We start from the raw sequence: 72,089 nt of genomic DNA, 5'->3' as shown, positions 1-72,089 counted from the left end.
TGGCTTCAAGTTGGAAAGCCTCAGATGCACCATGCTGTTGCTATCATCTCTACTGATTTCTACACGTCCCTCCACACTGCTGGCATATGTGTTTCTGCTAGCCGAAGAGAAGCCGCTCCCTATCAACTCCAGTGCTTTTCCAGCAGGTTGTCTGACCCAGATCATAACACAGCAACTAAATGTGAAGCCAGATCCCCTGCAGGAGAGACTGAGAGTCTCCCCAGGCCTCTTCACTACTGAAGAGGAAGGAACAGACTGCATACTCTGACCTGTAAAACCTGATGAGAGAAAAGAAGAGAAACAGAACCAAAGAAGATAGTGAGATATTTTGAAAATGTTCTGGTATCACTGACTGACCATCAGTGGATGTTGTCTGATAAAAGATAAAACATCAAGAAGCAGGAGAGCTCACAGGGCAGAGAGAGAGCAACCAGCAGAAGAGAGAGAGTGTTGATCATCCTGAGACTGGAGATGTGACCTCTGATGCTCCACACAAAGTACAGAGCAGTCAGACAGAAGTACTCTGCACACACTGGAGATTTGCATCAGGATAGGAAAGGGAGGGAGGGGCTCATGCAGGGACTTGTAGTTTGATCTAATTTACTCAATTATTTGTCTTTTTTTTAATTATATTCACTTATCCTTCTATTTGACATCTGACCATAAACTCAGAGTCATGTTCCCTTTTTGTCTTGAAGTATTTTATCCATGCCAAAAAATGAGCCATGGTCCCATAAAAAGAGTGGTTGAGTAAATTGGTTATTGAGTATTTGTTGGCTTTGTTGGTGGTTCGTATCCTTGTACTTCTTACAGTTACACGGTAAAACCCAACAGTGTCCTCAGGCTGCAGAAAAAGTCTCTAAGGATGTAGACGAGTCACCATAGTTGATTTAGCAAAGATTGTGTTGCCATTATTTAATTTATTGTAAAAAAAAAATCCTAAAACTCTCAAAATGAGTAGAGGTTATTTCAGTAAAAAATAATTCTGTAATTAAACCACAGTATTCACTGGATTCTAATGTATGTTGTACAGGGTTATCCTTTCAAAAATGCAGGTATTGCTGTGAGTCATCACTCTCAACGCAATAACACACATGTTTTTCAAAATGAAATACATTTCATTATCAGCTGGCGATCATCCAATGGGAATTGTGTTTTCACAGCCCTGACATGCTTCAGTGGTTTTCATACAGGGATCAGTGTTGTTTCACACATCTGGTGAAATAAACTGTTGACACAATTAGAAGCTGTGTTAGATAAAGATCAGTAAAGATGTTGACCTGCCCAGCAGACAGTGAGCAGCAGCAGTCCTGTCCTATAGTCCATCATGTTAAACTGTGTGTCCTCTGTCCTCTGTCCTCCTCTCTGCAGTCACATAAGTAGAGGGGGAGATATCTGAGTTTTGCATTGACTCCTCCTCACAGGGTTTGTAAAAAATATCAACCCTCCATCTCAGCTGTTTAGACTTTTCTCTAACTAGTTTTAAATTGTGTAGAATTATTGTATTGCAGTTACATAATCACATTTATTCCAATAATACACAAATGATTATCTTAGCTTCGACCTGTGACACATTTATCTAAACGAATTGTATATATATATATATATTACATTATTCATGTTGTAATAAATGTTATGTTTTTCATATGTCAGTTTGAGCGTAATGGAAGCAAATTTACTATAATATAAATATTCTGCAGTTTAGTTCTGATAGTAAATGGTAACTGTACTTATATAGCCCTTTATCCAGTCTTTACAACCCCTCAAAGCACTTTACATACTACATGTCATTCACCCATTCACACAGAGCAGTGTACCTTACTCTAGGAACTAACATTCATACACACTCACACACCGTTGGCCATGCCATCGGGAGCAACTCAGGGTTGAGTACCTTGCCCAAGGACACATCGACATGTTGACTGGGATCAAACCCACAACCTTCTGATTGAAAGACGAGAGCCCAATATAAAGTAGTGTTTAGGAAATGTGCTTTATTCTCCTCTCACATTTCACCTTTCTAATAATCTAGTCACCCAGCCAAGCTCTGTGTCTGATCAAATATTGTTGTTCAGCTTGTTTCTCTTTTCATATTCAATGTAATTTGGGGCTTGTATTTATAAATATGAAATATGTTATTTAAAATAAAATAATAAGAAATAATGAGGGACTATTTGGTGATTAATGGGAAACACATAGAAATCTGATGTGGATACATCCAAGTGCTTTTTTAATTTGTGAGAAAACCCAGAAGTGTATAGGATCGCATTTCTTTGTGGCACACACACACACACACACACACACACACACACACACACACACACACACACACACACACACACACACACACACACACACACACACACACACACACACACACACACACACACACACACGCGCGCGCACACACACACACACACACACACACACACACACACACACACACACACACACACACACACACACGCGCGTGCGCACACACACACACACACACACACACACACACTTTGCTGGTTTATGAAGCAACACACACAGATCATTTACATAGGCTACTGATGATTGGAAATCAGCTGACTTGAGTTAATGTAAATTATCCAAAACATGAGGAAATGTTCAGGTGTGATTTTAATCACATCGAAAAGGTTAAGCAACACAATTTAGATTCTAAAAACAAACTTTTCTATAGTTTTATCAAAATAACATCCCCATGAAGTCTGATTAAAATATTAATTATTCTCCTAATCCAGTTATGACACTGATAAAGTTGTCTTTTTCATATGTTATTGAATCATTATTTAATAGGAACTGTCTTTTAGAGGATCCCATTCTGCTATAGAAAGGAATCTACTATATTATCAGACACTTTTAAAACTAACTTATGGTCTTACTATCCCTTTTAGATGTTATACCTACAATGATATACAGTATCAGTGATTGTAATGTCAGATTGTTTGAATTGGTGAAAACCCTTTCTGTTGAATTAAGAATATTTATATGACATCTTAGTACTCTTTCCCTCTTGACTGTAACAGTGAGCTGGTGTTGAGATCATTTCTGGTCTGAGGGCTCCTCCTCTGATGGCTTCATGTTTCAAGTGTTCAGGCTCTGAGGGGTTTTTGTACAGCTCTACTGATGGTGTGTGTCACAGTGTGTCTCTGGCACAGTAATACACAGCAGAGTCTCCAGGCTGCACGCTCTGTCCCTTCAGAGTCACTGTGTTGCTGGAAGAGTCTAAGTCGATACTGAACTTGCTCTTCAGTGAATCTTTATAGAATGAAGCTCCAGTGTATTTGCTCCCTATCCACTCCAGTCCTTTCCCTGCAGGCTGTCTGATCCAGGCTGTGTAGTAGCTGCTAACAGAATAAGAGACCTGACAGGTGATGGTCAGATGTTGACCTGGCTGCACAGTCACAGAGGCTGGCTGTATCAACTGCTCACACTTCACACCTGTGGAGGGAAACATGTTGAATAGTGAGCGAGGTTAATAACAGTGAGCAGTCAGTGTGAGCGTTCTGTCAGTGTCTCTGCCTCAGTGAGACTCACAGGATCCAGCAGCCAGCAGCAGCAGCAGAGCTACAGAGAACATGGTTGGTGTTGAAGGTGACCTGATGGAGCTTCTCTTCTTCTGCTGCAGCTGACAGCATGATATCAAGTCTTTATAGCAGACTGTGAGGAAGTTCACTTTGCATAGAGAGGGACACTGACAGACTATAAAAGAGGGACGGACTGTCCTGTCAAGAGTTGCCTTTTGGATTTGTGGTTGGACAATTATGAGGATACATTTTAAGTTACTTATCACTAACTTTTATTTAAACGTAAATAAGATTTAATCATTTATTCTGCTCAGCAAAACCCTAACAAAAATACTGGATACATCAAGCATAAGTCTATCCTCGATGCTTTATGTTAAAAATAAAATAATGAGACAATATTGTTGCAAGAATGCCTGAAGTAAAATGTATATCTAAAAAAGGGGAAGTGAAATTCCACATCAGCTGTTGCTTTCATAGTGTGTTTAGAAAAGCTGTATTTTTCTCCTTACTGTCATCTGACTTTTTATCATTTACTGCCACCTGTTGGTACTAGTGATAATACATGGTTAGAGGTTTTTGTAAAGCCTCTGGGCTTCCTTTAACCAGTGTGTGTCTCTGGCGCAGTAATACACAGCAGAGTCCTCTGGCTTTAAGTTGGACAGCCTCAGATGCACCATGCTGTTGGTATTATCTCTGGTGACTTCTATCCGTTCTTGTAATCTACTGGCATAATCTGTTCCACTTGCATCGCTGTAAACACGACCCATCCATTCAAGTGCTTTTCCAGCAGGTTGTCTGACCCAGTGCATGCTGCAGCAGCTAAATGTGAAGCCAGATCCCCTGCAGGAGAGACTGAGAGTCTCCCCAGGCCTCTTCACTACTGAAGAGGAAGGAATAGACTCCATACTCTGACCTGTACAACCTGATGAGAGAAAAGAAGATAAATGATCACTAACACACCAAACACAGGGCTGAATCACTGACTGACCATCAGTGGATGTTGTCTGATAAAAGATAAAACATCAAGAAGCAGGAGAGCTCACAGGGCAGAGAGAGAGCAACCAGCAGAAGAGAGAGAGTGTTGATCATCCTGAGACTGGAGATGTGACCTCTGATGCTCCACACAAAGTACAGAGCAGTCAGACAGAAGTACTCTGCACACACTGGAGATTTGCATCAGGATAGCATGGGGAGGGAGGGGCTTTTGCAGGGACTTGTAGTTTGATCTCATTGACTCAATTATTTGTCTGTATGCACTTATCCATATTTGTCTTTTAAAACAAATTATATTCACTTATCCTTCGATTTGACAACCAACAATAAACTCAGCGTCATGTTCCCTTATTGTTTTGAAGTATTTTATCCATGCCAAAAAATGAGCCATGGTCCCATAAAACGAGTGGTTGAGTAACTTGGTTATTGAGTCTTTGTTGGCTTTTGTTGGTGGTTCGTATCCTTGCACTTCTTACAGTTACACAGTAAAACCCAACAGTGTCGTTCGGCTGCAGAAAAAGTCTCTAAGGATGTATAAAAGTCACCATAGTTGATTTAGCTATGATTGTGTTGCCATTATTTAATTTATTGTAAAAACATTTCCTAAAACTCTCAAAATGAGTAGCTGTTATTTCAGTAAAAAATAATTCTGTAATTAAACCACAGTATTCACTGGATTCTAATGTACGTTGTACAGGGTTATCCTTTCAAAAATGCAGGCATTGCTGTGAGTCATGACTCTCTACGCAATAACACACATGTTTTTCTAAATGAAATACATTTCATTATCAGCTGGTGATCATCCAATGGGAATTGTGTTTTCACAGCCCTGACATGCTTCAGTGGTTTTCATACAGGGATCAGTGTTGTTCAGTTTTTGTACAGCGTGGTAGTCGAGTGTGTCACTGTGTCTCTCGTGCACAGTAATAAACTGCAGAGTCTTCTTGTGTCAGACTCTTCACCTCAAAGTACACAACATTTTTGGAAGTGTCTTTGGTGATGGAAAACTGGCCTTGCAGTCTTTGGGCAAATATGGTGCCTGTTCCACTATCAATGCGTCCGATCCACTCCAGTCCTTTCCCTGGTTTCTGCCTGATCCAGTGCAGCCAAGCCAGAGGAAGTCCTTCCACCTTACAGGACAGAGAGACTGGTTCTCCTGCTCTGCTGACCACCGGCTCTGAGGAGGTGAGGGACTGGCCCTGAGCCGCTGAAAGAGACACAGAGTTTAGATGACGGGGAACCAGCGGCTCTTCTCCTCCTCTGCTGGACCGACTTCACTCACCTGAAACCAGAGCCAGGAGGACCACGCTTTGTACCAATGTCATGGTGGGAACTTGTCAGAGTCTGCAACAACAGAGGCTGTATGAAGGATATATATTGTGCTCGCAGAATGGGTGGGGATTATCCATCAGTGTGTTGGGATTTGCATTTTTTGGGGGGGTCGCAGTGTTGATACATAAATACTTAATTTGTGAGAGAAGGAGGAGTGCTGAAATATGAGAGAAGCTCCATAACAGACCCAAAAATAAAATGTTGTTTAGTCTTTTTTACTTGTTGGTATTTGCATTTCTGAGAGACTAACAGTGTGGTGGGTGATTTAATGTATACAAAACAAGCTGCACTGTCAGTCTCATACTTTCATTTGAAAATGATAGGTCACCTCAGTGAGGGGGATTACTGCAGCAACATGTCACTCAGGAAGACATAGATTTTCTCCCAGAAAGTGAAAGTTTGTCTTATTGCAGAATGATTTATTTATCCAGCTTACACCACACTGCACAATCACAAGAACAAACAGCCATTCTTCCTTCTGTTTATCATGAATTTATTTTAGCAGTGAGATTAACACTTGAGGCTGCTGCACTTCCAACTGAATGTGAGTAATGTGACAGAAATGTCTTCATTTAGTGTTTCTTTTTGCCCATACATGAAACATACATTTAGGGTAGAAGATGTTATTTCTGTCCTTGGCTGTTTTATGAGGAAATTATTATTTAAAGACATTTCTTTAATAATAATTTGTTTTATAACTTGGCTCAGAAGCATCTGTTTTTTTCATTCATAAAAGCTACAACAAGGAAAGATTTAGTCAACACTCTATGTGCTCTTCCAACACATCAAGGATGAGGTCTGTAGGTTTTTGTACAGCTGCTCAACCAGCTTCAGTCACTGTGTGTCTCGAGCACAGTAATAAACAGCAGAGTCTACAGCCGTCAGACTGCTCATCTGCAGATACACCTGCTGTCTGTTGTTGTCTCTGGAGATGGTGAACCGGCCTTTCACTGACTCAGAGTAGAAGATGTAGCTACTGCCATCCCTGTAGATATAAGCGATCCACTCCAGTCCTTTCCCAGGAGCCTGTCTGACCCAGGCCATGTCGTAGCTACTGAATGTGAATCCAGAGGCTGTACAGGTCAATCTGTGAGATTCTCCAGGCCTTTTAGTCACTGAATCAGATTCTGTCAGAGTCTGACCATCAACACCTGTAGAGAGGATAAAAACACATCTGGTGAAATAAACTGTTGACACAATTAGAAGCTGTGTTAGATACAGATCAGTAAAGATGTTGACCTGCCCAGCAGACAGTGAGCAGCAGCAGTCCTGTCCTATAGTCCATCATGTTAAACTGTGTGTCCTCTGTCCTCTGTCCTCCTCTCTGCAGTCACATAAGTAGAGGAGGAGATATCTGAGTTTTGCATCGACTCCTCCTTTCAGGGTTTGTAAAAAATATCAACCCTCCATCTCAGCTGTTTAGACTTTTCTCTAAACTAGTTTCACGTTTTGTAGAATGTCTATCAGTATTGCGGGAACATCAAAAACAAAAGTATTCTAATAATACACAGATGATTATGTTTGATCTGACTTTTGACAAGTTTATACACAAATTATTCAAAACTGTGAAATCATAATTTATATTTATCACATTTACCTAAACAAATTATATATATATATATATATATATTAGATCATTCATGTTGGTATCAATGCTCTGTTTCACACAAGTCACTTTGATCATAATGGAAGCACATTTACTATAATATAAATAATCTACAATTTTGTTCTGATCACCAATATAAAGTAGTGTTTAGGAAATGTGCTTCATTATAGTCTCACATTTCACCTTTCTAATAATCTCGTCACCCAGCCAAGCTCTCTGTCTGATCAAATATTGTTTTTTTGCTTTTTTCTCTTTTCATATTCTATGTAATTTGTGGCTTGATATGATAAATATGACAAATGTTATTTAACATAAAATAATAAGATATCATGAGGGACTATCTGGTGATTTATGGGAAATACATAGAAATCTAATATGGATACATCTAAGTGTTTTTGCAATGTGTGAGAAAACCCAGAAGTGTAGGATCACATTGCTTTGTGGTTAGTGGAGGTTTTTGTGCAGCTGCTCCACTGTCTTTAGTCACTGTGTGTCGAGCACAGAAGTAAACAGCAGAGTCTCCTGCTGCCAGGCTGCTGACCTCGAGGTACTGAGTGCTGCTGGGAACATCTTCAGTCATGGTGAAGCGGCTTTGAAAGGAGCTGCCATAATCAGCAGAGTTTGAACCTGCATTCATCCTCCCAACCCACTCCAGAGCTTGTCCTGGTCTCTGTCTTATCCAGTGAATACTATTGCTTGTCATTGTATAACCAGATGTGACACATCACTGTCCCTCCAGGTCTTTGCACCTGAGAGGAGGACTGCTCCAGTTTGATCTCACTCCAGACTCCTGAAAGTAAATCATGTTTGCTCATTATCCAACATTTTACCAAAGAAATAAAAAAAAGAAGTAAATCAGAATAGATTTTCTCACCATGAATAGTAACTAAAAATAATAAACTCCAGATAATTGTCCTTTCCATTATTTGAGAGACACTGTCAGTGCTTTCTGATCTGAGTGTTTCAGAAACATATAACACTTCTCTGGTGTTCTGCAACAAGTCGCTGATGGTGTGTTTTAAAGAGAGGAAGAGTTTGCATCGACCTCCCTCTACAGATTCAAAAAGGAACATGTGACATCAACATTTCCATAAGCAGAGTATCTCTACGACGGCTGCATTTACATTTCACGTTCACTTACATTTCCTGTCAACTTATTTCTGGATTCATGAAAACAAGAAAAGAGGAAATTAGTTTGTTTATGTTCTGCAATGACATCCTGTCTCTTCAGTGGTAGAGCTACTGTTATTTTCTATTCCAGTAGATCTAAACATAAACACAGAAAATGTGTTCTATATTTAACAGGCACCACAAGGAACACAACTAATTTAGTATCAATTCAATTAGCAATATGTGTTTTGCATTTATGCAAAATGAAGCTTCTCTCAGTCTCTTCTATACTGATCTTAGCTGCAGTGGAAGTGAAATAATATTACACAGACATTTAAATACATTTTGTAATGAACTTATCAGAGAGTGAGGTGTGTATCATTGTTCACATTTATACTCTGAGTGGTTGAGTCACATGGTTGCTGAGTATTTGTGCAGGTCTGCTGGTGGTTTGTGTCACTGTGGGCAGACGTACACAGTAATACACAGCTGAGTCTGCAGGCTGCACACTCTGTCCTGTTAGAGTCACTGTTCCAGCAGAAGAGTCTCTGCTGTAGCTGAACTTGTTCTTCAGAGCATTGTTTTGATAAAAGGTACCTCCATCCCACATGTATGAAATCCAGTCCATTGGTTTTCCTTCACACTGTCTGATCCAACCTGTTGCATAGCTGCTATCAGTCAGAGAATAACCAGAGACCTGACAGGTGATGGTCAAAGGCTGTCCAGGCTGCACAACCATTGAGTCTGGCTGGATGAGATCAATACTGTTCACACCTGTGGAAACACAAAGCAACATTATCTCCATCATTCATCTGACCACTCAGTGTTTCTGATGTGTTTATTAGTGAGAATCCATTGAAAGCTCCTCACAGGATCCAGCTGCCAGCAGCAGTATCAGAGCTGCAGAGAACATGTTGATGTTGAAGCTGAACTGATGTGAGCTCTTCTGTCCTCTCTCTGACACACACACACACTTCGCTGGTTTATGAGGCAACACACACAGATCATTTACATACTGATGATTGGAAATCAGCTGACTAAAGTTAATGGAAATGATCCAAAAGATGAGGAAATGTTCAGGTGTGGTTTTTAATCACATAGCCCAGGAATTGATAATTGATAATAGACGTCACAAGGATGTTCCTAAGGAGTGCATCATACACAATGACAAAGTAGAAATTGTCACATCATACAAATACTTGGGCACCATTTTCGATGACCACCTCAAATTTGATTTGAATACTGAGTGTATTGTGAAGCGGGGTCAATAGAGAATGCACCTTCTTCGCAAACTGAACACTTTCTCTGTCAGGTCTTTCATTCTTTGTTGTTTTTACCAAGCATTCATTGAGAGCCTTATTTGTTTTTCTTTTATCTGATGGTTCCATAGCCTTACACTGAAAGACAGTAACAGCCTGAACAGCATTGTTAAAACCTGCTCTAAGGTCATCGGCATTAAACAGAGAGACCATTAAACAGAGAGACTTAAACTCCTTCTGTAACCAACAGATTCTGCGGAAAGCAGAGAGCATTCTGGCCTCTCCAGGTCCTGTTCTTTCACATGAATTTCATCTGTTGCCATCAGGGCGAAGATATGCTCTACCTGCTCTAAAGACTAATCGCTTTTCAAAATCAATCATCCCTCTGCACTCAAACTTTTTAATTCTTGAAAGACTTTTAACTTGATTATTTATTCATGTATTATTGTGATGCTATGAACTATTTTTTGTGTAAATTGGAATGATCCACATCTGTGCTCCCGGGTGTATCTGTGTGTTTTCTTCCTGTATGTTCCTGCCTGTGTACTTGACACAAGCTGCTGCTCATAACCAATTGCCCCTTGCGGGATTAATAAAGTTGTTGAGCATAAAAAAGGTTGAGAAACACGATTTAGATGATAAAAACAAACTTTTCTATAGTTTTATAAAAATATGAAGTCGGATCAAAACTATTCATTCTTCTCCTAATCCAGTTATGACACTGATAAAGTTGTCTTTTTCATATGTTATTGAATAATTATTTAATAGGAACTGTCTTTTAGAGGATCCCATTCTGCCATAGAAAGGAATCAACTATATTATCAGACACTTTTAAAACTAACTTATGGTCTTACTATACCTTTTAGATGTTATACCTACAATGATATACAGTATCAGTGATTGTAATGTCAGATTGTTTAAATTGGTGAAAACCCTTTCTGTTGAATTAAGTTCAGAATATTTCTATGACATCTTAGTACTCTTTCCCTCTTGACTGTAACAGTGAGCTGGTGTTGAGATCATTTCTGGTCTGAGGGCTCCTCCTCTGGTGGCTTCATGTTACAAGTGTTCAGGCTCTGAGGGGTTTTTGTTCAGCTCTACTGATAGTGTGTGTCACAGTGTGTATCTGGCACAGTAATACACAGCAGAGTCTCCAGGCTGCACGCTCTGTCCGTTCAGAGTCACTGTGTTGCTGGAAGAGTCTTCCTCAATACTGAACTTGCTCTTCAGTGAATCTTTGTAGTATGTAGTTGAACCAGCTCTCATTCCTATCCACTCCAGTCCTTTCCCTGCAGGCTGTCTGATCCAGGCTGTGTAGGAGCTGCTAACAGAATAAGAGACCTGACAGGTGATGGTCAGACGTTGACCTGGCTGCACAGTCACAGAGGCTGGCTGTATCAACTGCTCACACTTCACACCTGTGGAGGGAAACATGTTGAATAGTGAGCGAGGTTAATAACAGTGAGCAGTCAGTGTGAGCGTTCTGTCAGTGTCTCTGCCTCAGTGAGACTCACAGGATCCAGCAGCCAGCAGCAGCAGCAGAGCTACAGAGAACATGGTTGGTGTTGAAGGTGACCTGATGGAGCTTCTCTTCTTCTGCTGCAGCTGACAGCATGATATCAAGTCTTTATAGCAGACTGTGAGGAAGTTCACTTTGCATAGAGAGGGACACTGACAGGCTATAAAAGAGGGACAGAGTCCGTCTCGAGCAGTCCAAATGTGGATTTGTTGTTGGACATGTGAAATAAATTATATTCTTTTAAAACAATAACTGAAAGTTCATTGTTGTATTCTTCACAAAGCTTCTAACAGACATATCAGGCAAACAGACTCACATTTACACTCAGATTATCAAAATATTTAAATTCTGCTTTGAATATATTTTGTGAAGCTACAATCTGAATGAAGCAGTTTTATTAAGGCAATGTTTCTTTCAGTGTCTTGATGATGTTGAACTTAAGCTTGTTCTGTTGTTGTGAGAAGCAGAGCACAAAGTTTTGACTTGTTGAGATTTTGATCAGTTGCTGGTTGCACTCAACTGAGATTTTCCTCCTCAGTCAATTCAGAACTGCGCACTGTTAGAGCAGCATCTGCATCGCTCTCCTCTGTCATCATCCTTCTGGATCTTTCTGCTGTGTTTTTCATGGTAACCCGCAAGATCCTTCTTCACACCCTCCAAGAACTATTGGAGTCTCAGACTGTGTACTGTCCCTGCTCACATGATATATTTAGATATTTTGTTATATTCAATATAATATGTAGTTATCACATGCAGAGGCCTGAGAAAAGACATTTCGGGATCTCTACGTCATTTTGATCCCTCAAATGTTTAAGGAGCCTACGGTATTATAAAAAAATACCCACTAGATATACAGTCTCAAAATAATGGTATTGATATTAATATTTCAAACAAATTCATCATATTTATGTTTTCTTATAACACAGAGGAATAAAAACACATTCGGACATTAACATTATCACTAAAGTCCGATTCAAACTCAAGTAGGAAGTAAAAAACACAATAATCTACATTTGGAGTTTTTCTTTTCTTAGTGGAATTAGTGACATAATTCCTCCTGGCTCTTTCTGCCATGATATTTTAAACTTTCTGCTGTACCCCGTTAGACATTGTTAAAAACTAAATCTTCAAGGTTTTTGCATAGCTTCACTGGGGACTTCCACCAGTGTCGCCTTTTTGCGGTAACCTTTGTCCCTGAATTATTATTTTTTTGAACACTAAAAACTTCTTGTGACAGAAGCATTGTGTGGGGAAGTATTTGCATCTTGTGTATATAAGATATCCTGATTTAAGGTGGAAAATGACTTTCATTCTCTATTGGTTAATGCCACTGAAAACCACACTGGTTTTTGTACAGCTCTGTGGCTTCCTGTATCACTGTGTCTCTCGAGCACAGTAATAGACAGCAGAGTCTACAGCCGTCAGACTGCTCATCTGCAGATACAGCTGCTGTCTGTTGTTTTCTCTGGAGATGGTGAACCGGCCTTTCCCTGACTCAGAGTAGTAGATTTCTGCACTGTCATATCTGATTATAGCGATCCACTCCAGTCCTTTCCCAGGAGCCTGTCTGACCCAGTGCATGTAGTAGCTACTGAATGTGAATCCAGAGGCTGTACAGGTCAATCTGTGAGATTCTCCAGGCCTTTTAGTCACTGAATCAGATTCTGTCAGAGTCTGACCATCAACACCTGTCAAGAGGATAAAAACACATCTGGTGAAATAAACTGTTGACACAATTAGAAGCTGTGTTAGATACAGATCAGTAAAGATGTTGACCTGCCCAGCAGACAGTGAGCAGCAGCAGTCCTGTCCTATAGTCCATCATGTTATACTGTGTGTCCTCTGTCCTCTGTCCTCCTCTCTGCAGTCACATAAGTAGAGGGGGAGATATCTGAGTTTTGCATTGACTCCTCCTCACAGGGTTTGTAAAACATATCAACTCTCCATCTCAGCTGTTTAGACTTTTCTCTGAACTAGTTTCACGTTTTGTAGAATGTCTATCTGTATTGCGGGAACATCAAAAACAAAAGTATTCTAATAATAGACAGATGATTATGTTTGCTCCGACTTTTGACAAGTTTATACACAAATTATTCAAACCTGTGAAATCATAATTTATCTTTATCACATTTACCTAAACAAATGATATATATATATATTAGATCATTCATGTTGGTATCAATGCTCTGTTTCACACAAGTCACTTTGATCATAATGGAAGCACATTTACTATAATAAAAATAATCTACAATTGTGTTGTGATCACCAATATAAAGTAGTGTTTAGGAAATGTGCTTCATTATAGTCTCACATTTCACCTTTCTAATAATCTCGTCACCCAGCCAAGCTCTCTGTCTGATCAAATATTGTTTTTCAGCTTCTTTCTCTTTACATATTCAATGTAATTTGTGGCTTGATTTTGATAAATATGACAAATGTTATTTAATACAAAATAATAAGATATCATGAGGGACTATCTGGTGATTAATGGGAAATACATAGAAATCTAATGGGGATACATCTAAGTGTTATTGCAATGTGTGAGAAAACCCAGACGTGTAGGATCACATTGCTTTGTGGTTAGTGGAGGTTTTTGTGCAGCTGCTCCACTGTCTTTAGTCACTGTGTGTCGAGCACAGAAGTAAACAGCAGAGTCTCCTGCTGCCAGGCTGCTGACCTCCAGGTACTGAGTGCTGCTGGGAACATCTTCAGTCATGGTGAAGCGGCTTTGAAAGGAGCTGCCATAAGTAGGAGAGTTTCTGCCTGTGTTCATCCACCCAACCCACTCCAGAGCTTGTCCTGGCCTCTGTCTGATCCAGTGAATATAATAGCTTGTCATTGTAAAACCAGATATGATACATGACATCTTCACTGTCCCTCCAGGTCTTTGCACCTGAGAGGAGGACTGCTCCAGTTTGATCTCACTCCAGACTCCTGTAAGTAAATCATTTTTGCTCATTATCCAACATTTTACCAAAAAAATCATAAAAAGTAGTAAATCAGAATAGATTTTCTCACCATGAATAGTAACTAAAAATAATAAACTCCAGATAATTGTCCTTTCCATTATTTGAGAGACACTGTCAGTGCTTTCTGATCTGAGTGTTTCAGAAACATATAACACTTCTCTGGTGTTCTGCAACAAGTCGCTGATGGTGTGTTTTAAAGAGAGGAAGAGTTTGCATCGACCTCCCTCTACAGATTCAAAAAGGAACATGTGACATCAACATTTCCATAAGCAGAGTATCTCTACTGGAAGGGAAACTTCTGAAGCAATGGAGAGTCAGGACTCAGAGAGACACGAGGAGAGTTGACAAGACAGGTGGTGTGTCACGAGTTGACACAGCGGTTGCCAAAACAATTCTGAAGAACTCCTTCTGTAGCTCGAGGTTTTAACTAGTTCGGAGTGTAATAATCAACATTCTTTATCAGTGAGACTAAACATTATGGACCCTGAATCTAACTAGAGCTCTCGTCCATAGAAAAGAACGTGCACCAGGGAACCTACGTCCCTGAACAGTAAACTATCTCATGTCAGCTTGTGCTCTGTCATAGACTGGCAACAACAATGCGCTCAAGCTGCTCTTCCTTAAGAGAGATAGCAGCAATACCCAAGGCCGTAGACCTATGCCATGAAAACAAAGAAACACAACAAATAAGTTCTATATTTAACAGGAACCACAAGGCACACAACTCATTTAGTATGAATTCAATTGGTCATATGTGTTTTGCATTTGTGCAAAATGAAGCTTCTCTCAGTCTCTTCTATACTGATCTTGGCTGCAGTGGAAGGGAAATAATATTACACAGACATTTAAATACATTTTGTAATGAACTTATCAGAGAGTGAGGTGTGTATCATTGTTCACATTTATACTCTGTGTGGTTGAGTCACATGATTGCTGAGTATTTGTGCAGGTCTGCTGGTGGTTTGTGTCACTGTGGGCTGACGTGCACAGTAATACACAGCCGTGTCTGCAGGCTGCACACTCTGTCCTGTTAGAGTCACTGTTCCAGCAGAAGAGTCTCTGCTGTAGCTGAACGTGTTCTTCAGAGCACTATTTTGATGAAGGGTATCATCACCCCACATGTGTGAAATCCAGTCCATTGGTTTTCCTTCACACTGTCTGATCCAACCTGTTGCATAGCTGCTATCAGTCAGAGAATAACCAGAGACCTGACAGGTGATGGTCAAAGGCTGTCCAGGCTGCACAACCATTGAGTCTGGCTGGATGAGATCAATACTGTTCACACCTGTAGAAACACAAAGCAACATTATCTCCATCATTCATCTGACCACTCAGTGTTTCTGATGTGTTTATTAGTGAGAATCCACTGAAAGCTCCTCACAGGATCCAGCTGCCAGCAGCAGTATCAGAGCTGCAGAGAACATGTTGATGTTGAAGCTGAACTGATGTGAGCTCTTCTGTCCTCTCTCTGACACACACACACACACTTCGCTGGTTTATGAGGCAACACACACAGATCATTTACATACTGATGATTGGAAATCAGCTGACTTAAGTTCATGGAAATTATCCAAAACATGAGGAAATGTTCAGGTGTGGTTTTTAATCATCACATAGAAAAGGTTGAGCAAACACTATTTAGATCATAAAAAAAAAATTATCTATAGTTTTATTAAAATATGAAGTCAGATAAAAACTATTAATTATTCTCCTAATCCAGTTATGACACTGATGAAGTTGTCTTTTACATATGTTACTGAATCATTATTTATTAGGGATTTTTTTTTAGAGAATCCCATTCTGCTATAGAAAGGAATCTACTGTATTATCAGACACTTTGAAAACTAACTTATGGTCTGACTATCCCTTTTAGATGTTATACCTACAATGATATACAGTATCAGTGATTGTAATGTCAGATTGTTTAAATTGGTGAAAACCCTTTCTGTTGAATTAAGAATATTTCTATGACATCTTAGTACTCTTTCCCTCTTGACTGTAACAGTGAGCTGGTGTTGAGATCATTTCTGGTCTGAGGGCTCCTCCTCTGGTGGCTTCATGTTACAAGTGTTCAGGCTCTGAGGGGTTTTTGTTCAGCTCTACTGATGGTGTGTGTCACAGTGTGTCTCTGGCACAGTAATACACAGCAGAGTCTCCAGGCTGCATGCTCTGTCCGTTCAGAGTCACTGTGTTGCTGGAAGAGTCTACCTCAATACTGAACTTGCTCTTCAGTGAATCTTTGTAGTATGTAGTTGAACCAGCTCTCATTCCTATCCACTCCAGTCCTTTCCCTGCAGGCTGTCTGATCCAGGCTGTGTAGGCGCTGCTAACAGAATAAGACACCTGACAGGTGATGGTCAGACGTTGACCTGGCTGCACAGTCACAGAGGCTGGCTGTATCAACTGCTCACACTTCACACCTGTGGAGGGAAACATGTTGAATAGTGAGCGAGGTTAATAACAGTGAGCAGTCAGTGTGAGCGTTCTGTCAGTGTCTCTGCCTCAGTGAGACTTACAGGATCCAGCAGCCAGCAGCAGCAGCAGAGCTACAGAGAACATGGTTGGTGTTGAAGGTGACCTGATGGAGCTTCTCTTCTTCTACTGCAGCTGACAGCATGATATCAAGTCTTTATAGCAGACTGTGAGGAAGTTCACTTTGCATAGAGAGGGACACTGACAGGCTATAAAAGAGGGACGGACTGTCCTGTCAAGAGTTGTCTTTTGGATTTGTGGTTGGACAATTATAAGGATACATTTGAAGTTACTTATCACTAACTTTTATTTAAACTTAAATAAGATGTAATCATTTATTCTGCTTAGCAAAACCCTAACCCACATACTGGATACATCATGCATAAATCCATTCTCGACACTTTCTGTTAAAAATAAAAAGAATTGGAAAATATTGTTGTAAGAATGCCTGAAGTAAAATGTATATCTAAAAAAGGTGAAGTGAAATTCCACATCAGCTGTTGCTTTCATAGTGTGTTTAGAAAAGCTGTGTTTTTCTCCTTACTGTCATTGACTTTTTATCATTTACTGCCACCTGTTGGTACTAGTGATAATAAATAGTTAGAGGTTTTTGTAAAGCCTCTGGGCTTCCTTTAACCAGTGTGTGTCTCTGGCGCAGTAATACACAGCAGAGTCCTCTGGCTTTAAGTTGGACAGCCTCAGATGCACCATGCTGTTGGTATTATCTCTGGTGACTTCTATCCGTTCTTGTAATCTGCTGGCATATTCTGTTCCACTTGCATCGCTGTAAACACGACCCATCCATTCCAGTGCTTTTCCAGCAGGTTGTCTGATCCAGTGTTGAGACAGGGTTCTACCTGTTAAGTTCTGGTTGTTTTGGTGATTTTCGAGATAAGCTCGTCTAACAATACGGGAGTTTCTTTATCCCATAGTGAGACATCGAACGGAGTGTTATGAATGACAACTATAGGTTACTTACGTAACCCCAGTTCTCAGAGTAACATGAAGTGAGATGTCTCACCAGACGGCCCTTCTTGCTAAGGTGAAGCGAGAAGAGGTGCTTATTTTGAATGACGCTGCGACGTAGCGCAAGCTACTTAAAGGGTGGGTGGATTCCCTGACGCTGACGTCAGGATCACCAGCCAATCAGGATTGGCGTAATGAGATTGATGCTTCTGTTTGCTCCGCGATGAGGCGAATCCCATAGTGAGACATCTCACTTCATGTTACTCTGAGAACTGGGGTTACGTAAGTAACCTATAGTTATGGTCTGACCTTCAGCGACAGACCAAACAAACAGAGCAACCACCAAGAGTGTTAGCTTTCCCTGAGCCATGTTCACACAGTTTCTTGTGTTTTCAAAAGCTTGAATCCCTCTTTAAATATGAAGTAAACTTGATCCCTTTGAGAATTCATTTGACGATTAGCTCCTCCTACTTCACATTCTGCTTTAAAAGTCAAATTCAAGGCTATACAAACAGCATTACACATCATTTAAACTAACAGCAAATAGGTATTTAATAAGGACCCACCGTGACACGGGTGTCACAAGAACTTTAAATGTTCTGGAAAGTTCCTTGTACAACTTTGGACTTTATTTTATCTCATGAAGTCCCTAAGTGACACACACTGAACAGTCTGGTGGGTCATAGTCCAGGTCATTTGATTTTGTGTTCCCATAGCAACATGTCCAAGATGTCCATGTGCCAGACTAACACATGTGACAGAACTAGCTACATTTCAAAAGCTTTTTTTGTGTTGCTAAAGGTACAATTCTAGCCGTTTAAGAATTAAAATGCTTACATAACATGTCCTTTATTACATTTAACCTATTGTGGAAACATTCCTTGATCAAATTGATATGAATCAAATGAGACAAACATCGCTGTGACACTGATGTCACATCGGGACTTTAACCCTAAACTTTCAAAGTAAACCCGGAGTGACATATATGCATAATTAGAAATATGATTATGATCTGCTCAGTTAATTTAGCTGATTCAAATATATTTAGTTAATATATTTTTTATTCTTCAATTTAAAGAATGTTCAAACTAATTTAAACCAAAAAATCATCCTCATTAATTGTATTCCCCTTAATTTTCCCAAAAGTAGAACTTGGTCCTGGTTCTTATGGATTAAGGCAATTGTTAACAAAAATGAGCTGTTGATTAAAATACTAGAATTATTATTTTTTCTTCAATTTGACTATAACTCATATGAGTAACATAAAAGCTCTACTTCTAATCATTGTTTTAGTTGGAACAATTCAAAAATAATTCAGACATTTGTTGAACGATATGTTTTTATTTAATTGTATTTTGTAACTGCAATGAAGGAAAGCATGATGGTCTAAATGTTTACTTGTGTTTGCTGCAGCTGGATGAAGACCTGGGTTTTGTTTATTTTTTTATTTTTAAAGGTTTCAGTATTCAAATAGCGGCAATTTGAGGACAGATACAGAGAAACTTGGAGCCTTAAGAGGACATGAACTACTAAGGAAATGAAACCTATTTGACAATGTGCAAAAACACATTGCTGCAGTGCATGAAAAATGCAAACTAAATAAGTAAAAGACGGAGGATCTCAGATTAGACCATTTTCTAAATGTTAGCACATAAATGCTTTTTATGGTTCAGCTGCTGTCTTCTCTAAAGAGACATTTTGATAAGGCTCTGTTCTGCAATAAACATGATAAGTTGATTTAGTGATATGATTTCTACATTCAGCTATATGCTAAGAAATATTTTTCTAATCTTAAATTGTTTGGTGTAACTACCGTTGTCGTAATATTGAAAGACTCCAAATCTCACATTAACAGTGTGAGAAAACTGTGGTAATAATGAGGGGTTTTTGTACAGCTGCTCAACCAGCTTCAGTCACTGTGTCTCTCGAGCACAGTAATAAACAGCAGAGTCTACAGCCGTCAGACTGTTCATCTGCAGATACACCTGCTGTCTGTTGTTGTCTCTGGAGATGGTGAACCGGCCTTTCACTGACTCAGAGTAGTACTTGGTGCTACCGCCAGTGTCGATAAAAGCGATCCACTCCAGTCCTTTCCCAGGAGCCTGTCTGACCCAGTGCATGTAGTAGCAAGTGAATGTGAATCCAGAGGCTGTACAGGTCAATCTGTGAGATTCTCCAGGCCTTTTAGTCACTGAATCAGATTCTGTCAGAGTCTGACCATCAACACCTGTCAAGAGGATAAAAACACATCTGGTGAAATAAACTGTTGACACAATTATAAGCTGTGTGAGATACAGATCAGTAAAGATGTTGACCTGTCCAGCAGACAGTGAGCAGCAGCAGTCCTGTCCTATAGTCCATCATGTTAAACTGTGTTTCCTCTGTCCTCTGTCCTCCTCTCTGCAGTCACATAAGTAGAGGATGAGATATCTGAATTTTGCATTGACTCCTCCTATAACTAAGTTTGTGTGTCTTTTTAAGAATAATTTTGCAAAGCCATTTATCAAGGGGCAACAAATAGACTTCATGTAAAGTATAATAATTTTGATTGCCAGAGGGACTCACCTAGGCCTACATCCAATATGACAATAAACTAAATTAATTAACTAACCATTAATCTCAGGTGTATTTGATTGAATTTGGGTTAGAGATTAGATGATCAGAGCTGCTTCTTTAAGGGAAACATTGTTAATATATATTTGATATTGAATCAACTTCTCAAATGTGTTTACGGTGGATTAAAGTTTTTGCCAGTTAGCTGACTGGAATCAGTTGTTTGTCTCCAGTGTTAAATATAGAATATGCTTCATTTGTTTGTGGTTATGTTGCAGTAATGTTTCAAATTCAAACAGATGAAGCTTTCCTGATGATAATGTTTATGATATAATGATGATTTGTGTTCAATCGGCAAATCTAATAGATGTTTTTTAATGTTTAATGTAATCAAAGTGTGCATTTAATAATGTTCTTCTAAAGATAAAAGGGCACAGTTTAACCATACTGAATCAGATAAACAGCTGCGTTGTTTCAAATGGGACATTTTATATATTATCTGTGATACATTTTGTTGGAGGCACAAAATAAACAAAAAATAAATAGTTTCTGTTTGAATTCACTATATTTCTTGAGGTTGCAACTGAATTAAACATTGCGTAAAATGAGATGAAATAGGATGTCAATATTCAGTTACTCAGTATTTCAATATAAAGTGAATGCTCTCATGGGTGGTGGTAAATAGAGGAAGTAGTTTTAGTTACGACTCTCCTGTTACTGTCTCTCACTGTGTGTCTCTGGCACAGTAATACACTGCTGTGTCCTTGGCCTTCAGACTGTTCATCTGCAGATACACTTTACTGCTGGAGTCAACTCTGGAGATAGTGAATCTACCCTGGACCGACTGGGAGTAAGAGATCGGAGAACTAGCTGTGTGTATTAAAGCAATCCACTCCAGTCCTTTCCCAGGAGCCTGTCTGATCCAGTTCCATACTGATCCTCCAAAGTTGAATCCAGATGTTGTGTTTTCCCATGGGTCAGAGTTTGCATTGACTCCTCCTCCTCAAAAAGAAACATAGCACATCCCCTGAATACATTCGATGTAGATTTCCTTTTTGCATACTATGACTGAATGTATATATCCTTAAATGATAAGGTTGAATTTTAAGGTATTTGTCAGTTCCTTTTATTTAAACCTAAATAAGATGTAATCATTTATTCTGCTTTGCACAACATTGGTTGCCCATCCACATACTGGAAACATCATGCATACATATATTATTGATACCTGCTGTTAGGGAATTAATAATGGGATATGATTGTTGCAGGAAAGCCTCAAGCCTTTTATAGTAAGTCTGGTAATCCCAGAGAAGCATGGCAGGGAATTAAAAACATGACGACTGCTCCACATAAGGGCAGGGGAAAACCGTCTCCTGTCTTGATCAGTGGTGAGGGAAGGGAGACGGCAAATCATTTGAACACCTTCTTCTGCCGGTTTGAGAGTAGCAACAGTATAGAGGCTGACACTGTCATTCCCCTCCATCCTCCCCCCCCTCCCCTCTAGTATGACTATTGAGGAGTCAGAAGTCATCCATCTCTTCAGGAAGTGTAATGCACGAAAAAGCCCTGGCCCCGATAATATTGAAGGAGCTGTTTTAAAACACTGTGCAGAACAACTTGCACCTGTATTTACAGAAATGTTTAGGTCCTCCCTTAATCTGCAAAAAGTCCCTTCTCTTTGGAAAACATCCACAATTATTCCAGTACCTAAAACCCCCAGGACCAGTGAGCCCAATGACTTTCGGCCTATAGCACTCACTTCACTGGTAAGGAAATGTTTTGAGCGTTTAGTTAAGAGGCATTTCATCTCACAAACGCAGCACCTCTTAGATCTCATGCAATTTGCATATCAGGCATCTGGAGGGGTGGAAGATGCTATCGCAACCCTCCTGCATCTTCTGCACACTCACCTCGAGAAGCCAAAAGCCCATGTAAACATTCTATTTGCCGACTTCTCATCGGCTTTTAACACAATCAAGCCAAGTATTTTAGCAAATATTTTAACTGAAGAATTCTCACTTGAACCTGGTCTGATCTCCTGGATCGTTGACTTCCTCAGCTGTAGAACTCAGCAGGTCAAAATAGGCATGGCACTTTCTGACACAATAAGTACCTGGATAGGCTCACCCCAGGGATGTGTCTTATCCTCTCTGTTATTTAGTTTATACACCAACTCCTGCATCAGCACTTTTCCCAATAGGCACTTTATTAAGTCTGCAGATGATACGGCCCTGGTCAGCCTCCTATTTGATGAGGAAGAGGAGCATGGGCCTGTCCTCGACTTCTTTATTAACTGGTGTGAGAAGTCAAACCTGCTTCTAAACACCTCAAAAACAAAGGAGATGAAAATTGATTTTAGAATAGCACAATCCCCCAACCCTACTCTTTTAAATAGCGAGCCCATTCAATGTGTACAAATATCTTGGTGTCGTGCTTGACCACAAGCTCAGATGGGATGTTTGTTCTGAGAAAATAAATGTCAAGTCTCAACAAAGAATGTTTTTTTTACGGAAATGATTCTCTTTTAATGTCGGCAACAGAATGGTTAAGATGTTTTATCTTGCTTTTATTGAAAGTGTGCTCTCCTTCTGCATTATATGCTGGTTCGGCAACGCCACTGAGGCACAGAAAAAGTCAGTCAGGAGGGCCATAACATTGTCCAGTAAATTGACAGGAATCTCATTTGCTAATATAGAATGCTTATACAAGGACTGAGTTTTAAAATCGGCACACAATATTGTGAGTGACCTGAGGCGCCCACTTGCCTCTTACTTTGAACTGTTGCCATCCGGGCGGAGAGATCGTACCCCTCTGTTAAAAAAGGACAGATCCAGGCTGTCTTTCGTCCCACAAGCCATCATACTCCTGAATCAGTGATGGCTAGGACGCAGTGTTTACCCAGCTGGTCTTGCCCTGTCCCCCCTATTTTGCAAATGAGGGCCTAGGCCCCTTGCCATGTCTGCCGATATCTGTTTTTCTTATGTCTGTTTGTTTTAATCTGGGTCTATGTTGTTGTCAGTGACGTATTGTCTTATCTTTTTAAATGCCTTTGTGATGTGCTGCAACCCATTTTCTCCTCGGGGGCAAATAAACAAATACTACTACTAATAGTATACGTTTAGAGACATTGTCATATTCCCGTTATTGTCATCTGTATTTGTATCCTCTACTGCCACCTGTTGGTGCTTGAGTGAGTAATGTGACTGACATTTCTGCATTAAATGTTTATTTTTGCCCATACATGAAAAATACATTTAGAAGATGTTTTTTCTGTCCTTGGCTGTTTTAGGAGGAAATTATTTAATTAAAGATATTTATTTTTGTATTATTGTGTTTTGTAACTTGGCTCAGTAGCAACTGTTTTTTTCCTTTTCATAAAAACTACAGCAAGGAAAGATTTAGTCAAAGTATAATTCTCCTTGTAGTCTATCAACAAAGTATGGATGAGGACTGTAGGTTTTTGTACAGCTGCTCAACCAGCTTCAGTCACTGTGTGTGTCGAGCACAGTAATAAACAGCAGAGTCTACAGCCGTCAGACTGCTCATCTGCAGATACAGCTGCTCTCTGTTGTTGTCTCTGGAGATGGTGAACCGGCCTTTCACTGACTCACAGTAGAAGATGTAGGCACTGCTGCTGGTAGGGTGGATCAAAGCGATCCACTCCAGTCCTTTTCCAGGAGCCTGTCGGACCCAGGCCATCCAGTAGCTACTGAATGTGAATCCAGAGGCTGTACAGGTCAATCTGTGAGATTCTCCAGGCCTTTTAGTCACTGAATCAGATTCTGTCAGAGTCTGACCATCAACACCTGTAAAGAGGATAAAAACACATCTGGTGAAATAAGCTGTTGACACAATTAAAATCTGTGTTAGATAAAGATCAGTAAAAATGTTGACCTGCCCAGCAGACAGTGAGCAGCAGCAGTCCTGTCCTATAGTCCATCATGTTCAACTGTGTGTCCTCTGTCCTCTGTCCTCCTCTCTGCAGTCACATAAGTAGAGGGGGAGATATCTGAGTTTTGCATTGACTCCTCCTTTAATTAAGTTTGTGTGTCGTTTTAAGAATAATTTAGCAAGCCAATTAACAAAGTGACAACAAATAGAAAATTATAATTTTGATTGCCAGAGGGACACATCTAGGCCTACATCCAAGAAGACAATAATGTAAATGATACAACTAACCATTAATCTCGGGTGTATTTGATTTAATTGGGGTTAGAGATTAGATGATCAGAGCTGCTTCTTTCAGGGAAACCTTATTAATGTATCATTTGTATTAAATCAACTTCTCCAATGTGTTTAGGGTGGACTTAATGTTTCCAGTTAGCTGACTGGAATCAGTTGTTTGTCTCCAGTGTTAAATATTTAATTTGTTTGATTTGGTTTTGGTTATGTTGCAGAAATGTTTCAAATTCAAACAGATGAAGCTTTCCTGATGATAATGTTTATGATATAATGATGATTTTTGTTCAATCGGCAAATCAAATAGATGTTTTTTTAATGTTTAAGGTAATCAAAGTGTGCTTTCATTAATGTACTTTTGGAGATACATGGTCACAGTTTAACCAAACTGAGTCAGATAAACAGCTGCGTTGTTTCAAATGGGACATTTTATATTATCTTTGATATATTTAGTTGGAGGCACAAAATAAACAAAAATACACATTTTCTGTTTTAATTCACTCTATTTCTTTAGGTTGCGTGAAATTAGATGAAATAGGATGTCAATATTCAGTTACTCAGTATTTCAATATAGAGTGAATGCTCTCATGGGTGGTGGTAAATAGAGGAAGTAGTTTTTGTACGACTCTCCTGTTACTGTCTCTCACTGTGTGTGTCTTCTGGCACAGTAATACACTGCTGTGTCCTCGGCCTTCAGACTGTTCATCTGCAGATACACTTTACTGCTGGAGTCATCTCTGGAGATAGTGAATCTACCCTGGACCGACTGAGAGTAATAGATAGGAGGAAGGCCTGTGCAGACGTAAGCGATCCACTCCAGTCCTTTTCCAGGAGCCTGTCTGACCCAGTGCATGCCGTAGCTACTGAATGTGAATCCAGAGGCTGTACAGGTCAATCTGTGAGATTCTCCAGGTCTTTTAGTCACTGAATCAGATTCTGTCAGAGTCTGACCATCAACACCTGTCAAGATTATGGAGAACAACAAGTTAAATAAACTGCTGACACAATTGGAAGCTGTGTTAGATAAAGATCAGTAAAGATGTTGACCTGCCCAGCAGACAGTGAGCAGCAGCAGTCCTGTCCTATAGTCCATCATGTTAAACTGTGTTCTTCTGCTGCAGCTGACAGCATGATATCAAGTCTTTATAGCAGACTGTGAGGAAGTTCACTTTGCATAGAGAGGGACACTGACAGGCTATAAAAGAGGGACGGACTGTCCTGTCTCGAGTTGTCATTTGGATTTGTGTTTGGACATATGAAAGAACATTAATTTTTTAAGACAATAAATGAAAATGATCTTTTTATTTTCAATCAAATCTCAGACAAATAGTATATTTATTGTCTGATGTAACTTTGGTAGCTGCTTTCTGATGGAAGCAGTTTTATTGAGGCTGTATTTCCTTCAGTGTTTTGATGATGTTGAGCTCAAGGTTTTTTATTGTGATTATTAGAGTGTAGATATCCCTTTTGCATATTGAATGCTTATATATTCTTAAATTATAAGGATGAATTTCAAGTTATTTATCAGTTACTTGTGTTTAAACCTAAGTAAGTTGTAATCATTTTTTCCCGCAAAATATTGGTTGCCCATCCAAATACTGGAAACATCATGCTAAAATATATTATTGATACCTTATGTTAAAAAAATTAATCATGGGATATTATTGTTGCAGGAAAGCTTCAAGACTTTCATAGTGTGTGTTTAGAGACACTCATATTCCAGTTATTGTCATCTGTCTTTTTATCCTCTACTGCCACCTGTTGGTGCTTGTGAAAATTAAAGAGTTAGAGGTTTTTGTAAAGCCTCTGGGCTTCCTTTAACCAGTGTGTGTCTCTTTGGCGCAGTAATACACAGCAGAGTCCTCTGGCTTCAAGTTGGAAAGCCTCAGATCCACCATGCTGTTGCTATCATCTCTACTGATTTCTACACGTCCCTCCACACTGCTGGCATATTTGTTGCTACTAGCCGAAGAGAAGCCGCTCCCTATCAACTCCAGAGGTTTTCCAGCAGGTTGTCTGACCCAGATCATAACACAGCAACTAAATGTGAAGCCAGATCCCCTGCAGGAGAGACTGAGAGTCTCCCCAGGCCTCTTCACTACTGAAGAGGAAGGAATAGACTCCATACTCTGACCTGTACAACCTGATGAGAGAAAATAATAGAAACAGAACCAAAGAAGATTGTGAGATATTTTGAAAATGTTCAGGTATCACTGACTGACCATCAGTGGATGTTGTCTGATAAAAGATAAAACATCAAGAAGCAGGAGAGCTCACAGGGCAGAGAGAGAGCAACCAGCAGAAGAGAGAGAGTGTTGATCATCCTGAGACTGGAGATGTGACCTCTGATGCTCCACACAAAGTACAGAGCAGTCAGACAGAAGTACTCTGCACACACCGGAGATTTGCATCAGGATAGCATGGGGAGGGAGGGGCTTTCGCAGGGACTTGCAGTTTGATCTAATTTACTCAATTATTTGTCTTTTTTTAAATTATATTCACTTATCCTTCTATTTGACATCTGACCATAAACTCAGAGTCATGTTCTCTTTTTGTCTTGAAGTATTTTATCCATGCCAAAAAATGAGCCATGGTCCCATAAAAAGAGTTGTTGAGTAACTTGGTTATTGAGTATTTGTTGGCTTTGTTGGTGGTTCGTATCCTTGTACTTCTTACAGTTACACAGTAAAACCCAACAGTGTCCTTCGGCTGCAGAAAAAGTCTCTAAGGATGTATAAAAGTCACCATAGTTGATTTAGCTATGATTGTGTTGCCATTATCTAATTTATTGTAAAAAAAAATCCTAAAACTCTCAAAATGAGTAGAGGTTATTTCAGTAAAAAATAATTCTGTAATTAAACCACAGTATTCACTGGATTCAAATGTACGTTGTACAGGGTTATCCTTTCAAAAATGTAGATATTGCTGTGAGTCATGAGAACCTGTCTCAACGCAATAACACACATGTTTTTCTAAATGAAATACATTTCATTATCAGCTGGTGATCATCCAATGGGAATTGTGTTTTCACAGCCCTGACATGCTTCAGTGGTTTTCATACAGGGATCAGTGTTGTTCAGTTTGTGTACAGCGTGGTAGTCTAGTGTGTCACTGTGTCTCTCGTGCACAGTAATAAACTGCAGAGTCTTCTTGTGTCAGACTCTTCACCTCAAAGTACACAACATTTTTGGAAGTGTCTTTGGTGATGGAAAACTGGCCTTGCAGTCTTTGGGCAAATATGGTTCCAGTTCCACTATCAATGCGTCCGATCCACTCCAGTCCTTTCCCTGGTTTCTGACTGATCCAGTGCAGCCAAGCCAGAGGAAGTCCTTCCACCTTACAGGACAGAGAGACTGGTTCTCCTGCTCTGCTGACCACCGGCTCTGAGGAGGTGAGGGACTGGCCCTGAGCCGCTGAAAGAGACACAGAGTTTAGATGACGGGGAACCAGCAGCTCTTCTCCTCTTCTGCTGGACCGACTTCACTCACCTGAAACCAGAGCCAGGAGGACCACGCTTTGTACTAATGTCATGGTGGGAACTTGTCAGAGTCTGCAACAACAGAGGCTGTATGAAGGATATATATTGTGCATGCAGAATGGGTGGGGATTATCCATCAGTGTGTTGGGATTTGCATTTGTTGGGGGCGGGGGGGGGGGTTGCAGTGTTGATACATGAAGTATGTGCTCAACTCTGAGAGAAGGAGGAGTGCTCAACTCTGAGAGAAGGAGGAGTGCTCAACTCTGAGAGAAGGTCCATAACCATAACAGTGCAAATAATAAGATGTTGTTTAGTCTTCCTATTTATTTTGAGTGTTGGTATGTGCTTTTCTGAGAGACTCCTATCCTCGACTCCTATCCTCGTGTCTTAGTCCCTCCACAGGAGATGCGAGCGAAGGAGCCGTGGAGGACCCATCAGTGTATCCTCGATTATAGCTCCTCCAGAGAGCCTCCTCGACGCTCAACGCTCGATCTTCGGTCCTCGAAGTGCAAATCTCAGAAATGAGATACGGCCTAACAGTGTCTGGTGGGTGATTTAATGTATACAAAACAAGCTGCACTGCTATGACAGCAACATGTCACTCAGGAAGACATAGATTTTCTCCCAGAAAGTGAAAGTTTGTCTTATTGCAGAATGATTTATTTATCCAGCTTACACCACACTGCACAATCACAAGAACAAACAGCCATTCTTCCTTCTGTGTATCATGAATTTCTTTTAGCAGTGAGATTAACACTTGAGGCTGCTGCACTTCCAACTGAATGTGAGTAATGTGACAGAAATGTCTACATTTAGTTTTTCGTTTTGCCCATACATGAAACATACATTTAGAAGATGATTATTCTGTCCTTGATTGTTTTATTAGGAAATAACATTTTTTAAGACATTTGTTATTAATGTGTTTTATAACTTGGCTCAGTAGCAACTCTTGTTTCCCTTTTCATAAAACTATAACAACAAAAGATTTAGTCAAAGTATAATTCTCTTTGTATCAACACATCAAGGATGAGGACTGTAGGTTTTTGTACAGCTGCTCATCCAGCTTCAGTCACTGTGTCTCTCGAGCACAGTAATAAACAGCAGAGTCTACAGCCGTCAGACTGCTCATCTGCAGATACAGCTGCTGTCTGCTGTTGTCTCTGGAGATGGTGAACCGGCCTTTCACTGACTCAGAGTAGTACTGGGTGCCACCACCATTGCTGATATAAGCGATCCACTCCAGTCCTTTTCCAGGAGCCTGTCTGACCCAGGCCATGTCGTAGCTACTGAATGTGAATCCAGAGGCTGTACAGGTCAATCTGTGAGATTCTCCAGGCCTTTTAGTCACTGAATCAGATTCTGTCAGAGTCTGACCATCAACACCTGTAAAGAGGATAAAAACACATCTGGTGAAATAAACTGTTGACACAATTAGAAGCTGTGTTAGATAAAGATCAGTAAAGATGTTGACCTGCCCAGCAGACAGTGAGCAGCAGCAGTCCTGTCCTATAGTTCATCATGTTAAACTGTGTGTCCTCTGTCCTCTGTCCTCCTCTCTGCAGTCACATAAGTAGAGGGGAGACATCTGAGTTTTGCATTGACTCCTCCTTTCAGATTGAACATTGTCCTCTTTTAACAGTATTTTATGTTAAACATTATCTCTTACAATTTAAATTGGTAAACATTTCTTATTGGGCTGTAAGTCACTTTGTTATATTTTAATATTGTTTTGTAATTCAGATTTGTCAGATGTAACAAACAAATAATGGATTTTATTTACTGTTGATTAAAATAAACGTATTAACATTATTGTAATTTAAAAATGCTTTGAGTTAATTTAGTAAATTAATCACTTTACAAGTTTTATCTACATCTCATGTCAAACTCAATGCCTTTGAGAATTAATTTGACGATTAGCTCCTCCTACTTCACATTCTGCTTTAAAAGTCAAATTCAAGGCTAGACAAACAGCATTACACATCATTTAAACGAACAGCAAATAATTATTTAAGACAATTGTTGACAAAAAGTAACTGTTGGTTAAATTAAAATGCTATAATTACTCTTTTTCAACAAAAGATCCAGTTGATTCTTTTTGTTTTCTTGAATTGACTATAACTCATATGAGTAAAATTTAAGCTTTACTTCTAATCATTGTTTTAGTTGTAACAATTAGAAACTAATTCAGAAATTGGTTGAACAATGTTTTTTGTATTATTTTTATTTTGTAACTGCAATGAAGGAAAGCATGATGGTCTAAATGTTTACTTGTGTTTGCTGCAGCTGGATGAAGACCTGGGTTTTGTTTATTCTCTTACTTTAAAGGATTTAGTATTCAAATAGTGGCAATTTGAGGACAGATACAGAGAAACTTGGAGCCTTAAGAGGACATAAACTACTAAGGAACTGAAACCTATTTGACAATGTGCAAAAACACATTTCTGCAGTGCATGAAAAATGCAAACTAAATAAGTAAAAAGACGTAGGATCTCAGATTAGACCATTTTCTAAATGTTAGCACATAAATGCTTTTTATGGTTCAGCTGCTGTCTTCTCTAAAGAGACATTTTGATAAGGCTCTGTTCTGCAATAAACATGATAAATCTATTTAGTGATATGATTTCTACATTCAGCTATATGTTAAGAAATATTTTTCTAATCGTACAGTGTTTGGTGTAACTAACGTTGTGTCATGATATTGTAAGACTCCAAATCTCACATTAACAGTGTGAGAAAAGTGTGGTAATACTGAGGGGTTTTTGTACAGCTGCTCAACCAGCTTCAGTCACTGTGTGTCTCGAGCACAGTAATAAACAGCAGAGTCTACAGCCGTCAGACTGCTCATCTGCAGATACAGCTGCTCTCTGTTGTTGTCTCTGGAGATGGTGAACCGGCCTTTCACTGACTCAGAGTAGTACTGGGTGCCACCACCACCGCTGATATAAGCGATCCACTCCAGTCCTTTCCCAGGAGCCTGTCTGACCCAGCTCATCTCATAGCTACTGAATGTGAATCCAGAGGCTGTACAGGTCAATCTGTGAGATTCTCCAGGCCTTTTAGTCACTGAATCAGATTCTGTCAGAGTCTGACCATCAACACCTGTAAAGAGGATAAAAACACATCTGGTGAAATAAGCTGTTGACACAATTAGAAGCTGTGTTAGATAAAGATCAGTAAAGATGTTGACCTGCCCAGCAGACAGTGAGCAGCAGCAGTCCTGTCCTATAGTCCATCATGTTAAATTGTGTGTCCTCTGTCCTCTGCCCTCCTCTCTGCAGTCACATAAGTAGAGGAGGAGATATCTGAGTTTTGCATTGACTCCTCCTCTAACTAAGTGTGTGTTTTTTTCAGAATAATTGTGCAAGGCCATTTATAAAGGGACAAAAAATAGACTTCATGTAAAGTATAATGATTTTGATTCCAAGAGGGACACCGCTAGGCCTACATCCAATACGACAATAAAATTAATTAATTTACTAACCATTAATCTCAGGTGTATTTGATTCAATTTGGGTTAGAGATTAGATGATCAGAGCTGCTTCCATGAGGGAAACACTATTAAGATATAATTTGTATTTAATCAACTTCTCACATGTGTTTACGGTGGATTAAAGTTAGCCAGTTAGCAGACTGGAATCAGTTGTTTGTCTCCAGTGTTAAATACATAATTTGTTTCATTTGGTTGTGGTTGTGTTACAGTAATGTTTCAAATTCTAACAGATAAAAACTTTCCTGATGATAATGTTTATGATATAATGATGATTTGTGTTCAATCGGCAAATCAAATAGATATTGTTTAATGTTTAATGTTATCAAAGTGTGCTTTCTTTAATTTACTTCTAGAGATACATGGGCACAGTTTAACCATACTGAATTAGATAAACAGCTGCGTTGTTTGAAATGGGACATTTTATATTATCTGTGATATATTTAGTTGGAGGCACAAAATAAACCATATTACTTATTTTTCCGTTTGAATTCACGATATTTCTTTAGATTTCAACTGAATTGAACATTGCCTCAAATTAGATGAAACAGGTGGTCAATATTCAGTTACTCAGTATTTCAATATAAAGTGAATGCTCTCATGGGTGGTGGTAAATAGAGGAAGTAGTTTTTGTACGACTCTCCTGTTACTGTCTCTCACTGTGTCTCTCTGGCACAGTAATACACTGCTGTGTCCTCGGCCTTCAGACTGTTCATCTGCAGATACACTTTACTGCTGGAGTCAACTCTGGAGATAGTGAATCTACCCTGAACCGACTGAGAGTAAGAGATCGGAGAACTGCTTGTGCCGATAGTAGCAACCCACTCCAGTCCTTTCCCAGGAGCCTGTCTGACCCAGTTCATCCAGTAGCTACTGAATGTGAATCCAGAGGCTGTACAGGTCAATCTGTGAGATTCTCCAGGCATTTTAGTCACTGAGTCAGATTCTGTCAGAGTCTGACCATCAACACCTGTAAAGAGGATAAAAACACATCTGGTGAAATAAACTGGTGACACAATTAGAAGCTGTGTTAGATACAGATCAGTAAAGATGTTGACCTGCCCAGCAGACAGTGAGCAGCAGCAGTCCTGTCCTATAGTCCATCATGTTAAACTGTGTGTCCTCTGTCCTCTGTCCTCCTCTCTGCAGTCACATAAGTAGAGGGGGAGATGTCTGAGTTTTGCATTGACTCCTCCTCACAGGGTTTGTACAAAATATCATCCCTCCATCTCAGCTGTTTAGACTTTTCTCTGAACTAGTTTTAAGTTGTGTAGAATAATTGTATTGCAGTTACATAATCACATTTATTCTAATAATACACAAATGATTATCTTAGCTTCGACATGTGACATATTTATCGAAACTAATTGTATATATATATATAATATATATATATTACATAATTAATGTTGGTATCAATGCTCTGTTTCGCATATATCAGTTTGAGCTTAATGGAAGCAGATTTACTATAATATAAATAATCTGCAGTTTAGTTCTGATAGTAAATGGTAACTGTACTTATATAGCGCTTTATCCAGTCTTCACGACCCCTCAGAGCACTTTACATACTACATGTCATTCACACATTCACACAGATCAGTGTACCTTACTCTAGGAACTAACATTCATACACACTCACATACCGTTGGCCATGCCATCGGGAGCAACTCAGGGTTAAGTACCTTGCCCAAGGACACATCGACATGTTGACTGGGATCGAACCCACAACCTTCTGATTGAAAGACGAGAGCCCAATATAAAGTAGTGTTTAGGAAATGTGCTTTATTCTCCTCTCACATTTCACCTTTCTAATAATCTAGTCACCCAGCTAAGCTCTGTATCTGATCAAATATTGTTGTTCAGCATGTTTCTCTTTTCATATTTAATGTAATTTGGGGCTTGTATTTATAAATATGACATATGTTATTTAAAATAAAATAATAAGAAATAATGAGGGACTATCTGGTGATTAATGGGAAACACATAGAAATCTGATGTGGATTAAAGTAACCTGTGTTCACAGTGTCCAGACATTGAGTTTGCTTAAATATGTGTGTGTTTATATATGTGTGTCCTCCAATAAGAGGACCCCTAGGGAGGAGCAACCGACACAACTCCTCCCCTCTTGGGTGTATAAATAATATGATATTCTTATTACACGGTGCTGTTTTCTGACTGGCTGTCGTGGTACGTATTGTCACACAGTGGTAGATTTCAGCCCGGAGCGCTCTGTTACAGGGTACTCTGTATTTTTGTATTGTTGTATTTTACCATTAAAACAGATTACTGTTTAACCTTTATCCTGGTGCTTTGAATGCCTTTTCTTATGATTTGACCAGCTCATCAGTCATCAAGGGACGTGTGAAGCAGAGGTGAACCGTCCCACCACTCAATTGGGTGGTGCTCCAACAGGACACATCAAAGTGCTTTTTTAATTTGTGAGAAAACCCAGAAGTGTATAAGATTTCTTTGTGACACACACACACACACACACACACACACACACACACACACACACACACACACACACACACACACACACACACACACACACACACACACACACACACACACACACACACACACACACACACACACACACACACACACACACACACACACACACACTTTGCTGGTTTATGAGGCAACACACACAGATCATTTACATACTGATGATTGGAAATCAGATGACTTGAGTTCTTGGAAATTATCCAAAAGATGAGGAAATGTTCAGGTGGGGTTTTTAATCACATCGAAAAGGTTGAGCAACAACATTTAGATTATAAAAACAAACTTTTTTATAGTTTTATCAAAATAACATCACCATGAAGTTGGATTAAAATATGAATTATTCCTCCAATCCAGTTAGGACACTGATAAAGTTGTCTTTTACATATGTTATTGAATAATTATTTAATAGGAACTGTCTTTTAGAGGATCCCATTCTACTATAGAAAGGAATCTACTATATTATCAGAAACTTTGAAAACAAATGGTCTTACTATCCCTTTTAGATGTTATACCTACAATGATATACAGTATCAGTGATTGTAATTTCAGATTATTTAAATTGGTGAAAACCCTTTCTGTTGAATTAAGTTCAGAATATTTCTATGACATCTTAGTACTCTTTCCCTCTTGACTGTAACAGTGAGCTGGTGTTGAGATCATTTCTGGTCTGAGGGCTCCTCCTCTGGTGGCTTCATGTTACAAGTGTTCAGGCTCTGAGGGATTTTTGTTCAGCTCTACTGATGGTGTGTGTCACAGTGTGTCTCTGGCACAGTAATACACAGCAGAGTCTCCAGGCTGCACGCTCTGTCCGTTCAGAGTCACTGTGTTGCTGGAAGAGTCTAAGTCGATGATGAACTTGCTCTTCAGTGAATCTTTATAGAATGAAGCTCCGGTGTGTTTCATTCCTATCCACTCCAGTCCTTTCCCTGCAGGCTGTCTGATCCAGGCTGTGTAGTGGCTGCTAACAGAATAAGAGACCTGACAGGTGATGGTCAGACGTTGACCTGGCTGCACAGTCACAGAGGCTGGCTGTATCAACTGCTCACACTTCACACCTGTGGAGGGAAACATGTTGAATAGTGAGCGAGGTTATTAACAGTGAGCAGTCAGTGTGAGCGTTCTGTCAGTGTCTCTGCCTCAGTGAGACTCACAGGATCCAGCAGCCAGCAGCAGCAGCAGAGCTACAGAGAACATGGTTGGTGTTGAAGGTGACCTGATGGAGCTTCTCTTCTTCTGCTGCAGCTGACAGCATGATATCAAGTCTTTATAGCAGACTGTGAGGAAGCTCACTTTGCATAGAGAGGGACACTGACAGGCTATAAAAGAGGGACGGACTGTCCTGTCTCGAGCAGTCCAAATGTGGATTTGTTGTTGGACATGTGAAAGAAATTATATTCTTTTAAAACAATAACTGAAAGTTCATTGTTGTATTCTTCACAAAGCTTCTAACAGACATATCAGGCAAACAGACTCACATTTACACTCAGATTATCAAAATATTTAAATTCTGCTTTGAATATATTTTGTGAAGCTACAATCTGAATGAAGCAGTTTTATTAAGGAAATGTTTCTTTCAGTGTCTTGATGATGTTGAACTTAAGCTTGTTCTGTGGTTGTCAGAAGCAGAGCACAAAGTTTTGACTTGTTGAGATTTTGATCAGTTGCTGTTTGCACTCAACTGAGATTTTCCTCCTCAGTCAATTCAGAACTGCGCACTGTTAGAGCAGCATCTGCATCGCTCCCCTCTGTCATCATCCTTCTGGATCTTTCTGCTGTGTTTTTCATGGTAACCCGCAAGATCCTTCTTCACACCCTCCAAGAACTATTGGAGTCTCAGACTGTGTACTGCCCTGCTCACATGATATATTTAGATATTTTGTTATATTCAATGTAATATGTAGTTATCACATGCAGAGGCCTGAGAAAAGACATTTGGGGATCTCTACGTCATTTTGATCCCTCAAATGTTTAAGGAGCCTACGGTATTATAAAAAAATACCCACTAGCTATACAGTCTCAAAATAATGGTATTGATATTAATATTTCAAACAAATTCATCATATTTATGTTTTCTTATAACACAGAGGAATAAAAACACATTCGGACATTAACATTATCACTAAAGTCCGATTCAAACTCAAGTAGGAAGTAAAAAACACAAAATAATCTACATTTGGAGTTTTTCTTTTCTTAGTGGAATTAGTGACATAATTCCTCCTGGCTCTTTCTGCCATGATATTTTAAACTTTCTGCTGTACCCCGTTAGACATTGTTAAAAACTAAATCTTCAAGGTTTTTGCATAGCTTCACTGGGGACTTCCACCAGTGTCGCCTTTTTGCGGTAACCTTTGTCCCTGAATTATTATTTTTTTGAACACTAAAAACTTCTTGTGACAGAAGCATTGTGTGGGGAAGTATTTGCATCTTGTGTATATAAGATATCCTGATTTAAGGTGGAAAATGACTTTCATTCTCTATTGGTTAATACCACTGAAAACCACACTGGTTTTTGCACAGCTCTGTGGCTTCCTGTATCACTGTGTGTCTCGAGCACAGTAATAAACAGCAGAGTCTACAGCCGTCAGACTGCTCATCTGCAGATACACCTGCTGTCGGTTGTTTTCTCTGGAGATGGTGAACCGGCCTTTCACTGACTCAGAGTAGTAGATTTCTGCACTGTCATATCTGATTATAGCGATCCACTCCAGTCCTTTTCCAGGAGCCTGTCTGACCCAGGCCATCCAGTGGCTACTGAATGTGAATCCAGAGGCTGTACAGGTCAATCTGTGAGATTCTCCAGGCCTTATAGTCACTGAATCAGATTCTGTCAGAGTCTGACCATCAACACCTGTAAAGAGGATAAAAACACATCTGGTGAAATAAACTGGTGAACCAATTAGAAGCTGTGTTAGATAAAGATCAGTAAAGATGTTGACCTGCCCAGCAGACAGTGAGCAGCAGCAGTCCTGTCCTATAGTCCATCATGTTAAACTGTGTGTCCTCTGTCCTCTGTCCTCCTCTCTGCAGTCACATAAGTAGAGGGGGAGATATCTGAGTTTTGCATTGACTCCTCCTTTCTGATTGAACATTGTCCTCTTTTAACAGTATTTTATGTTAAACATTATCTCTTACCATTTAAATTGCTAAACATTTCTTATTGGGCTGTAAGTCACTTTTTAACATTTTAATATTGTTATGTAATTCAGATTTTTCAGATGAAACAAACAAATAATGGATTTTAATTAATGTTGATTAAAATAAAGGTATTCATATTATTGTCATTATAAAATGCTTTGAGTTCATTTATTAAACAAATCACTTTACATGTTTTATCTACATAAAGGCGAGGCTCTTTAACATTTTATTTTTAATCAAAGATTATGTTTTGTGTCAAATAAAGAACAAAAATGCATGCATTTGTTTTTGGAAAGAAACTCTGACATCCATCAATTTGTTGTTGTGTTTTGGCTCGTAAATGTGCTGTTTAGTTTTTGTGAATAAATAGTGTGAACTATATTGTTTATTCATGTTTTATTCTGGGAATACATACAGTAATGTATCAGTGATTATAACCTCTAATGTTTAAACTGGTGATGTAACAGTGAGCTGGTGTGGAGATCATTTCTGGTCTGAGGGCTCCTCCTCTGGTGGCTTCATGTTACAAGTGTTCAGGCTCTGAGGGGTTTTTGTTCAGCTCTACTGATGGTGTGTGTCACAGTGTGTCTCTGGCACAGTAATACACAGCAGAGTCTCCAGGCTGCACGCTCTGTCCGTTCAGAGTCACTGTGTTGCTGGAAGAGTCTAAGTCGATACTGAACTTGCTCTTCAGTGAATCTTTGTAATTTGAGCCTCCAGTGTATTTCCATCCTATCCACTCAAGTCCTTTCCCTGCAGAATGTCTGATCCAGGCTGTGTAGTGGCTGCTAACAGAATAAGAGACCTGACAGGTGATGGTCAGACGTTGACCTGGCTGCACAGTCACAGAGGCTGGCTGTATCAACTGCTCACACTTCACACCTGTGGAGGGAAACATGTTGAATAGTGAGCGAGGTTAATAACAGTGAGCAGTCAGTGTGAGCGTTCTGTCAGTGTCTCTGCCTCAGTGAGACTCACAGGATCCAGCAGCCAGCAGCAGCAGCAGAGCTACAGAGAACATGGTTGGTGTTGAAGGTGACCTGATGGAGCTTCTTTTCTTCTGCTGCAGCTGACAGCTTGATATCAAGTCTTTATAGCAGACTGTGAGGAAGTTCACTTTGCATAGAGAGGGACACTGACAGGCTTTAAAAGAGGGACGGACCGTCCTGTCTCGAGTTGTCTTTTGGATTTGTGATTGGACAATTATAAGGATACATTTTAAGTTACTTATTACTAACTTGTATTTAAACTTAAATAAGATCTAATCATTTATTCTGCTCAGCAAAACCCTAACCCACATACTGGATACATCATGCAGAAATCTATTCTCGATACTTAACATTAAAAATAAAATAATGGGGCAATATTGTTGTAAGAATGCCTGAAGTAAAATGTATATCTAAAAAAGCGGAAGTGAAATTCCACATCAGCTGTTGCTTTCATAGTGTGTTTAGAAAAGCTGTATTTTTCTCCTTATTGTCATCTGACTTTTTATCATTTACTGCCACCTGTTGGTACTAGTGATAATAAATAGTTAGAGGTTTTTGTAAAGCCTCTGTGCTTCCTTTAACCAGTGTGTGTGTTTGGCGCAGTAATACACAGCAGAGTCCTCTGGCTTCAAGTTGGACAGCCTCAGATGCACCATGCTGTTGGTATTATCTCTGGTGACTTCTATCCGTTCTTGTAATCTACTGGCATATTCTGTTCCACTTGCATCGCTGTAAACACGACCCATCCATTCCAGTGCTTTTCCAGCAGGTTGTCTGACCCAGTGCATGCTGCAGCAGCTACATGTGAAGCCAGATCCCCTGCAGGAGAGACTGAGAGTCTCCCCAGGCCTCTTCACTACTGAAGAGGAAGGAACAGACTCCATACTCTGACCTGTACAACCTGATAAGAGAAAGAAAGATTAAGAGAACCAAAGAAGATAGTGAGATGCGTCCTGGATCCCCTCTTCTTCTCTCTGTTCACCAATTCATTGGCTCTGTCATTCTATAAATATCTCAATATCTTGTTTTCAATTTAATACATGCAGAGGCCAGTGAAAAATATTTGGGGATCCCTACGTCATGTTGGTCACTCAAATGTTTAATAAGCCTAAGGAATTATACAAAATACCCCCTAGCTTAACTGTCTCCAAAAGAATATGATTTTGATAAATATTTCTAACAAAGTCCTCATATTTATGTTGTATTCTTTAAAAGCCATATAACACAGAGGAAGACAAACACATTTGGACATTAACAGTCTGCAAGGTTTTTGCGTAGCTTCACTGGGGACTTCCACCAGTGTTGCCCTTTTGGGGTAACCTTTGACACTGACTTTATTTTAAAACACTAAAGACTTCTTGTGACAGAAGCATTGTGTGGGGAAGTATTTACATCTTCTATATAAGTTATCCTGATTGAAGCTGGAAAATGACTTGCACTCTCTATTGGTTAATGCCACTGACAATGCAGAGGTTTTTGTACAGCTCTGTGGCTTCCTGTATCACTGTGTCTGTCGAGCACAATAATAAACAGCAGAGTCTTCAGACGTCAGGCTGTTCATCTGCAGATACACCTGGTCCACGTTGTTGTCTCTGGAGATGGTGAAGCGATTCTGGACTGACGTGGAATAATATTTATTATTTCCACTCGGAGCAGAAATGAAGGCAACCCACTCCAGTCCTTTTCCTTCAGCTTGTCTGATCCAGCTAATAGCAGCATCACTATCTGATATTCCTGCATATGTACAGGTCAGTTTGTGGGACTGTCCAGGGAGCTTTACCACCGCTTCAGACTCAGTCAGAGTCTGACTGCAAACACCTGGAGAGAAAAGCAGTTTGATCACAACAGAGCCAAACATAAAGCTAAGAAAAAGAAGAGTGCAGGAGTATGTGCTCACCAGAAATCCATGAAAGCATCAGAAACATTAAACATTTAGCTAAAGTCATAGTGGAAATGTGTTGTGTGTGCTGCAGTGGTTTGAGCTCTCCTCTTCAGTTTGCTGTGAGATAAATAAAGATGGAAGAGATGAAGATTTGCATTGGCTCCTCCTCTCAGTGCTGAAAATGAAGAATATTTAAATTAATATTTAAATTCTGATAAAAGGAACAATCTGCCTAAACTGTTTAGCTGTTTTATATATAAACCATTCATTATCAAACAAGACACACAGGAAGAAATGCCTGAGATACTGAAATCTGTTTGAGGGAGAACTAAATGAACTCATGAATCTGCAGTTACTGCTGATCCAGCTCTTAAAATGTTTGTTGTGTGTTTTAATGAAGCAACCTCTCAAAGAGTGAGAACATAAACCTGTAGTTCAGTCCAGGGTCTGAGTGTGAGTTAAGATCAGTGAGAGCAGCAGATCTGAGTGATTCCTTTTACTGACAGAGGAGAGGGGAACTCTACACTGACTGCCATCTCGTGTCTTTATGAGAGCAGCTGCTCCATGATATGCATTCATGGTGCTGAAACGTGTTCATGTAGTGTTGATTTTATTCCTATTTGGACATTGATCTCAGTGGATTCTTTTTTTTTGTTTTGTCCTTGGCTATTTTGTTTGGCAGTGATCAATTAATATAGATTGTTTTTTAATTTATTTAAATTGCTGGTAATTTATGAACTCTCTCAAGGCTGAATTTCATAAATGTATTATATACAACCAAAGCAAAAGATAACTGAAGAATATAATTCATTTTAAGGGTCTTTCTAAGATAAGGATGAGGTCTGTAGGTTTTTGTACAGCTGCTCAACCAGCTTCAGTCACTGTGTGTCGAGCACAGTAATAAACAGCAGAGTCTACAGCCGTCAGACTGCTCATCTGCAGATACAGCTGCTGTCTGCTGTTGTCTCTGGAGATGGTGAACCGGCCTTTCACTGACTCAGAGTAGTAGATACGATCACTATCACCTTCAATAATCGCAACCCACTCCAGTCCTTTCCCAGGAGACTGTCTGACCCAGTGCATCCAGTGGCTACTGAATGTGAATCCAGAGGCTGTACAGGTCAATCTGTGAGATTCTCCAGGCCTTTTAGTCACTGGTTCAGATTCTGTCAGAGTCTGACCATCAACACCTGTATAGAGGATAAAAACACATCTGGTGAAATAAACTGTTGACACAATTAGAAGCTGTGTTAGATACAGATCAGTAAAGATGTTGACCTGCCCAGCAGACAGTGAGCAGCAGCAGTCCTGTCCTATAGTCCATCATGTTAAACTGTGTGTCCTCTGTCCTCTGTCCTCCTCTCTGCAGTCACATAAGTAGAGGGGGAGACATCTGAGTTTTGCATTGACTCCTCCTTTCAGATTGAACGTTGTCCTGTCTGATATCAATGTTATCCTTATATTGCTTCGTTACATTTACATTTATTATTTTATTCAGTTTCTTCCGATGCAACTAGAATTACTGCTGGTGTTTATTGAAAAAAGGCATTACAATTGTTATGATTAAGTTTTGTATATCACTTTGAAGGCTAGGTTTGAAATAGACATGCAGCATCCCATGTCTTTGAATTTCTTTTTAATTAAAGCTGACGTTGTGTGTCACTTCTATCGGTGCAGCAATGAATGCATTTGTTTCATGAGAAATTGTGACATCACATTACATGTTACTTATTAAACGCTTTTATCCAAAGTGACTTACATACTCAATACTGTGGGCTCTTGGGGTGAAGTGTCTTGCCCAGGGACACAACGACATGCTGACTGCAGTGGGGTTTGAACCTGTGACGCCCTGATCCCAACACCAAGGCTCTATCCACTGCGCCACACGCCTCCATGACATCCAAAAAAAAAATAAGTTTTGGCTCGTAGCTTGTATTAATTGATATTTGTGTGGGGAATACATCCTGCTACACTTCTAACATTTAAAGCAATTCATCTACTGAAACCAATTCAGCTGATTTTATTTTAATAGGTCTACTTGAAAAGTTTAATGTTCGACAACTTGTCATTTGAATTTGTCTTGGGAATACATACAGTAATGTGTCAGTAATTATAACCTCTAAATGTTTAACCTGATGATGTAACAGTGAGCTGGTGTTGAGATCATTTCTGGTCTGAGGGCTCCTCCTCTGGTGGCTTCATGTTACAAGTGTTCAGGCTCTGAGGGGTTTTTGTTCAGCTCTACTGATGGTGTGTGTCACAGTGTGTCCGTTCAGAGTCACTGTGTATATATATATATTACATAATTCATGTTGGTATCAATGCTCTGTTTCGCATAATGTCAGTTTGAGCATTATGGAAGTGCATTTACTATAATATAAATAATTTACAATTTTGTTCTGATAGTAAACGGTAACTGTACTGATATAGCGCTTCATCCAGCCTTTATGACCAGAGACCTCAAAGCACTTTACATACTGCATGTCATTCACCCATTCACACAGAGTAGTGTACCTTACTCTAGGAACTAACATTAATACACACTCAAACACAGTTGGCCATGCCATCGGGAGCAACTCAGGGTGAAGTATCTTGCCCAAGGATAGATCGACATATTGACTGCACAGGTTGGGATCGAACACACAACCTTCTGATTGAAATACGAGAGCACTCCCTCGCAATCACCATCACCCAATAAATAGTAGTGTTTAGGAAATATTCAATGTAATTTGTGGCTTGATTTGATAAACATGACATATGTTATTTAAAATAAAATAATAAGCTATCATGAGGGACTATCTGGTGATTCATGGGAAACACATAGAAATCTGATGTGGATACATCCAAGTGATTTTGCAATGTGTGAGAAAACCCAGAAGTGTAGGATCACATTGCTTTGTGGTTAGTGGAGGTTTTTGTGCAGCTGCTCCACTGTCTTTAGTCACTGTGTGTCGAGCACAGAAGTAAACAGCAGAGTCTCCTGCTGCCAGGCTGCTGACCTCGAGGTACTGAGTGCTGCTGGGAACATCTTCAGTCATGGTGAAGCGGCTTTGAAAGGAGCTGCCATAGATAGCAGAGTTTGAACCTGCGTTCATCCTCCCAACCCACTCCAGAGCTTGTCCTGGCCTCTGTCTGATCCAGTGAATAAAATAATCTGTCATTTTAAAACCAGATGTGACACATGACATCTTCACTGTCCCTCCAGGTCTTTGCACCTGAGAGGAGGACTGCTCCAGTTTGATCTCACTCCAGACTCCTGTAAGTAAATCAAGTTTGCTCATTATCCAACATTTTACCAAATAAATAAAAAAAAGAAGTAAATCAGAATAGATTTTCTCACCATGAATAGTAACTAAAAATAATAAACTCCAGATAATTGTCCTTTCCATTATTTGAGAGACACTGTCAGTGCTTTCTGATCTGAGTGTTTCAGAAACATATAACACTTCTCTGGTGTTCTGCAACAAGTCGCTGATGGTGTGTTTTAAAGAGAGGAAGAGTTTGCATCGACCTCCCTCTACAGATTCAAAAAGCAACATGTGACATCAACATTTCCATAAGCAGAGTATCTCTACGACGGCTGCATTTACATTTCACGTTCACTTACATTTCCTGTCAACTTATTTCTGGATTCATGAAAACAAAAAAAGAGGAAATTAGTTTGTTTATGTTCTGCAATGACATCCTGTCTCTTCAGTGGTAGAGCTACTGTTATTTTCTATTCCAGTAGATCTAAACATAAACACAGAAAATGTGTTCTATATTTAACAGGCACCACAAGGCACACAACTCATTTATTATGAATTCAATTGATCATATGTGTTTTGCATTTATGCAAAATGAAGCTTCTCTTAGTCTCTTCTATACTGATCTTGGCTGCATTGGAAGTGAAATAATATTACACAGACATTTAAATACATTTTGTAATGAACTTATCAGAGAGTGAGGTGTGTATCATTGTTCACATTTATACTCTGAGTGGTTGAGTCACATGGTTGCTGAGTATTTGTGCAGCTCTGCTGGTGGTTTGTGTCACTGTGGGCAGACGTACACAGTAATACACAGCTGTGTCTGCAGGCTGCACACTCTGTCCTGTTAGAGTCACTGTTCCAGCAGAAGAGTCTCTGCTGTAGCTGAACTTGTTCTTTAGAGGATATCATGATTCTAATATAGAAAGGAATCTACTATATTATCAGACACTTTTAAAACTAACTTATGGTCTTACTATCCCTTTTAGATGTTATACCTACAATGATATACAGTATCAGTGATTGTAATGTCAGAATGTTTAAATTGGTGAAAACCCTTTCTGTTGAAATAAGTTAAGAATATTTCTATGACATCTTAGTACTCTTTCCCTCTTGACTGTAACAGTGAGCTGGTGTTGAGATCATTTCTGGTCTGAGGGCTCCTCCTCTGGTGGCTTCATGTTACAAGTGTTCAGGCTCTGAGGGGTTTTTGTTCAGCTCTACTGATGGTGTGTGTCACAGTGTGTGTCTGGCACAGTAATACACAGCAGAGTCTCCAGGCTGCACACTTTGTCCGTTCAGAGTCACTGTTTTGCTGGAAGAGTCTACCTCAATACTGAACTTGCTCTTCAGTGAATCTTTATAGAATGAAGTTGAACCAACTCTCACTCCTATCCACTCCAGTCCTTTCCCTGCAGGCTGTCTGATCCAGGCTGTGTAGTAGCCGCCTCTACTAACAGAATAAGAGACCTGACAGGTGATGGTCAGACGTTGACCTGGCTGCACAGTCACAGAGGCTGGCTGTATCAACTGCTCACACTTCACACCTGTGGAGGGAAACATGTTGAATAGTGAGCGAGGTTAATAACAGTGAGCAGTCAGTGTGAGCGTTCTGTCAGTGTCTCTGCCTCAGTGAGACTCACAGGATCCAGCAGCCAGCAGCAGCAGCAGAGCTACAGAGAACATGGTTGGTGTTGAAGGTGACCTGATGGAGCTTCTCTTCTTCTGCTGCAGCTGACAGCATGATATCAAGTCTTTATAGCAGACTGTGAGGAAGTTCACTTTGCATAGAGAGGGACACTGACAGGCTATAAAAGAGGGACAGACTGTCCTGTCTCGAGCAGTCCAAGTTTGGATTTGTATTTGGACATTTCTAACACAACTTCTCACACAGGTCAGAAAAACAGACTCAAATGTACACTCAGATTAAAAGAATACCAAATGTGTGCTTTGACTATATTTTGTGAAGCCGCCATCTGAAGAAGCAGTTTTATTAAATCTTTTTGAGTGTCTTGATGATGTTCAACCTCATTTTTTATGTGGTGATGAAAACCTTTTTTTGACTTGTTGAGTTTGTGTACAGCGTTTTTCCTTTCTATGTCACTGTGTGTATCGAGCACGGTAATAAACAGCCCTTTTATTTAAACCAAAATAAGATGTAATCATTTATTCTGCTTTGCACAACATTGGTAGCCCATCCACATACTGGAAACATCATGCATAAATATATTATTGATACCTTCTGTTAGGAAATTAATAATGCGACATTATTGTTGCAGGAAAGCTTTAAGACTTTCAATGTATACGTTTAGAGACATTGTCATATTCCCGTTATTGTCACCTGTCTTTGTATCCTCTACTGCCACCTGTTGGTACTTGTGTGAGTAATGTGACTGACATTTCTACATTTACTGTTTATTTTTGCCCATACATGAAAAATACATATATAAAATCTTTTTCCTTTCCTTGGCTGTTTTATGAGGAAATTAATTTTGTGTTTTATAACTTGGCTCAGAAGCAACTGTTTTTTTGATTTTCATAAAAACTACAACAAGGAAAGATTTAGTCAACGTATAACTCTCTTTGTGTTCTTTCAGCACATGAAGGATGAGGTCTGTAGGTCTTTGTACAGCTGCTCAACCAGCTTCAGTCACTGTGTCTCGAGCACAGTAATAAACAGCAGAGTCTACAGCTGTCAGACTGTTCATCTGCAGATACAGCTGCTCTCTGTTGTTGTCTCTGGAGATGGTGAACCGGCCTTTCACTGACTCAGAGTAAACGATGTAGCTACTGCCATCAGGGTGGATAGTAGCAATCCACTCCAGTCCTTTCCCAGGAGCCTGTCTGACCCAGGCCATGTAGTAGCTACTGAATGACAGTCCAGAGGTTTTACAGGTCAATCTGTGAGATTCTCCAGGCCTTTTAGTCACTGGTTCAGATTCTGTCAGAGTCTGACCCCCAACACCTGTCAAGAGGATAAAAAGTAACATGAATGTAACATTGTATAAGATGCACATAAAACAAAAATAAAGAATTGTAAAAATGAAGAAGAAAGTAACATGAGTTTAGTTGGCACACAAATAGGATCTATGTCAAATAATTGTTGGTTAAAATATTGACCTGCCCAGCAGACAGTGAGCAGCAGCAGTCCTGTCCTATAGTCCATCATGTTAAACTGTGTGTCCTCTGTCCTCTGTCCTCCTCTCTGCAGTCACATAAGTAGAGGAGGAGATATCTGAGTTTTGCATTGACTCCTCCTTTCTGATTGAACATTGTCCTCTTTTAACAGTATTTTATGTTAAAAACATTACCTCTTAACATTTAAATTGGTAAACATTTCCTTTTGGGCTGTAAGTCACTTTGGAACATTGTATGATTGTTATGGTATTCAGATTTTTCAGATGAAACAAACAAATAATGGATTTTATTTACTCTTGAATAAAATAAAGGTATTTATTCACATTATTGTCATTAAAAAATGCTAATTAAAAACAATAATCGTGGCTTGATATTGAGTAAGAACCAAAGACTGTACTGTATATATAAAGAACATGTTTTTATGAACCACACGGCTTCCGGTCTTCCAAGACCCGACCGGACAAAAAGACGAAACACACTACCACTAGAAATACATTGCTTTTAAAATCGTTCTGTGTGACACGAAAAAAAGGGGGAAATGGTGTTGGTGAACACGAATCAATAGATGAAATGTTGTGACTATAACACGACATGCCGTGAGACTGGGTTGTTCTATCCCACATTGAATACTGTTTGACAAACTGGTCGTTTGCTTTTGCCACAAACCTGAAACCCATAGAACAACAGTACAAGAGAGCTATCAAGGTGTTTGACAGAAAGCTAAATGCATACCACCACTGTACCATCCTTGAGAAACACAATTTCTTGATTTTTGACCATTTTAAGTCTTTTCAAAGTTTGTGTTTTTTTTATAAATGTTTACATGGACTGCCCCCCCCCCCCCCTCCCCCACTCCCTTAGGGGAATTCATTCACAAAAAACACACTGGACGCTGCACTAGGTCAGAAACCAGAGGAGACTGTGAAGTCCACCGTAGACGGACAACTTTTGGACAAAATGTCCTCTCCATTAAAGGCAGCTCTTTCTGGAATAGCCTTCCAACTGAGATACAGGATTGTCCCACTCTCAATAGTTTTAAAGGTCAACTTAAAGAATGGTTGAGAAACAAACAGACGTGCAATCACCCACTTTTATACAGGGGTTTCTCCTCTTGCACTTTATATGCCGTTGCTGCTAGATTGTACTGCCATGTGGTAAATGCTTGCATGCTGCTCTTGCTCTTCCTGCATATCATGCATTTATTTTTGCTATGTATATAAATGTCATGTTCTTATATGTTGTATGTGTCGGGACTACGGATGGAAATTAGCTCAAAGCTCAAATCCGGCTAATTTACACTTGTAAGCATTATTTTTGTTTTAAAATGTTCATCAATGTGCACTGTCCCGATTCAAGTAAACCATAAAATGAAATGAAATTGTTACTATTACAAGAATACAATCACCTCAGTGTTTCAAGAGTCTACAATCAACTTTGTATACTTTGTTTTTGCAAAAACAGATCATTAAATTAGTTTTGATCATTTCTACACCAGGTCTTGTCAAAACCTTTATTCCATATTCAATATCCATTACTAAACAAAACAGCACTCCTGAAATGTATATTTAAATACTTTATTAAGGGCAGGGAATTCATTTTTTCTGTATGTTTTTCAAATCAGTGTTATAAGTGTCACAGACAGAGTGACATTGCTATTATTGTCCTTAAAATATATGTAAAACAAAACCACTTATGATCTTTTTATTTGAGTGGTTTACTAATGACAGTTCATTCTGTTTTTGCTAAAGATGGTTTTATTTTTGCCCTTTTCTCATGAGAAGAATTTGAAGAGTTTTTGATGTACCTACAATCAACGTTAAATCATTAGATAATTGAAAAGTGGAAAAGGGACGCCTTTTAAAAAATATGAGCATGCAATAAATGTAGTTAAGGATCTGTTTAATGTTCAAGTGGTGGGATTGAATAGAGGAAGTAGTTTGTGTACGACTCTCCTGTTACTGTCTCTCACTGTGTCTCTCTGGCACAGTAATACACTGCTGTGTCCTCGGCCTTCAGACTGTTCATCTGCAGATACACTTTACTGCTGGAGTCATCTCTGGAGATAGTGAATCTACCCTGGACCGACTGAGAGTAAGATATAGGAGTACTCTGAGTGTGTATCCAGTTCCATCGTGAGTCTCCAAAGTTGAATCCAGATGTTGTGCAGGTGAGTCTGTGAGATTCTCCGGGTTTCCTGACTGCTGGTTCAGACTCAGTTATGGTCTGACCTTCAGCGACAGACCAAACAAACAGAGCAACCACCAAGAGTGTTAGCTTTCCCTGAGCCTTGTTCACACAGTTTCTTGTGTTTTCAAAAGCTTGAGTCCCTCTTTAAATATGAAGTAAACTTGATCCCTTTGAGAATTAATTTGACGATTAGCTCCTCCTACTTTGCATTCTGCTTTAAAATTCAAATTCAAGGCTATACAAACAGCATTACACATGATTTAAACTAACAGAAAATAGTTATTTAAGGCAATTGCTGACAAAATGAACTGTTGATTACATTTCTTTAATTATTATTTTTCTTTAATTTGACTATAACTCATAATGAGTAACATAAAATCTTTACTTCCAATCACTGTTTTAGTTTTAACATTAGAAACTAATTCAGAAATTGGTTGAACGATATGTTTTTATTTGTTTTATTTTGTGACTGCAATGAAGGAAAGCATGATGGTCTAAATGTTTACTTGTGTTTGCTGCAGCTGGATGAAGACCTGGATTTAGTTTCTTTTTTTACTTTAAGAGGTTTCAGTATTCAAATAGTGGCAATTTGAGGACAGATACAGAGAAACTTGGAGCCTTAAGAGGACATAAACTACTAAGGAACTGAAACTTATTTGACAATGTGCAAAAACACATTCCTGCAGTGTATGAAAAATGCAAACTAAAAGTTAAAAGAAGTAGGATCTCAGATTAGACCATTTTCTAAATGTTAGCACATAAATGCTTTTTATGGTTCAGCTGCTGTCTTCTCTAAAGAGACATTTTGATATGAGTCTGTTCTGCAATAAACATGATAAATATATTAAGTGATTTCATTTCTACATTCAGATATATGTTAAGAAATATTTTTCTAATCGTACAGTGTTTGGTGTAACTACCGTTGTGTCATGATATTGAAAGACTCCAAATCTCACATTAACAGTGTGAGAAAAGTGTGGTAATAATGAGGGGTTTTTGTACAGCTGCTCAACCAGCTTCAGTCACTGTGTGTCGAGCACAGTAATAAACAGCAGAGTCTACAGCCGTCAGACTGTTCATCTGCAGATACACCTGCTGTCTGTTGTTGTCTCTGGAGATGGTGAACCGGCCTTTCACTGACTCAGAGTAGAAGATGTGGGCACTGCTAGTAGGGTGGATATAAGCGATCCACTCCAGTCGTTTTCCAGGAGCCTGTCTGATCCAGTTCATGCCGTAGCTACTGAATGACAGTCCAGAGGTTTTACAGGTCAATCTGTGAGATTCTCCAGGCCTTTTAGTCACTGAATCAGATTCTGTCAGAGTCTGACCACCAACACCTGTCAAGAGGATAAAAACACATCTGGTGAAATAAACTGTTGACACAATTAGAAGCTGTGTTAGATAAAGATCAGTAAAGATGTTGACCTGCCCAGCAGACAGTGAGCAGCAGCAGTCCTGTCCTATAGTCCATCATGTTAAACTGTGTGTCCTCTGTCCTCTGTCCTCCTCTCTGCAGTCCCATAAGTAGAGGAGGAGACATCTGAGTTTTGCATTGACTCCTCCTTTCTGATTGAACGTTGTCCTGTCTGATATCAATGTTATCCTTATATTGCTTGGTTACATTTACATTTCTTATTTTATTCAGTTTCTTCCGATGCAAACATATTACTGCTGCTGTTTATTGAAAAAAGGTCTTACAATTATTATGATTAAGTTTTGTATATCACTTTGAAGGCTAGGTTTGAAATAGACATACAGCATCCCATGTCTTTTCATTTTTTTTTATTAAAGCTGACGTTGTGTGTCGCTTTTATCGGTGCAGCAATTAATGCATTTGTTTCATTAGAAATTGTGACATCACATTACATGTTACTTTTTAGACACTTTTATCCAAAGTGACTTACATACTCAATACAGTGGGAAATCCCCACAGGAGCAATTTGGGGTGAAGTGTCTTGCCCAGGGACACAACGACATGCTGACTGCAGTGGGGTTTGAACCTGTGACGCCCTGATTCCAACACCAAGGCTCTATCCACTGCGCCACAGGCCTCCCTGACATCCAAAAAAATTTAAGTTTTGTCTCGTAGCTTGTACTAATTGATATTGTTGTGGGGAATACATCCTGCTACACTTTTAAGTTTAATGTTCGACAATTTGTCATTTGAATTTGTCTTGGGAATACATACAGTAATGTGTCAGTGATTATAACCTCTAAATGTTTAAACTGATGATGTAACAGTGAGCTGGTGTTGAGATCATTTCTGGTCTGAGGGCTCCTCCTCTGGTGGCTTCATGTTACAAGTGTTCAGGCTCTGAGGGGTTTTTGTTCAGCTCTACTGATGGTGTGTGTCACAGTGTGTCCGTTCAGAGTCACTGTGTATATATATATATGACATAATTCATGTTGGTATCAATGCTCTGTTTCGCATAATGTCAGTTTGAGCATTATGGAAGTGCATTTACTATAATATAAATAATTTACAATTTTGTTCTGATAGTAAATGGTAACTGTACTTATATAGCGCTTTATCCAGTCTTTACGACCAGAGACCTCAAAGCACTTTACATACTGCATGTCATTCACCCATTCACACAGAGCAGTGTACCTTACTCTAGGAACGAACATTAATACACACTCAAACACCGTTGGCCATGCCATCGGGAGCAACTCAGGGTGAAGTATCTTCCCCAAGAATACATCGACATATTGACTGCACAGGTTGGGATCGAACACACAACCTTCTGATTGAAATACGAGAGCACTCCCTCGCAATCACCATCACCCAATAAATAGTAGTGTTTAGGAAATATTCAATGTAATTTGTGGCTTGATTTGATAAACATGACATATGTTATTAAAAATAAAATAATAAGCTATCATGAGGGACTATCTGGTGATTAATGGGAAATACATAGAAATCTAATGTGGATACATCCAAGTGTTTTTGCAATGTGTGAGAAAACCCAGAAGTGTAGGATCACATTGCTTTGTGGTTAGTGGAGGTTTTTGTGCAGCTGCTCCACTGTCTTTAGTCACTGTGTGTCACGAGCACAGAAGTAAACAGCAGAGTCTCCTGCTGCCAGGCTGCTGACCTCGAGGTACTGAGTGCTGCTGGGAACATCTTCAGTCATGGTGAAGCGGCTTTGAAAGGAGCTGCCATAAGTAGCAGAGTTTGAACCTGTGTTCATCCTCCCAACCCACTCCAGAGCTTGTCCTGGCCTCTGTCTGATCCAGTGAATAAAATAATCTGTCATTTTAAAACCAGATGTGATACATGACATATTCACTGTCCCTCCAGGTCTTTGCACCTGAGAGGAGGACTGCTCCAGTTTGATCTCACTCCAGACTCCTGTAAGTAAATCATGTTTGCTCATTATCCAACATTTTACCAAATAAATAAAAAAAAGAACTAAATCAGAATAGATTTTCTCACCATGAATAGTAACTAAAAATAATAAACTCCAGATAATTGTCCTTTCCATTATTTGAGAGACGCTGTCAGTGCTTTCTGATCTGAGTGTTTCAGAAACATATAACACTTCTCTGGTGTTCTGCAACAAGTCGCTGATGGTGTGTTTTAAAGAGAGGAAGAGTTTGCATCGACCTCCCTCTACAGATTCAAAAAGCAACATGTGACATCAACATTTCCATAATAAAAGTATCTCTACGACGGCTGCATTTACGTTTCATATTCACTTACATTTCCTGTCAACTTATTTCTGGATTCATGAAAACTAAAAAAGAGGAAATTAGTTTGTTTATGTTCTACAATGACATCCTGTCTCTTCAGTGGTAGAGCTACTGTTATTTTCTATTCCAGTAGATCAAAACATAAACACAGAAAATGTGTTATATATTTAACAGAAACCACAAGGCACACAACTCATTTAGTATCAATTCAATTGGCAATATGTGTTTTGCATTTGTGCAAAATGAAGCTTCTCTCAGTCTCTTCTATACTGATCTTAGCTGCAGTGGAAGTGAAATAATATTACACAGACATTTAAATACATTTTGTAATGAACTTATCAGAGAGTGAGGTGTGTATCATTGTTCACATTTATACTCTGAGTGGTTGAGTCACATGGTTGCTGAGTATTTGTGCAGGTCTGCTGGTGGTTTGTGTCACTGTGGGCTGACGTACACAGTAATACACAGCTGTGTCTGCAGGCTGCACACTCTGTCCTGTTAGAGTCACTGTTCCAGCAGAAGAGTCTCTGCTGTAGCTGAACTTGTTCTTCAGAGCATTGTTTTGATGAAGGGTACCTCCACCCCACATGTGTGAAATCCAGTCCATTGGTTTTCCTTCACACTGTCTGATCCAACCTGTTGCATAGCTGCTATCAGTCAGAGAATAACCAGAGACCTGACAGGTGATGGTCAAAGGCTGTCCAGGCTGCACAACCATTGAGTCTGGCTGGATGAGATCAATACTGTTCACACCTGTGGAAACACAAAGCAACATTATCTCCATCATTCATCTGACCACTCAGTGTTTCTGATGTGTTTATTAGTGAGAATCCACTGAAAGCTCCTCACAGGATCCAGCTGCCAGCAGCAGTATCAGAGCTGCAGAGAACATGTTGATGTTGAAGCTGAACTGATGTGAGCTCTTCTGTCCTCTCTCTGACACACACACACACTTCCCTGGTTTATGAGGCAACACACACAGATCATTTACATATTGATGATTGGAAATCAGCTGACTTCAGTTCATGGAAATTATCCAAAAGATGAGGAAATTTTCAGGTGTGGTTTTTAATCACATAGCCCATGAATTGATAATTGATAATAGACGTCACAAGGATGTTCCTAAGGAGTGCATCATACACAATGACAAGGTAGAAATGGTCACATCATACAAATACTTGGGCACCATTTTCCATGACCACCTCACATTTGATTTGAATACTGAGTGTATTGTGAAGCGGGGTCAATAGAGAATGCACCTTCTTCGCAAACTGAACACTTTCTCTGTCAGGTCTTTCATTCTTTGTTGTTTTTACCAAGCATTCATTGAGAGCCTTATTTGTCTTTCTTTTATCTGCTGGTTCCATAGCCTTACACTGAAAGACAGGAACAGCCTGAACAGCATTGTTAAAACCTGCTCTAAGGTCATCGGCATGAAACAGAGAGACTTAAACTCCTTCTGTAACCAACAGATTCTGCGGAAAGCAGAGAGCATTCTGGCCTCTCCAGGTCCTGTTCTTTCACATGAATTTCATCTGTTGCCATCAGGGCGAAGATATGCTCTACCTGCTCTAAAGACTAATCGCTTTTCAAAATCAATCATCCCTCTGCACTCAAACTTTTTAATTCTTGAAAGGCTTTTAACTTGATTATTTATTCATGTATTATTGTGATGCTATGAACTATTGTTTGTGTAAATTGGAATGATCCACATCTGTGCTCCCGGGTGTATCTGTGTGTTTTCTTCCTGTATGTTCCTGCCTGTGTACTTGACACAAGCTGCTGCTCATAACCAATTGCCCCTTGCGGGATTAATAAAGTTGTTGAGCAAAGAAAAGGTTGAGAAACACGATTTAGATGATAAAAACAAACCTTTCTATAGTTTTATAAAAATATGAAGTCGGATAAAAACTATTCATTCTTCTCCTAATCCAGTTATGACACTGATAAAGTTGTCTTTTACATATGTTATTAATTAATTATTTAATAGGAACTGTCTTTTAGAGAATTTCATTCTGCCATAGAAAGGAATCTACTATATTATCAGACACTTTTAAAACTAACTTATGGTCTTACTATCCCTTTTAGATGTTATACCTACAATGATATACAGGGCCGTGGGAAGTAGGGGTGCTGAGGGTGCTGCAGCACCCCCTGGTGGAGGACATAATTAAGTAAAGAGGCACACCTTTATAATTATTAGGATAAATAAAAACAGGTTTGAAATCATTCCAATGTATACTATAGGACAGTAAATCAAAAATATTGTTTAAAACTGGAGAGATTTAAAAATATGCATAAATAAATAAATGTTGACTGTTAAAATAAGATATAAATGAACCTCAAAACTAAAATAAGTTAGCCTACATTTATTTTGTATTGGTTATGCTAGGTTATTGGTTATGTTCATATGATTCGATTAATAAAATGTAAACCGATCTTTTTCATATGGGTGTTTAGAATTGTAACTAGATCAGTCTCTAGTAATTGGACGCTCAAAGTGAACCAGATTGAAGCATTTTACTTTTAAATGTTCAACAAAATCTTCCCGGGGGGGCACCCCGGACCCCCCTAGAGCAGGGGTGGGGAACCTTTTTCCTCTCAAGGGCCATTTCAATTTCTTCAACATCCTCCGAGGGCCGTTCAAATTATTGACCTCTGCTTAAAAATGCTCAAATTCATTCATTTGGCCTTTCTTTCATGCTGTGCAAAGAAAAAGCAACCTCTTAATCCAGATATCTTACCATGACTCGCGCATAGACACACAAGATGTGTGCAAATGTATTTAGTTTCGGGGGGGTCTGGGGGCAAGATTTCTTTTTTTTAAATGTTGAAGTTAAAAGCATCAATCTGGTGCACTTTGAGAGCAACATGAGGAGATCTATGGATACATCTCTCAACATCCATATGAAACAGAACTGTAAGCAGATTTATTTTTCTTTATGGATATTTTACAAATCACTCCCCTTTCAAACTGTATTCTTGTTTATTAATAACAACTTTTTGTTTCTGTCATATAGTATTTTATACCTGTTTACTTTATTCTCTTATTTTTTTTATAACTATAATGATCATATAAAGATGTGCCTTTACCTCACTGGTTGTAGAAAAAGCTTCTTATATTCGTTAGCATAGCCATAACCAGATGCTAATAACAACAACGTTATTGACTGTATGATCAGTATGACAGATGAACAGATCGCCCACTGGGCTTTCAACTAAAGACACAGCCACGCAAAAACTGCGGCATGTGTACAGCTCCTTATGGGTACTGCAATTTCTGAAGAGCCGGGGCGACGTTCTGCTGCTCTCCGGCATACCGGCACCCCTGTCAGACGAGACATATACCACGTGATGACAGGTTAGGCTCGTGTTGTGTTCATGGACCCTGACCTTGGCAAGGAAAAACAGGCACTCGCTTGTTTAATTTGTTTGCGGTCTAGATTTCTTACACATTTTTCTTTTTTGCGTGTGTTTATAAATTACCTCGAGGGCCGTACCAAATGGTCTCACGGGCCGTATACGGCCCGGGGGCCGGATGTTCCCCACCCCTGCCCTAGAGGATGTGAAGTCCACCCCCCAATTAAAACATGTTATAATACTAAATACATTCGAAGCCTCTTTATATAAGCTGTCCACCATGTCAATACGTTTCTCTTTTTGTAGTGTATTGGTCTTTTGTAGAGGTTTTTCATTACCAGCTAAAATCTTGCCTAGGGCAGCAAATTGGTCAGAACCGGCCCTTGTGTCATCCCCACAGCACCCCCCATTTGAAACATGTTCCCACGGCTATGATGATATACAGTATCAGTGATTGTAATGTCAGATTGTTTGAATTGGTGAAAACCCTTTCTGTTGAATCAAGTTCAGAATATTTCTATGACATCTTAGTACTCTTTCCCTCTTGACTGTAACAGTGAGCTGGTGTTGAGATCATTTCTGGTCTGAGGGCTCCTCCTCTGGTGGCTTCATGTTACAAGTGTTCAGGCTCTGAGGGGTTTTTGTTCAGCTCTACTGATAGTGTGTGTCACAGTGTGTATCTGGCACAGTAATACACAGCAGAGTCTCCAGGCTGCGTGCTCTGTCCGTTCAGAGTCACTGTGTTGCTGGAAGAGTCTAAGTCGATACTGAACTTGCTCTTCAGTGAATCTTTATAGTATGAAGCTCCAGTGTATTTGCTCCCTATCCACTCCGGTCCTTTCCCTGCAGGCTGTCTGATCCAGGCTGTGTAGGAGCTGCTAACAGAATAAGAGACCTGACAGGTGATGGTCAGACGTTGACCTAGCTGCACAGTCACAGAGGCTGGCTGTATCAACTGCTCACACTTCACACCTGTGGAGGGAAACATGTTGAATAGTGAGCGAGGTTAATAACAGTGAGCAGCCAGTGTGAGCGTTCTGTCAGTGTCTCTGCCACAGTGAGACTCACAGGATCCAGCAGCCAGCAGCAGCAGCAGAGCTACAGAGAACATGGTTGGTGTTCAAGGTGACCTGATGGAGCTTCTCTTCTTCTGCTGCAGCTGACAGCATGATATCAAGTCTTTATAGCAGACTGTGAGGAAGTTCACTTTGCATAGAGAGGGACACTGACAGGCTATAAAAGAGGGACGGACTGTCCTGTCAAGAGTAGTCTTTTGGATTTGTGTTTGGACATATGAAATAACATTTATTTTTTAAAACAATAAATGAAAATGATATTTTTATTTCTAATCAAATCTCAGGCAAATAGTATATTGATTGTCTGATGTAACTTTTGGTAGCTGCTTTCTGATGGAAGCAGTTTTATTGAGGCGATATTTCCTTCAGTGTTTTGATGATGTTGAGCTCAAGCTTTTTTGTGATTGTGAGAAGCAGAACACAAAGTTTTGACTTTGTTTTGACTTGTTGAGTTTTTGTACAGCATTTCTCCTTTCTGTGTCACTGTCTCTCGAGCACAGTAATAAACAGCAGAGTCTACAGCCGTCAGACTGCTCATCTGCAGATACACCTGCTGTCTGTTGTTGTCTCTGGAGATGGTGAACCGGTCTTTCACTGACTCAGAGTAGTAGATGCTGCTACTGCCACTGCTGATATAAGCAATCCACTCAAGTCCTTTTCCAGCAGCTTGTCTGATCCAAGCAGTATCAATATTACTACTAAACCCTGAGTATATGTGCAGGTCAGTCTGTGGGACTCTCCAGGCTTTTTAACCCCTGGTTCAGACTCAGCCAGTGTTTGACCCTCAGTACCTACAGACTTGTAAACAGCTCATTAGTTTCTGTAAAGCAGCCATATTGTCTTTGTACCAGGAGCTCTGTCAGAAAAACAGGTTTTGTTCTTACCTGCAGAGTAAATTGACAGGATGAGAAAAACCACCAGATAATCAGGTCTGATCATTGTGAAAGCCAGTTGTCTCTGTCTAGTCTACAGTGTGTATGTCAGTGATTTAGTGTCTGTCCTTCACTCTGCAACACATATGTAGAGATGGAAGAGGTCAGAGTTTGCATTGACTCCTCCTCCTCAAACAGAAACACAGCACATCCCCTGAATAAATAAGATATAGATTTATTTTTTGCATACTATGATTGAATGCTTATATCCTTAAATTATAAGGTTGAATTTCAAGTTATTTGTCAGTTCCTTTTATCCAAACCTAAATAAGATGTAATCATTTATTCTGCTTTGCACAACATTGGTTGCCCATCCACATACTGGAAACATCATGCATACATATATTATTGATACCTGCTGTTAAGAAATTAATAATGGGACATTATTGTTGAAGGAAAGCCTCAAGACTTTCATAGGATACGTTTAGAGACATTGTCATATTCCCGTTATTGTCACCTGTCTTTTTATCCTCTACTGCCACCTGTTGGTGCTTGTGTGAGTAATGTGACTGACATTTCTACATTGAGAATTAATTTTTTGCCCATACATGAAATATATTTACAATATGTTTATTCAGGCCTTGCCTGTCTTATGAGGCAATCATTTTTTTAAAGACATTTTCATTTATTAATGTGTTTTATAACTTGGCTCAGTAGCAACTGTTTTTTCCTTTTCATAAAAACTTCGACAACGAATGATTTAGAATTCTCTTTGTACTCTATCAACACATCAAGGATGAGGACTGAAGGTTTTTGTACAGCTGCTCAACCAGCTTCAGTCACTGTGTGTCTCGAGCACAGTAATAAACAGCAGAGTCTACAGCCGTCAGACTGCTCATCTGCAGATACAGCTGCTCTCTGTTGTTGTCTCTGGAGATGGTGAACCGGCCTTTCACTGACTCAGAGTAGTAGATGTTGCTACTGTCATACATACTCGCAACCCACTCCAGTCCTTTTCCAGGAGCCTGTCTGACCCAGGTCATGTTGTAGCTACTGAATGTGAATCCAGAGGCTGTACAGGTCAATCTGTGAGATTCTCCAGGCCTTTTAGTCACTGGATCAGATTCTGTCAGAGTCTGACCACCAACACCTGTCAAGAAGATAAAAACACATCTGGTGAAATAAACTGCTGACAAAATTAGAAGCTGTGTTAGATAAAGATCAGTAAAGATGTTGACCTGCCCAGCAGACAGTGAGCAGCAGCAGTCCTGTCCTATAGTCCATCATGTTAAACTGTGTGTCCTCTGTCCTCTGTCCTCCTCTCTGCAGTCACATAAGTAGAGGGGGAGATATCTGAGTTTTGCATTGACTCCTCCTTTCTGATTGAACATTGTCCTCTTTTAACAGTATTTTATGTTAATAACATTATCTCTTACAATTTGTTTAAATTTGTTAATTTGGTAAACATTTATTATTGGGCTGTAAGTCACTTTGTAACATTTAAATATTTGTATGTAATTCAGATTTGTCAAACGAAACAAATAAATAATGGATTTTATTTACTGTTGATTAAAATAAAAGTATTAACATTATTGTCATTAAAAAAATGCTTTGAGTTAATTTAGTAAATAAATCACTTTTCAGGTTGTATCTACATCTCATGTCTTTAACATTTATATTTTTAATCAAAAATGACATTTTGTTTCAAATAAAGAACAGAAATGACATCCAACAATTTGTTGTTGTGTTTTGGCTCGTAGATGTAGTGTTTATTATTTGTGAATAAATAGTGTGAACAATATTCTGAGAACTGAAATTGGTTGTAAAGAAATTTAAATTTAGAGAACAAAATGGAATTCCTGAAAATATGAAATTAAGGATACTTGAAAAGGCTGATGTTTAATAATTTAAAGAAGTGTTATTCATTTTTTTATTCTGGGAATACATACAGTAATGTATCAGTGATTATAATCTTTAAATGTTTAAACTGATGATGCATAGTGAGCTGGTGTTGAGATCATTTCTGCTCTGAGGGCTCCTCCTCTGGTGGCTTCATGTTACAAGTGTTCAGGCTCTGAGGGGTTTTTGTTCAGCTCTACTGATGGTGTGTGTCACAGTGTGTCTCTGGCACAGTAATACACAGCAGAGTCTCCAGGCTGCACGCTCTGTCCGTTCAGAGTCACTGTGTTGCTGGAAGAGTCTACCTCAATACTGAACTTGCTCTTCAGTGAATCTTTAAAGTATGTAGTTCCAGTGTTTTTCGTTCCTATCCACTCCAGTCCTTTCCCTGCAGGCTGTCTGATCCAGGCTGTGTAATAGCCAACAGAATAAGAGACCTGACAGGTGATGGTCAGACGTTGACCTGGCTGCACAGTCACAGAGGCTGGCTGTATCAACTGCTCACACTTCACACCTGTGGAGGGAAACATGTTGAATAGTGAGCGAGGTTAATAACAGTGAGCAGTCAGTGTGAGCGTTCTGTCAGTGTCTCTGCCTCAGTGAGACTCATAGGATCCAGCAGCCAGCAGCAGCAGCAGAGCTACAGAGAACATGGTTGGTGTTGAAGGTGACCTGATGGAGCTTCTCTTCTTCTGCTGCAGCTGACAGCGTGATATCAAGTCTTTATAGCAGACTGTGAGGAAGTTCACTTTGCATAGAGAGGGACACTGACAGGCTATAAAAGAGGGACGGTCTGTCCTGTCTCGAGTTGTCTTTTGTAAATGGGGTTGGACATGTGAAAGAACATTTATTATTTAAAAACAATAAATGAAAGTTCATTTTTGTATTTCTAACAAAACTTATAACACACAGGTCAGAAAAACAGACTCACATTTCAGGTTTCAGGTTATTCATCAGTAACTTTATGTAAACTTAAATAAGATGTAATAATTGTATTCTGCTTAGCAAAACCCCAACCCACATACTGGAAACATCAATCATAACTCATGCTTGATACCGGCTTTTTATAACAAGGGGACATTGTATTTGCAGGAAATCTTCATGTGAAATGTAAATCTTAGGAATTTGCAAGGCCATTTATAAAAGGACAAAAAATAAACTTCATATAAAGTATAACGATTTTGATTGCCAGAGGGACTCACCTAGGCCTACATCCAATACGACAATAAACTAAAATAACTAACTAACCACTAATCTCAGGTGTATTTGACTTAATTTGGGTTAGAGACTACAGTATATGATAAGTGCTGCTTCTTTAAGGGAAATATTATTAAGATATCATTTGCATTTAATCAACTTCTCAAATGTGTTTAGGGTGGATTAAAGTTAGCCAGTTAGCAGACTGGAATCAGTTGTTTGTCTCCAGTGTTAAATACAGAATTTGCTTCATTTGGTTGTGGTTATGTTACAGTAATGTTTCAAATTCAAACAGATAAAACTTTCCTGATGATAATGTTTATGATATAATGATGATTTGTGTTCAATCGGCAAATCTAATAGATTTCTTTAATGTTTAATGTAATCAAAGTGTGCTTTCATTAATGTACTTCTAGAGATACATGGGCGCAGTTTAACCATACTGAATCAGATAAACAGCTACGTTGTTTCAAATGGGACATTTTATATTATCTGTGATACATTATGTTGGAGGCTCAAAAGAAACAGAAATACATATTTCCTTCAAAACATACAAATGATCTGTTTAAATTCACTATATGTATTTAGGTTGCAACTGAATTAAACATTGCGTCAAATGAGATGAAACAGGATGTCAATATTCAGTTACTCTGTATTTCAATTATAAAGTGAATGCTCTCATGGGTGGTGGTAAATAGAGGAAGTAGTTTTTGTACGACTCTCCTGTTACTGTCTCTCACTGTGTGTCTCTGGCACAGTAATACACTGCTGTGTCCTCGGCCTTCAGACTGTTCATCTGCAGATACATTTTACTGCTGGAGTCAACTCTGGAGATAGTGAATCTACCCTGGACCGACTGAGAGTAAGAGATCGGAGAACTGCTTGTGCCGATAATAGCAACCCACTCCAGTCCTTTCCCAGGAGCCTGTCTGACCCAGTGCATGTAGTAGCTACTGAATGTGAATCCAGAGGCTGTACAGGTCAATCTGTGAGATTCTCCAGGCCTTTTAGTCACTGAATCAGATTCTGTCAGAGTCTGACCACCAACACCTGTCAAGAGGATAAAAACACATCTGGTGAAATAAGCTGGTGACACAATTAGAAGCTGTTTTAGATAAAGATCAGTAATGATGTTGACCTGCCCAGCAGACAGTGAGCAGCAGCAGTCCTGTCCTATAGTCCATCATGTTAAACTGTGTGTCCTCTGTCCTCTGTCCTCCTCTCTGCAGTCACATAAGTAGAGGAGGAGATATCTGAGTTTTGCATTGACTCCTCCTTTCTGATTGAACATTGTCCTCTTGTAACACTAATATTTACCTTAAAAAAATATCTCTTTAAATGTTGATTTTGTCAACACTTTAACCTGATATCAATGTTATCCTTATATTGATTTTTTACATTTACATTTCTTATTTAATTCAGTTTCTTCCAATGCAACTTGAATTCCTGCTGCTGTTTATTGAAAAATTGTATTTAAATTGTTGTGATTTAGTTTCATATCATGTAGCGTTTACATAACTTTGCAGGCTAGGTTTGAAATAGACAAACAGCGTCCCATGTCTTCTAAACTTTTTTTTAATTAAAGCTGACGTATTGTGTGTCACTAATATCAGTACAGCATTTAATGCATTTGTTTCATGACAAATTGTGACATCCAAAGAAATGTACGTTTTGGCTTGTAGCTTGTACTAATTTATATGTGTTATGGAATATATCCTGTTACACAACTCATACTTAGATCAATTCATCTACTGAAACCAATTCAGCTGATTTTATTTTCTAAGGTCTACTTGAAAAGTTTAATTTTCAACCATTTGTAATTTGTATATGTCTTGTTATTCTGGGAATACATACTTGAGAAGGCTGATGTTTAACAATTTAAAGAAGAGTTATTCATTTTCTTATTCTGGGAATACATACAGTAATGTATCAGTGATTATAACCTCTAAATCTTTAAACTGATGATGTAACAGTGAGCTGGTGTTGAGATCATTTCTGGTCTGAGGGCTCCTCCTCTGGTGGCTTCATGTTACAAGTGTTCAGGCTCTGAGGGGTTTTTGTACAGCTCTACTGATGGTGTGTGTCACAGTGTGTCTCTGGCACAGTAATACACAGCAGAGTCTCCAGGCTGCACGCTCTGTCCGTTCAGAGTCACTGTGTTGCTGGAAGAGTCTAAGTCGATACTGAACTGGCTCTTCAGTGAATCTTTGTAGAATGAAGCTCCAGTGTATTTCATTCCTATCCACTCCAGTCCTTTTCCTGCAGGCTGTCTGATCCAGGCTGTGTAGTAGCTGCTAACAGAATAAGAGACCTGACAGGTGATGGTCAGACGTTGACCTGGCTGCACAGTCACAGAGGCTGGCTGTATCAACTGCTCACACTTCACACCTGTGGAGGGAAACATGTTGAATAGTGAGCGAGGTTAATAACAGTGAGCAGTCAGTGTTAGCGTTCTGTCAGTGTCTCTGCCTCAGTGAGACTCACAGGATCCAGCAGCCAGCAGCAGCAGCAGAGCTACAGAGAACATGGTTGGTGTTGAAGGTGACCTGATGGAGCCTCTCTTCTTCTGCTGCAGCTAACAGCATGATATCAAGTCTTTATAGCAGACTGTGAGGAAGTTCACTTTGCATAGAGAGGGACACTGACAGACTATAAAAGAAGGACGGACTGTCCTGTCAAGAGTTGTCTTTTGAATTTGTGGTTGGGCAATTATAAGGATACATTTTAAGTGACTTATCACTAACTTTTATTTAAACTTAAATAAGATGTAATCATGTATTCTGCTCAGCAAAACCCTAACCCACATACTGGACACATCATGCAGAAATCCATTCTCGATTGTTGTTATGACCGGCTCGTAGGCCACAACGGAAAGATAACAAGACGTACATAGTTTCCAAAAGCCACGGCACATTTATTCCGGTTGTTCAAGATAATGTACAAGATGGATGGACGAGGGGAGAGGATCTCCGTGTTACTCCTCCCGGCTTGGAGAGAGTCAAGGCCGCCATGTGACTCCGGGCAGCTGGGCTTAATAGCACCTCGGCTCCGGCCAGGTGTCCGCGATCGCGTTGATTGGCCTCGTCAGCTCCACCCCACCGTAAGACCTGTGACATACCTGCACACAGGCTCTGGGGCCGTCACATTGTCATCTGACTTTTTATCATTTACTGCCACCTGTTGGTACTAGTGATAATAAATAGTTAGAGGTTTTTGTAAAGCCTCTGGGCTTCCTTTAACCAGTGTGTGTGTTTGGTGCAGTAATACACAGCAGAGTCCTCTGGCTTTAAGTTGGACAGCCTCAGATGCACCATGCTGTTGCTATTATCTCTGGTGACTTCTATCCGTTCTTGTAATCTACTGGCATATTCTGTTCCACTTGCATCGCTGTAAACACGACCCATCTTGTGCTTTTCCTGCAGGTTGTCTGATCCAGTGCATGCTGCAGCAGCTAAATGTGAAGCCAGATCCCCTGCAGGAGAGACTGAGAGTCTCCCCAGGCCTCTTCACTACTGAAGAGGAAGGAATTGACTCCATACTCTGAGAGGGAGATATCTGAGTTTTGCATTGACTCCTCCTTCTGGACCTTTCCACTGTGTTCAACATAAACTTAAAAAACTGAAACATGGACGTTAATTAAATGTATTATGTCAAAGATTTCACATAACTGTATTAGGTTAGTTGAAAGCAATAACATTAAGTTTAAATGACAAATATGAGGTTCCATTAAATTGTATTGCTTTCAACTAACTCAATATAGTTACGTGACATTTGTTTACACAATACATTTAGTTAAAGTCATTATTTCAGTTTTTTCAGTGAAGTAACCCACGAGATCTTTCTTCACACCCTCCAATAACTATTTGAGTCTCAGGCTGTGCACTCTCCCTGCTCACTTCCTTCTTCAAAGACTGAACCTAAAGGGTAACTTGGAGTGGAGTTGTGTCCGACCCTCCTCACTGAGGTCCCTCAAGGGTCCATCCTGGGTCCCCTTTGCTTTTCTCTGTTCACCAATGCGTTGGCTCTGTCATTCCATACATTTGTTTATATCTTGTTTTCAATATAAGATGTGGTCGACACATACAGAGGCATGATCTGATTTAACTATTGGTAGTTGCTAACTGATAGAAGCAGTTTTATTCAGGCGATGTTTCTCTCAGTGTCTTGATGGTGTTGAGCTCAAGCTTTTGGTGGTTGTGAGAAGCAGAAACCAAGGTTTTGACTTGTTTAGTTTTCGTACATAATTTTTCCTTTGTATGTCACTGTGTCTCTCTGGCACAGTAATACACTGCTGTGTCCTCGGCCTTCAGACTGTTCATCTGCAGATACACTTTACTGCTGGAGTCATCACTGGAGATAGTGAATCTACCCTGGACCGACTGAGAGTTATAGATCGGAGTACTAGCTGTGTGTATTAAAGCGATCCACTCCAGTCCTTTCCCAGGAGCCTTTCTGATCCAGTTCCATCGTGAGCCTCCAAAGATGAATCCAGATGTTGTGCAGGTGAGTCTGTGAGATTCTCCGGGTTTCCTGACTGCTGGTTCAGACTCAGTTATGGTCTGACCTTCAGCGACAGACAAAACAAACAGAGCAACCACCAAGAGTGTTAGCTTTCCCTGAGCCATGTTCACACAGTTTCTTGTGTTTTCAAAAGCTTGAGTCCTTCTTTAAATATGAAGTAAACTTGATTCCTTTGAGAATTCATTTAACGATTAGCTCCTCCTACTTCACATTCTGCTGTTAAAGTCAAATTCAAGGCTATAAAATAGCATAAAACATAATTTAAGCCAACACCAAATAGTTATTCAAGGCAATTGTTGACAAAAATGAACTGTTGATTAAATTAAGATACTATAATTATTATTTTTCAACGAAAGATCCAGTTGATTATTTTTATTTAATTTGACTATAACTCATATGAGTAACATAAAAGCTTTATTTCTAATCATTGTTTTAGTTTGAACAATTCGAAACTAATTCAGAAATTGGTTGAACGATATGTTTTTATTTTTTTATTTTGTAACTGCAATGAAGGAAAGCATGATGGTCTAAATGTTTACTTGTGTTTGCTGCAGCTGGATGAAGACCTGGATTTTGTTTCTTTTTTTACTTTTAAAGGTTTCAGTATTCAAATAGTGGCAATTTGAGGACAGGCATACAGAGAAACTTGGAGCCTTAAGAGGACATAAACTACTAAGGAACTGAAACCTATTTGACAATGTGCAAAAACACATTTCTGCAGTGCATGAAAAATGCAAACTAAATAAGTTAAAAGACGTAGGGTCTCAGATTAGACCATTTTCTAAATGTTAGCACATAAATGCTTTTTATGGTTCAGCTGCTGTCTTCTCTAAAGAGACATTTTGATATGAGTCTGTTCTGCAATAAACATGATAACTCTATTTAGTGATTTCATTGCAATCTGTTAAGGAATATTTTTCTAATCGTACAGTGTTTGGTGTAACTACCGTTGTCATGATATTGAAAGACTCCAAATCTCACATTAACAGTGTGAGAAAAATGTGGTAACAATGAGGGGTTTTTGTACAGCTGCTCAACCAGCTTCAGTCACTGTGTGTCTCGAGCACAGTAATAAACAGCAGAGTCTACAGCCGTCAGACTGCTCATCTGCAGATACACCTGCTGTATGTTGTTGCTGGAGCCGGTGAACCGGCCTTTCGCTGACTCAGAGTAGTATATGTCGCTACTGCTAGTAGGGTGGATCAAAGCGATCCACTCCAGTCCTTTTCCAGGAGCCTGTCTGACCCAGGCAATGTAGTGGTCACTGAATGTGAATCCAGAGGCTGTACAGGTCAATCTGTGAGATTCTCCAGGCCTTTTAGTCACTGGATCAGATTCTGTCAGAGTCTGACCATCAACACCTGTAGAGAGGATAAAAACACATCTGGTGAAATAAACTGTTGACACAATTAGAAGCTGTGTTAGATACAGATCAGTAAAGATGTTGACCTGCCCAGCAGACAGTGAGCAGCAGCAGTCCTGTCCTATAGTCCATCATGTTAAACTGTGTGTCCTCTGTCCTCTGTCCTCCTCTCTGCAGTCACATAAGTAGAGGAGGAGATATCTGAGTTTTGCATTGACTCCTCCTTTCTGATTGAACATCGTCCTCTTTTAACAGTATTTTATGTTAAAAACATTATCTCTTACCATTTAAATTGGTAAACATTTCCTTTTGGGTTGTAAGTCACTTTGGAACATTGTATGATTGTTATGGTATTCAGATTTTTCAGATGAAACAAACAAATAATGGATTTTATTTACTGTTGAATAAAATAAAGGTATTCACATTATTCTCATTAAAAAATGCTAATTAAAAACAATAATCGTGGCTTGATATTGAGTGAGAACCATAGACTGTACTGTATATATAAAGAACATGTTTTTATGAACCACACGGCTTCCGGTCTTCCAAGACCCGACCGGACAAAAAGACGGAACACACTACCACTAAATACATTGCTTTTAAAATCGTTCTGTGTGACACGAAAAAAAGGGGGAAATGGTGTTGGTGAACACGAATCAATAGATGAAATGTTGTGACTATAACACGACATGCCGTGAGACTGGGTTGTTCTATCCCACATTGAATACTGTTTGACAAACTGGTGGTTTGCTTGTGCCACAAACCTGAAACCCATAGAACAACAGTACAAGAGAGCTATCAAGGTGTTTGACAGAAAGCTAAATGCATACCACCACTGTACCATCCTTGAGAAACACCATTTCTTGATTTTTTAGCATTTTAAGTCTTTTCAAAGTTTGTGTTTTTTTTATAAATGTTTACATGGACTGCCCCCCCCCCCTCCTTTAGGGGAATTCATTCACAAAAAACACACTGGACGCTGCACTAGGTCAGAAACTAGAGGAGAGTGTGAAGTCCACCGTAGACGGACAACTTTTGGACAAAATGTCCTCTCCATTAAAGGCAGCTCTTTCTGGAATAGCCTTCCAACTGAGATACAGGATTGTCCCACTCTCAATAGTTTTAAAGGTCAACTTAAAGAATGGTTGAGAAACAAACAGACGTGCAATCACCCACTTTTATACAGGGGTTTCTCCTCTTGCACTTTATATGCCGTTGCTGCTAGATTGTACTGCCATGTGGTAAATGCTTGCATGCTGCTCTTGCTCTTCCTGCATATCATGCATTTATTTTTGCTATGTATATAAATGTCATGTTCTTATATGTTGTATGTGTCGGGACTACGGATGGAAATTAGCTCAAAGCTAAAATCCGGCTAATTTACACTTGTAAGCATTATTTTGTTTTAAAGTGTTCATCAATGTGCACTGTCCCGATTCAAGTAAACCATGAAATGAAATGAAATTGTTACTATTACAAGAATACAATCACCTCAGTGTTTCAAGAGTCTACAATCAACTTTGTATACTTTGTTTTTGCAAAAACAGATCATTAAATTAGTTTTGATCATTTCTACACCAGGTCTTGTCAAAACCTTTATTCCATATTCAATATCCATGACTAAACAAAACAGCACTCCTGAAACGTATATTTAAATACTTTATTAAGGGCAGGGAATTCATTTGTTCTGTATGTTTTTCAAATCAGTGTTATAAGTGTCACAGACAGAGTTACATTGCTATTATTGTCCTTAAAACATTTGTAAAACAAAACCACTTATGATCTTTTTATTTGAGTGGTTTACTAATGACAGTTAATTCTGTTTTTGCTATAGATGGTTTTATTTGTGTCCTTTTCTCATGAGAAGAATTTGAAGAGTTGTTAATGTACCTACATCATTAGTTATGTTATATCATTAGATAATTTAATAGTGAAAAAGGGACGCCTTTAAAAAATATGAGCAATGCAATAAATGTAGTTACGGATCTATTTGATGTTCAAGTGGTGGGATTGAACAGAGGAAGTAGTTGTTGTACGACTCTCCTGTTACTGTCTCTCACTGTGTCTCTCTGGCACAGTAATACACTGCTGTGTCCTCGGCCTTCAGACTGTTCATCTGCAGATACACTTTACTGCTGGAGTCATCTCTGGAGATAGTGAATCTACCCTGGACCGACTGAGAGTAAGATATAGGAGTACTCTGAGTGTGTATCCAGTTCCATCGTGAGCCTCCAAAGTTGAATCCAGATGTTGTGCAGGTGAGTCTGTGAGATTCTCCGGGTTTCCTGACTGCTGGTTCAGACTCAGTTATGGTCTGACCTTCAGCGACAGACCAAACAAACAGAGCAACCACCAAGAGTGTTAGCTTTCCCTGAGCAATGTTCACACAGTTTCTTGTGTTTTCAAAAGCTTGAATCCCTCTTTAAATATGAAGTAAACTTGATCCCTTTGAGAATCCATTTGACGATTAGCTCCTCCTACTTCGCATTCTGCTTTAAATGTCAAATTCAAGGCTATACAAACAGCATTAAACATCATTTAAACTAACAGCAAATAGTTATTTAAAGCAATTGTTGATTCAAATGAACTGTTGATTACATTAAGATCCTATAATTATTATTTTTCAACGAAAGATCCAGTTGATTATTTTTATTTAATTTGACTATGACTCATATGAGTAACATAAAAGCTTTACTTCTAATCATTGTTTTAGTTGTAACAATTCAAAACTAATTCAGAAATTGATTGAATTATGTTTTTTTATTTTGTAACTGCAATGAAGGAAAGCATGATGGTCTAAATGTTTACTTGTGTTTGCTGCAGCTGGATGAAGACCTGGGTTTTGTTTCTTTTTTTACTTTAAAGGTTTCAATATTCAAATAGTGGCAATTTGAGGAGAGATACAGAGAAACTTGGAGCCTTAAGAGGACATAAACTACTAAGGAACTGAAACCTATTTGACAATGTAAAAAAACACATTTCTGCAGTGCATGAAAAATGCAAACTAAATAAGTAAAAAGACGTAGGATCTCAGATTAGACTATTTTCTAAATGTTAGCACATAAATGCTTTTTATGGTTCAGCTGATGTCTTCTCTAAAGAGACATTTTGATAAGGCTCTGTTCTGCAATAAACATGATAAGTCGATTTAGTGATTTCATTTCTACATTGAGCTATATGTTAAGAAATATGTTTTACAATGTTTGGTGTAACTACCGTTGTGTCATGATATTGAAAGACTCCAAATCTAACAGTGTGAGAAAACTGTGGTAATAATGAGGGGTTTTTGTACAGCTGCTCAACCAGCTTCAGTCACTGTGTCTCTCGAGCACAGTAATAAACAGCAGAGTCTACAGCCGTCAGACTGCTCATCTGCAGATGCACCTGCTTTCTGTTGTTGTCTCTGGAGATGGTGAACCGGCCTTTCACTGACTCAGAGTAGTAGATGCTGCTACTGCTATCACTGATAGTAGCAACCCACTCCAGTCCTTTCCCAGCAGCCTGTCTGATCCAAGCATTCCAGTAATTACCACCAAACCCTGAATATGTGCAGGTCAGTCTGTGGGACTCTCCAGGCTTTTTAACCGCTGGTTCAGACTCAGTCAGTGTTTGACCCTCAGTACCTGCAGACATGTAAACAGCTCATTAGTTTCTGTAAAGCAGCCATATTGTCTTTGTACCAGGAGCTCTGTCAGAAAAACAGGTTTTGTTCTTACCTGCAGAGTAAATTGACAGGATGAGAAAAGCCACCAGATAATCAGGTCTGATCATTGTGAAAGCCAGTTGTCTCTGTCCAGTCTACAGTGTGTATGTCAGTGATTTAGTTTCTGTCCTTCACTCTGCAACACATATGTAGAGATGGAAGACATCAGAGTTTGCATTGACTCCTCCTCCTCAAAAAGAAACATAGCACCATCCCCTGAATAAATATGATATAAATATACTATGACTGATACTTATGCCTGTCTGATCCAGTTCCATACTGATCCTCCAAAGTTGAATCCAGATGTTGTGTTTTCCCATGGGTCAGAGTTTGCATTGACTCCTCCTCCTCAAAAAGAAACATAGCACATCCCCTGAATACATTTGATGTAGATGTCCTTTTTGCATACTATGACTGAATGTATATATCCTTAAATTATAAGATTGAATTTCAAATTATTTGTCAGTTCCTTTTATTTAAACCTAAATAAGATGTAATCATTTATTCTACTTTGCACAACATTGGTTGCCCATCCACATACTGGAAACATCATGCATACATATATTATTGATACCTGCTGTTCAGGAATTAATAATGGGATATGATTGTTGCAGGAAAGCCTCAAGCCTTTTATAGTAAGTCTGGTAATCCCAGAGAAGCATGGCAGGGAATTAAAAACATGACGACTGCTCCACATAAGGGCAGGGGAAAACCGTCTCCTGTCTTGATCAGTGGTGAGGGAAGGGAGACGGCAAATCATTTGAACACCTTCTTCTGCCGGTTTGAGAGTAGCAACAGTATAGAGGCTGACACTGTCATTCCCCTCCATCCTCCCCCCCTCCCCTCTAGTATGACTATTGAGGAGTCAGAAGTCATCCATCTCTTCAGGAAGTGTAATGCACGAAAAAGCCCTGGCCCCGATAATATTGAAGGAGCTGTTTTAAAACACTGTGCAGAACAACTTGCACCTGTATTTACAGAAATGTTTAGGTCCTCCCTTAATCTGCAAAAAGTCCCTTCTCTTTGGAAAACATCCACAATTATTCCAGTGCCTAAAATCCCCCAGGGCCAGTGAGCCCAATGACTTTCGGCCTATAGCACTCACTTCACTGGTAATGAAATGTTTTGAGCGTTTAGTTAAGAGGCATTTCATCTCACAAACGCAGCACCTCTTAGATCTCATGCAATTTGCATATCAGGCATCTGGAGGGGTGGAAGATGCTATCGCAACCCTCCTGCATCTTCTGCACACTCACCTCGAGAAGCCAAAAGCCCATGTAAACATTCTATTTGCCGACTTCTCATCGGCTTTTAACACAATCAAGCCAAGTATTTTAGCAAATATTTTAACTGAAGAATTCTCACTTGAACCTGGTCTGATCTCCTGGATCGTTGACTTCCTCAGCTGTAGAACTCAGCAGGTCAAAATAGGCAAGGCACTTTCTGACACAATAAGTACCTGGATAGGCTCACCCCAGGGATGTGTCTTATCCTCTCTGTTATTTAGTTTATACACCAACTCCTGCATCAGCACTTTTCCCAATAGGCACTTTATTAAGTATGCAGATGATACGGCCCTGGTCAGCCTCCTATTTGATGAGGAAGAGGAGCATGGGCCTATCCTCGACTTCTTTATTAACTGGTGTGAGAAGTCAAACCTGCTTCTAAACACCTCAAAAATAAAGGAGATGAAAATTGATTTTAGAATAGTACAATCCCCCAACCCTACTCTTTTAAATAGCGAGCCCATTCAATGTGTCAATGTGTACAAATATCTTGGTGTCGTGCTTGACCACAAGCTCAGATGGGATGTTTGTTCTGAGAAAATAAATGTCAAGTCTCAACAAAGAATGTTTTTT

Source organism: Notothenia rossii (genome assembly GCF_949606895.1).
Source record: "Notothenia rossii genome assembly, chromosome: 8".
NCBI lineage: Eukaryota > Metazoa > Chordata > Actinopteri > Perciformes > Nototheniidae > Notothenia > Notothenia rossii.
Note: the sequence above shows the minus strand (reverse complement) of the source record.